This window comes from Hibiscus syriacus, unplaced genomic scaffold, assembly GCF_006381635.1.
Source record: "Hibiscus syriacus cultivar Baekdansim isolate YM2019G1 unplaced genomic scaffold, ASM638163v2 tig00110384_pilon, whole genome shotgun sequence".
NCBI classification, from domain to species: Eukaryota; Viridiplantae; Streptophyta; class Magnoliopsida; order Malvales; family Malvaceae; genus Hibiscus; species Hibiscus syriacus.
The window spans coordinates 6,685,498-6,757,586 of record NW_024062715.1 but is presented as its reverse complement, the minus strand read 5'-3'; the positions used below and the strand labels follow the sequence as shown (position 1 = coordinate 6,757,586).

Here is a 72,089-nt window from a genome sequence, read left to right as displayed (position 1 = left end):
TGTTCGTAGCCAAAGAATGCCATCGGGAAAGAATGGAAAGGATAAGTCTGGGGCGAAGAAGAAGGTGAGCAAGGAAAAGCTTAAGTGTTACTTCTGTGATGGTCCTCATTTGATTAGAGGATGTCCCAAGAAGCGTCGCCTTAAAACCATCATGAAGAGGATGGGAGAATGAGAAGTAGCAGGAATTGGTGTGGTTGCAAGTGTTAAAGCTACCAAGCCAGGGAAAATACTTGGTCTGATTGATAGGATCAATGCGGCCAAGCAAGGATCAAGATGATGCAAGGCTGTTGGTGTTGAGACAGCCGAACCCAGAAGAAAGCCCGATGTGATTACGAATGTCCAAGCAATCAACTCAGGAGAAAAAATTGGTGAGACTACATGTTCCAAAGTAGCCGAATCAAGGGCAAGAGTGGTGCGACTACAAGTTCTCAAGTAGTCAACCCAGGATCGAAACGTGACGAGACTACGGGTGTCAAAGCAGTCGAGCACAAGAAGGGACCCAGTGCGATAGCAAGAGATAAATCCATCAAGTCGAGGGTGCAGAGTGAGTAAGTCCGCTCACAGTATGTCAGGATGGAGGCGTGGTCTAAGTTGAGGCGTCTCAGGCATAAAGGGACACTTAAGGAGTGTGTGATCCAATTCAGAAGACTTATGCTCAAAGTCCCCAAGTTTGACAGAAGAATATGGGTTCTTCACCTTCATGTTTGGATTAAAGTTGTGGGCAAAGAAAGTGTGGGAGTGAAGGGAAGTCAAGGAGTTGTGCAAAACCTTGACAACCGCTGAGTCCATCAAAGAATTTGGAGTCAAGACGAACAAGGCTTCCAAAGTAAAGCCGAAAACTGAGGGTAGCGGCAAGAGATTCCATGATAAAGGCAAGTCGAAGGATGAGGAATGTTGTTCCTCGAGTGGAAGAGAAAGTCCACTCAATGATGAATCAGATGATGGATCTGGGGAAGATGTGTGCAGGCTTGGCACAAGTTCAAGTGTCAAAGATGCTAAGCCGAGAGTAAGAGTCAAGCAAACGAGAGGGCGCAGACTTAAGATGCCAGAAGTGTTGTAAAATTACCCGAGGGGAGCCGAGTCATCCAAGATGATGGATGAGCCCAAGATCGAGTTGTCTAGAGAAGAGGACGAACCCATGATCGAAGAGACGTTGAGAGTTGGCTCAATAAGGATCATTTCTGCCAAGGCGAGTAGAAGCCAAGTGCAAGAAGAGTTGTTTGTGTCCATGGAGTTTACCGAGCATGTTTGTTATGAGAACATGGCTTCAGAGGCCATCTTAAGAGAAGGGTCGAAACAGGGGCTTGCTTAGGATGTTCAAGTGAGGAACAATCCTTCAAAGACTAGTGGAAAAGAGTCGAAGGGAGCTAAGACGTTGAGGGACAAAGAAACCACGGAGAAACTGCCCAATAGCAAGTGGGTTTACAGGGCGGTGACTACAGACAAACTGAAGCTGTGTCAGCTTCAGTTGGCATGCTACAGTAACAAGAGCAGAAATGATGTTGCATTAATCAAGGTATGAAGTCAGATTAAAATCAGTCTTCAAGTGAGAGATTGTTAAAAAGTCTAAATTGGAGCTTGTTAAAGTCCAAATTGGCAGCAGCAAAATTGAGCAATTTCGGTGGTAGCAAAAAATTGTCAATTTAAGCTGCAGCTTTTGACAATTTGGTAATGGTTAAATCTTACATTTAGTCATTATATTTTAGGGTATTTACAAGATTAGTCCTTAAGCTTCAACTATAAATACCCTAACCCATTTAGCTTCAAAATCATCCCAAAATCATTTCTTCCTCTCAATACTAAAGAGTTTAGAGAGTTCTCTTGTGAGTTGTGAGTATTTTATAAACATCTATAAATTTTCCCTCTTTAGTAAAAGATCTGCAGCAGTCCGGAGACGTAGGCAACATTGGCTGAACTCCGTTATCAATTATATCATGTTCGTGTTATTTTATGTTCATTGATGACAACCATAACTACAAGAGAAAAAGGCTTCATGAAGTAAACAGGGAAAATAATGGGATGGAAAAAAGGTATAAATAGAGATGCGGAGTATCAATCTCCATACCTCTCACATACTAAGCGAGTGCTCTACTATCTGAGCTATATCCCGGTATTCTCAATTTTATCTAAACAATTTATACATAAGTTTCAAGATAATGATACGAGGTGAACTTTCTGAAAGCCAAAACGGTGTCCTGATCGAAACTCGGGCTGTAACTTATTGTGTTCAATTTTCCACGTTCCTGACTTACACTCATTATGTCTACGTTGACAAGTAAACAGGGTATTTCATTTTTCTGTTAAAAAGTCTAATTTGGGGCTTGTTAAAGTCCAAATTGGTAGCTGCAAAATTGAGCAAATTCGGTGATTTCGGTGGATTTGGAGGCCACTTTCGGTGGCAACAAAAAATTGTCAATTTCAGCTGCAGCTTTAGACAATTTGGTAATGGTTAAATCATACATTTAGTCATTGTATTTTAGGGTATTTATAAGAATAGTCCTTAAACTTCAACTATAAATACCCTAACCCATTTAGCTTCAAAAAGTTCCCAAAATCATTTCTTCCTCTCAATACTAAAGAGTTTAGAGAGTTCTCTGGTGAGTTGTGAGTGTTTTGTAAACACCTGTAAATTTTCTCTCTTTAGTAAAAGATCTGCAATAGTCCGGAGACGTAGGCAACATTGGTTGAACTCCGTTATCAATTTCGGGTATTATTTTTCGCTTTTATTTTGCATTCTCACTAATCTGGTTATAGGGAAATTACTCGTTATTCGTTTATTTCCCAATAACTGGTATCTAGAGCTTTTGGCTGTGAATTTTGTCAGTTTTTCTACGGGTTTGCCATTCATGTGAATAGTGAATTTTGTGAATAGTAAAATTTTGTCGGCGAGACGAGTTTGTCGACGGAGGTGTTCTAATACTCGGTGGTTCGTGGGAATTGTCAGAAACGATCCAAAAGAAACCAGATTCGAGTGGGAGTGATGGCTTTGAGAAATGAAGTTGATGAGCTCAAGAGGGAGCTGCTCATATGCAAGGGTGCAATGAGTGAATGGGATGCGCTCAAGACCTTCTTGGAATGACTTAGACTAGGGGCGATGCTCGGGGGAGAGCAAATAAATGCCCAGAGACTTTTGGAGGCCATAGATGTAGCCGAAAAGTTGACTGAGCTTACAGGAGTCAAGCCAAATAGCAATGTGTTGTCCAGGCCCATGCCCAGAGATAGTGGCAACAGTGGTGGAGACCGGGAAAAGGTGCAGCAGGGAGATGGTAGAGAAAGCTCTTCGAATGGCCAAGGTGAGCCATTGACTGTTCGTAGCCAAGGAATGCCATCGGGAAAGAATGGCAAGGCTAAGTCTGGGCGAAGAAGAAGGCGAGCAAGGAAAAGCTTAAGTGTTACTTTTGTGATGGTCCTCATTTGATTAGAGGATGTCCCAAGAAGCGTTGCCTTATAACCATCATGAAGAGGATGGGAGAATGAGAAGTAGCAGGAATTGGTGTGGTTGTAAGTGTTAAAGCTACCAATCCAGGGAAAAAACTTGGTTCGATTGATAGGATCAATGCGGCCAAGCAAGGATTGAGACGATTCAAGGCTGTTGGTGTTGAGACAGCCGAACCCAGAAGAAAGCCCGATGTGATTGTGAGTGTCCAAGCAATCAACTCAGGAGAAAGACTTGGTGAGATTATATGTTCCAAAGTATCCGAATCAAGGAGCAAGAGCGGTGCGACTACAAGTTCTCAAGTAGTCAACCTAGGATCGAAACATGACGAGACTGTGGGTGTTAAAGCAGTCGAGCACAAGAAGGGACCCGGTGCGATAGCAAGAGATAAAGCCATCAAGTCGAGGGTGCAGAGTGAGCAGAGGGGAAGTCGAGTCATCCAAGGTGATGGATGAGCCGAAGATCGAGTTGTCCAAAGAAGAGACGAACTCAGGATCGAAGAGGCGTTGAGAGTTGGCTCAATAAGGTTTATTTCTGCCAAGGCGAGTAGAAGCTAAGTGCAAGAAGAGTTGTTTGTGTCCAAGGAGTTTGCCGAGTATGTTCGTGTAGAGAACATGGCTTCAAAGACCATCTTAAGAGAAGGGTCGAAGCAGGGGGTTGCCGAGGATGTTCAAGTGAGGAACAATCCTTCAAAGACTAGTGGACAAGAGTCGAAGGGAGCCAAGATGTTGAGGGACAAGGTAACCACGGAGAAACTGCCCAATAACAAGTGGGTTTACAGGGAGGTGACTACAGACAAACTGAAGTTGTGTTCAGCTTCAGTTGGCATGCTACAGTAAAAATAGCAGAAATGATGTTGCATTGATCAAGGTGTGAAGACAGATTAAAATCAATCTTCAAGTGGGAGATTGTTAAAAAGTCTAAATTGGAGCTTGTTAAAGTCCAAATTGGCAGCTGCAAAATCGGTGATTTCGGTGGATTTGGAGGCCACTTTCGGTGGCATCAAAAAATTGTCAATTTAAGCTGCAACTTTTGACAATTTGGTAATGGTTAAATCTTACATTTAGTCATTGTATTTTAGGGTATTTATAAGATTAGTCTTTAAGCTTCAACTATAAATACCCTAACTCATTTAGTTTCAAAATCATCCCAAAATTATTTCTTCATCTCAATACTAAAGAGTTTAAAGAGTTCTCTTGTGAGTTGTGAGTGTTTTGTAAATACCTGTAAATTTTCTCTCTTTAGTAAACGATCTGCAGCTGTCCAGAGAAATAGGCAACATTGGTTGAACTCCGTTATCAATTATATCATGTTCGTGTTCTTTTATGTTCATCGATGACAACCATAACTGCAAGAGAAAAAGGCTTCATGAAGTAAACAGACAAAATAATAGGATGGAAAAAAGGTATAAATAGAGATGCGGAGTATCAATCTCCATACCTCTCACATACTAAACGAGTGCTCTACTATCTGAGCTACATCCCGGTATTCTCAATTTTATCTAAACAATTTATACATAAGTTTCAAGACGGTGTCCTGATCGGAACTCGGGCTGTAACTTATTGTGTTCAATTTTCCACGTTCCTGGCTTACACTCGTTATGTCTACGTTGCCAAGTAAACTGTGTACTTCATTTTTCAACTCTTTGGATAGTTCTTTTTCTCTTCTTTATTCACCTTGCAAGTTGCCAATGTGTTGTTTTTGTGTGTGTCAGACAAGTGCAAATGTTGATGTTTGAATTAATTACGAACTATTTAATTCCCTAGAAAGCAAGGAAAAACGACTTGTCATTTACCAGGGAAGTACATTGAAATTCCTGGACCACAACCAAATTTATTACTCTTATTTGACTGGAACAATCCATACATTCATGCCAATATTTTCCTTCTAAACTTTTAGACATTTTTAAAAGATTGTATCACGTATCTATGATTGTGTCTATTAGAAACAAGTATAGTAGGGCGAATGCTTTGTTTATTGGATGATGTTGCTCGTGTATTAAGCAAGATATGTGTGATAATTAGTTTATTAGCTCATTGATTTGTGCGTGACTTCCATGTCCGTCTAATGGCATTAATCACTCGCACGATATGGATTGTACATCTGATGGATTCAGTTGACTACAACTAGTAGGCCTCTAGAAATTTTCAGAGTTCTAATATTCGATCAATCGACCGAGCTTCATGTTCTGTACTTGTAACGGTTTGCCCAGAAGAGGTAATGGAAGAAATTTAGGCCGCTGAGTACGCACATCAACCAGTAGAACCTCTGTAGGTAGTAGTGATTCAAGTTGCTACCTGCAAGCCACGGCGTGTGTCGAAAGATGCTGGTAACATTGTTGACTATTGATATCAGGACTGAACTGAAATAGTATCCCATGGAAAGTGAAGCCCAAGAAAGGGAAGTGGCCAATGATCTCATGCTTGTCGGGGCCTCGGTGAAGAAGAATTCCATCATTCCAGCTAAGGTGAAGAGATCAGCTGATCCGAGGAACAGGTATTGGATAGCTATCCAGAGGAACGTGATCGGTAGTGGCTCAGCAGAATCGAGTAGTCCCGACTCGACTGCTACTTTTTTTCTCTTTATTTCCGCTATAGCTGCTATTGCCATTGCAACAATAGATAGAATCAGCCCTGTTCCTATTCTCTGGAGATGAGTGATTCCCATTTCAGTCTTGGTCACTTTCCTGGCGAATGGAACGATGACATGGTTATACGTCGGTGCAATGATCATCACGAAGATGATGGGGAACACGGGTAGAGAAGCTGGTGGAACTTTTAAGGAACCGATCTTGGTGTTCATGGTGGCTGCTTGTTGGATAGAAAACGTAGAGAGCTGAGCAAGGCAGCAGTTGAGCATTATAGTGCACATAAAAACTGGGATTATCCTCAGCACTACCTTCATCTCTTCTACTTCCTTTACCGTACATTGTAACATCGGGCTAACCGGTTTTGCTGTGATTGCTTTATTTAGGAACTTGAGGTCTTCTGTAAGAGTCTGACTTGGAACCTTCACCTGGTTATCGCTCTCTTCTTTACTGGTTTCGGTACTATCGGGCGATGGACCTTTAGTTGTCTCCATGCCAATGACTGCATTACTCGGATTCTTAGAATTGCAATTGTTGTAAACAGCTGCAAATAAAACCTGTAGGACATACCAATCGGTCAAGTTCTAGCTTTGCAACTTGCAGTGTTTTCGTAGACTTAATTATTCGTTCAAGTTCTACCTTAAACATTGTGGTAATGGGGCTTCCTGCAGGAATCTTTGTTCTGTATATGGGAGAGCCAAGAAGGAAAACCGGGATCGAAGTCAGTATCGCCACAGTAGCAACACCGAAGCCCCATTTCCATCCTTTGTTGTCTTCAATCCATACCACGAATGTCACCGCAATTAATCCTCCACAAGAAAGGCAGAAAACGAAGTAATTGAAGAACGACGACCTCTGCTTTCTCCCTTGCGGCGTGGTATCATCGAATTGCTCAGCTCCATGAGGGGGGAGTGAACCTTTTATTCCACCAACTCCTAGTGCCACCAGATAAAGGCCGATAAACAACATGGTTTCTTTTTGTCCGTCGGCTTTCTCACACGGAATTTCAGTGCTTGCTAAAGCACAAACCGGTGGTTTCAACGACGGTATGCGAGCTTGCACTGTGAGTATCAACAGGCCCTGTTGAAGTCAAGTAAACAAAATCAGAGAAAAAGGAAAACACAAAAAGTCCCTACCATCAGCATTCAATTGAAATGGACTCGTTAGATTGGGAATTCTTCTCTTCCACCAATCAGATTTATCTGGGAAAGGCAGATTCATTTGTGGGACCGAGCCTGCACAATGCTAGTACAGGCCAAATTAACACTTTCAATCTTTTTCCCCCCTTCCCCACCACATTTTTTCATGTGTCATTATTGGTTAGGTTTGCTATGTCTTGGTGAGCCAATTGATAATGTGTTCATTGCAGGTAGGGCATCATGAGGTTGGCCTAGAGACACTGCAGTATTGTTCACACATGCTTCTAGATGAATGCAGCATTCAATGCTTCTAGATGAATGCAGCATTCAATGCTTCTAGATGAATGCAGCATTCAATGCTTCATCCTGCTTGAAATAATAACCACATGCCGATTTCCTCAACTGTGTTCTACACCATACCAAAAAAGGACCTGCAAACTATGTTACTTCGACTCGATTGTGAGTTTTTTTACGCTTTTACGTGTATTTGGAGGTTAAATACGAGTCGAAGCAACACAGTTTGTAACAGCTTTTTTTTTATTCTCATGTTTCAATCTTTACTGTTAAATTCTCACCACGAATTCAATTGCAGCACTGGTCAAATAGAGTCGATAGGAGGTGAAGAAAGCATCTGATAAAAAGCCACCAAGGAGAGCAAGGAGGAATGCTGTTCCCATGAAATTGGTAACAATGTTTGCAGAGCTTGATGGAGAATAGTGCATGAATTTGGAAAGGTACAGCACCAGGTTGCTCGCATTCGCCAGGAAAGCTAGATTCTCCAGTATCTCCACCACTATAACAAAGAGCACACAAGTCTTTTTTTTTATTTATTGAATTTACAATATCTAAACTGTTGGTTTATCAAAAACCAGGTTGTCTACTATGAACAAACGTAAAAGTAAAACATGCACAAGAGCGAGTGATTAAGCTATACACCGAGTACTGACCTAAGACAAAGGAGGCTGCAAGCATGCCACCGTGCCGGTCTCTCATGGCAGGTCTATTCCTCCAATTCACATACCCTTCCCATGTGTTCAGCTGTCGTCCTTCTTCCTGCAACGACGGACCAAGATCGGATTAGAAACAAGTGGTGCATCCCGGCGATAAAGTAAAAGAACGGAATCAAAACGTAAGATCACACACCATAGCAACTTTTATTAGTATATATTTAGTGTTTAAACTGAAGTGGGGGATCTCTCTGGTTGAGAATACTTTGATAAGGAATTTCTTGAATAAAAGGTAGTAGAGGGTCGAGTCATTTATATAGACAGAGAAAATGTGGTCCAAGTTTGAGAGAAAGGTCTAGACTCGATAACAAAGACTACTCATTCCTTCCTACATTTTCTGTGCTGTCAATTTGTATAACAAGGAAATAGATTGAAGAAGTGAAGAGAGAGAGAGGGATACTAGTTGAGGTGTGTTCTTATCTAAGATCACTTGGTTATAGTGAATCATAATGGAATATTTGAGGATGAAAATGGAAAGCATGATAGATTATGAATCAATACTTGTTTGCATACTTGTTATGATGATTGAAACGTGCCGTTATGTTTGTTTTTAAAAAAATTAACTACAATCAATCATACAGTAACATGTGACACCATATAATTAAGAGGTAATGGGAATCAAGTTCGTATTTGGTGGGTAAGCTTTTATTATCAGTATGGGGTGATTATAAAATAGTATATGTTTGAAAGACTCTCGGTAATTTGATAATAAAAGTTCAAACATTCCTACATACGTCATGCTCAAACTTGAGATCTTTAAAGGTAGCAAATATCCTTTAACCGACCATTAGTTGTAAGCCTTAAATAATGAATTCGTAAAGGAAAAAAAAAAGGCAAAAAGAGGTCGAGAACAATCAGATGAGAAACAATAAATTCCAGATCTCGGGTTCTAGTTTTGTAGTCTTAGCATTCTCATACACCCAAAAATACACAGCTCCTCAGTATATCTCAACACTCAATTCTACAAACAATATAGCTTTATATATGTGATTTGATGGATAACTCGAAACTTTAATTACCTCTCAGAAGTAGTAAAACTTTAAACAATCCATAACAACTTAAGAATTAGGTTCTTCTGTGAACCAAAATAGAAAATAAATAAGAAAAATTTATCTTTCAATTGTTCTCATTAACAGCTAGTCAACTAATATTTTCATCTAGAAAGGATCATTTTTTACTTAAAATGAAATGTTGAGTGTTAAATACTTCATAAAAAAACAAAGTGAATATTCAGTTAAATGTTAATTCTAACATTATACTTTTTTATTTCCATGTCATAAATATTTTAAAAATATTTTTAAACTTCTTATTTATCTAAAAACAAGAAGATTATTTGAATTTCTTATTTGTACAAGGAAAAATTTACAACGCTAGATGAGTACTGTTAAGCACCACTAACGATGAGTATTATTAATTTAATTTATAAAAATTTAAAATTCTAAAAGAATCAACGTATAATTATAAATTAGTTAAATTAAAATATTAATTACATTATTTTCCATAATCTTTTTTTGATAAACTATAACAGTGACCACCTAACTATTGCTTATTTTCATTTGACCATCATTTTTTAAATTTTGTTAATCAGGTCACTAAACTATTTTTTATAGAAAGCTGTCAGTTTTATTAAAAATAAAAAATATCCATAATTACAACAAAGATTTACAAGCATACCGTAAATGTAAACTAAATTTTAATTAGGACATTTTCCTGAACTAAATTTTAATTAGGACATTTTTCCTATAACCATTGACACAAAAATTAGCCACCTAGATCACACAAGGATCAAAAAAAGGAAAAGATTAAAAAATCTAACCAATGCTCAAATAAAATAAAGATACGAACAAATCTGAATGCATTGGCAAACAAACCACAAAAGGGGATGAAACTACTGAAGGCCACTAACAAAACGCAAATCATAGTTAAGCGGCGTGGGAAAACTATCCACGACCGCAAAATGTGTATCCAAATCAATCCAAGGGTCCAAAGCAGGAAGATCAACATGATAACAAATAAGAGTCATCTTGATAAGTCGTGACGATGTCAAATCCAACCCTGAGAAAAAAAAAAGATAAACGAAAAAAATGGAAAAAGATCGTAAACTACTAAAAAGCATATAAAAACGTGTCACAAATGCATAGAGATAAACGTGTCACAAATGCATAGAGATAAACGTGTCATAAAGGCATAGAACATGTCACGAAGTCATAATTATTCTTATAAAAAACTACAAAAAAACAAAGAAAAGTTAGAGAATAAAAGTTGAATAGATCAATAAAATTGACACAAGTTGTAAAGAAGAAAAAGAGGGAAAAGAGAGTAGGAGGAGGAAGAAAATGACTAGGTCATTAAACCATTTAAATGCATCAAATCAAACCACTTGTAGTTAACAATTAACGAAAGTACTGACGTGACAATTAATAAAATTTATATAATTACACATTTAGTCCTTATTACTTACACAACTTATCAAATTGGTCATATTTTGAAATTAATTCAATATATATTTTATCTTCCAATCATATAACTTCAAATCTTTTATATTGTAATATTAACAAATGATACACAGAGAATTATAATTTGATTCCTCATTAATAAATTATTTTTTGTATTACTTCAATTATTGTTAATGACATATGTAAGTGTAGTCTAGGTTCAGTATATTTGAAATTTAATTTTGTTTCTGTTAATTATTCCTTTTAGTGATACGTACACTCTAAAAACTATTTATGGATCTATCAATGATTTTTGTATTTGTTTTATTTGTCATTTTCGTATTCATGATCAACCTAAATTTCAAACTTACAATTATCAGGTTATTACCAAAGGGAATTAATTTGTGCAACTTTTCAAATCCGAATGTTCTTTCAGATTTTTCTTTTTTCATCTAAGAAAATACAATACATATACTGAAACAAAATATCTCATTAATGAAACAAGAATATCGATAAAATAATATTTATCTATATATACCTCTTGGGAAATAACAAATTGCTTGAATTATAAAAGTATAACACTGCATACATGAATTTGAAATATAAAAAGATGGACTAAGGGGAAAATACCCCAAACGGAAATCCAACAAACTATATGAGCGAGTATTAAATCTTGAAAATAGAAAAGGAAGAGAAATAAAAGAACACTGCACGATATACCAAATTCTGCATTAAAAAACTGGATGCTAACTCAACACATAATAACTTAATCAAACCCATTCAGCGTTCACAAGTATGATTACAGGCTTCATCCACATATCCAAATCAAAGAATTATTTTCATCATTTTTTTTCATTTGTGTGCTTGAAAGGCATCTCCACTGTCTAAGCCGAGGGCCCTTGTCTAAAACAATTAGCAAGCCAACGTTGTTTGGCAACAATCCATACAGGTACCTTTATAATTAAAGAAGATATATGAACAAAAATGGTTTTCAAACACCGGCATTAAGTTAAAAACATGCATATAAACTTCAATGTCAATATCCAACATAAAATACATCAAGTACTTGCTCTGTATCTCTATTGTTTCACGGCCAACTATGAGAGGCTATGGCCTTGACCGATGGATGTTAAAGACTACATTCTTTGTATTGAATTAATTTCAAAACATGACCCATTTGATAGATTGTATAAGTAATAAGGACTAAATGTGTAATTATATAAATTTTATTAACTGATACGTCAACATTTTCGTTAATTGTTAACGATAAGTGGCTTGATTGAATGTATTTAAATAGTTTAGTAGCATGATTGACAAAATGTCAAAAATTATGGTCAAAATGAAATGGAGCAACAGTTAGACGGTCACCGTTATAGTTTATCCAAAAAAGATTATGAAAAATTATATAATTAATATTTTATTTTAACTAATTTATCTTTAAATTTTTAACTAATTATAATTATACATTGAGTCATTTAGAATTTTAATTTTTTATAAATTAAATTAATGATATTTATTATTAGCGGTAATCAGCGGTGCTCGTTGAACGTGACATACTTATCATTTGTCTAATAAAAACAAAAAGAAACTTCTTATTTATGATTATTATTATTATGGGACTTGCTAGATGCCATCATTTACCAAAATGACTAATTTTCCGGTTGGATTCGAACTCGGTGTGTAAGTGATAGACTACAAAATATTCTCCAAATATTTTATATTTACTATTGTATATTTAGTTGCCTAAATTATAGCCTAATTCCTAAATTATAGCCTAATTGTTAGGATTGTATCTACTAATGACTGTGTATATATTGAACCCCTGTGGTAATGAGAATGGCACGGAATTACATTCTTTCATGGTATCAGCTACGGTTGATCTATTCTAGCTTCTGCAACCCTATTTTTTTTCTTCTTCTTCTTCTCTGTCTTCTGTTCTTCCGTCTGACATGGCTCCCATATTATCTTCCTCATCCTTTCACCCTGCTCTTGTTGTTTCTAACATCAAGACACATGTTCCCATCACTCTTGAGATGTAGAACGTCCAATATACAAATTGGGCGGAGTTGTTCAAGGTTCATTGTCGATGTCACAAGGTTCTTCATCATATTATCCCACCGAAATCTAAGGACGGGGAGGCCACAGAGCCGGCCACCCTTAGTCAGGAAGAACAAGAGTTGTGGGATACGTTGGATGCTGTTGTGGTTCAGTGGATTTATTTCACAATTTCGACTGATCTCTTGAATACCGTTATTGAAGCCGATGTTTCTGCCATGACTCTATGGAATCGTCTTCGTGATTTGTTTCAGGATAATGAGAACTCTCGTGCTATTTCCTTGGAACACGAGTTCAACAACACCTACTTGAAGGATTTCTCCTCAGTTTTTGCATATTGCCAGCACCTCAAAACATTTTTCGACCAACTCAAGAATGTGGGTGCTCCGGTTTCGAACAATCATCTTGTTCTTCGCATGGTGGGTGGTCTCACACCGGCTTACAAGGGAGTTGCTTCGGTTATTCGCCTCAAAAAGGTACGACCACCTTTTTATGAAGTTCGATCGATGCTGGCCTTAGAAGAAACCAGCATGAAGGAGGCGACAACTGATGATGCGATGATGGTGACTAATCATGACACTGATGAGATTTCTAATCATCCTCCTCCAAGTCGCGCATGTGGGAAACAGAACAAGCACCGCAACAACAACAAAAGCCGCAAACCTACTAGTAGTGGAGTTCAGACGCCGAGTGTTGGACGTGGTGGCAACCGTGGAGGTGGTCCGAACTTGGGCGGTGGTAAGTAGGGTCCAATGCAACCAACATGGGCTATACCTCCTTGGTGGACATGGATGCAACCACCTTGGGTCATGCCTCCTTATCCATATCCAACTCAACCTTGGGGTAGGCAAGTTGGACCACGACAGCCTGGTATTCTAGGAGCACGACCCCAGCAGCAGCAAGCCTATACTACAGCGTCCCAGTGGGCTCCGACGGATATTGAGTCCGCCATGCACACCATGTCTCTCTCTCAATCGGATCCAAATTGGTATATGGATACTGGGGTGACGTCTCATATGACATCAACACAAGGTAATCTCTCGTCTTATATTAATATGAGAAAAGATAATGGTGTTACTGTTGGTAGTGGTTAGTCAATTCCAATTCTTGGTTACGGTCATACCTTATTACCTTCCCCGAACCCACCTTTATCTCTCAAACATATCTTGCATACTCTGAATCTTATTAAAAATTTAGTGTCTGTTCGGAAATTTACAACTGATAATAATGTGTCAGTGGTGTTTGATCCTTGTGGGTTTTCCGCGCATGATTTACAGACGGGGAGACGTCTAATGAGATGTGATAGTACCAGCTCTCTCTACCTAATCACTCCCACCAGGCCGCGTCCAGCCTCTTCTCCTACTGTCTTGCTTGCTTCAACGCTTTGGCATGACCGTTTAGGTCAACCAGGTGACTCCATTTTATCTATTCTTCAGCAAAATAAATTGATTGCTTGTAATAGTCCATCTAAGTCTACTACTTGTCAATCTTGTGTACTGGGAAAACATATTCGGTTGCCTTTTGTTCTTTCAACTTCTCAAACTTTCATGTCTTTTGATATTATTCATAGTGATCTTTGGACCTCTCCGATTTTGAGTTCTTCGGGACATCGTTATTATGTGCTTTTTTTGGATGATTATTCGAAATTCTTGTGGACTTTTCCCATTGTTAATAAATCACAAGTATTCTCCATTTTTACTAAATTCCAAGCTCATATTTGTACCCAGTTTGAACAAGATATCAAAACCATACAATGTGATAATGGGGGAGAGTTTGATAATGCCTCTTTTCGGCAATTCTGTGAGTCCTATGGCATTTTTTTCGTTTCTCCTGCCCTTATACCTCCTCACAAAATGGGAAGGCCGAAAGAAAAATAAGATCCATTAATAATATCATGTGCACACTACTTATTCATGCCTCTTTTCCACACTCTTTTTGGCATCATGCGCTTCATATGGCAACCCATCTTTTGAATATTCTTCCCAGTACACTACTAGCTAATGTGTCTCCTCTACAAAGTTTATACCACTGGGTTCCCTCTTATTCTCACATTCGGGTTTTCGGGTTATTGTGTTATCCTCTTATTCCATCCACGACTATTCAAAAATTACAAGCTCGATCCATTCCCTATGTTTTCTTGGGTTATCCCGATAATCATCGAGGCTATAAGTGTTTTGATTTATCCAAAAATAAAATAATAACCTGTCGGCATGTACAATTTGATGAAACTATATTCCCTTTTACCAAAGTCCATCAACCTAGTACAGGTGATTATGATTTTTTGAATGATGGCGTGTCGTCGTATCTTCTTCATCAAAACCAACCACAACAGCCTCCACTTTTTTCTCCTACGACCCAACCAGTCATGTCTTCTCCAGCCTCTCACTCATCTGTGAGCAGACAGTTTGCAGTCCCATCTCCTCCAAACTCCTCACCAATTCGGCCCAGACCGCCCCCTGTTCCATTCGAACGCCCTGTCACCCGTAGTCAGCATGGTATCTTTAAGCCAAAAACTATATTTGACCCATCCGATTCCCATACTATCACTGTTACGAGATCTCCTCTGCCTCGTAACCCTATGGCTGCACTTCGTGACCTGAATTGGAAGTTGGCTATGACTGACGAATATGATGCTCTTATTAAAAATAAGTCGTGGGATTTGGTACCCCGCCCTCCTGGAGTTAATGTCATTCGTTCTATGTGGATTTTTACTCATAAAATAAAGTCTGATGGTTCGTTTGAGAGGCATAAGGCTCGTCTTGTAGGTGATGGTAAAACTCAGCGTGTTGGTATTGATTGTGGAGAGACTTTTAGTCTGGTAGTGAAGCCAACAACAATTAGTACTGTGCTTAGTCTTGCCCTATCGAAACAATGGTCGATTCATCAGTTAGATGTAAGCAATGCTCTTTTGCACGGTGACCTCAAGGAAACGGTTTATATGCATCAACCTATGGGATTTCGAGATCAAGTGTATCCTAATTATGTATGTTTACTACGTAAATCTCTCTATGGGCTCAAACAAGCCCTCGGGCGTGGTACAAGAGGTTTGTTGATTTTGTTTCTTCCATTGGTTTCTCTAACAGTAAATCGGATACTTCCTTATTTCTTTACAAACACGGGTCGGATATGGCATACCTACTGCTTTACGTTGATGACATTATTCTGAAGGCGTCTTCTGAGCATCTCCACAAGTCTATAATGGTTCATCTCAACTCTGAGTTTGCTATGAAGGATTTGGGTTTCTTAAACTATTTTCTCGGTATCAGTGTGACTCGACACAAGGGTGGGTTGTTTTTATCACAACAAAAATACGCTGAGGACATCATTGATCGAGCAGGCATGTATCCTTGTAAGCCCAGTCAGACTCCAGTTGATACCAAGCCGAAGGTGAGTGCCACCAGCGGTGCACGGTATGCTGATCCAACGCAGTACCGCAGCCTTGCAGGTGCCCTGCAATATCTTACTTTTACGCGGCCGGATATTTCCTATGCAATTCAGCAGATTTGTCTCCATATGCATGACCCTCGGGATGAGCATATGAACGCTCTCAAGCGTATCATTTGGTATATCCAAGGTACTCTTCATCTTGGTTTACATATTTCTCCTTCCTCCATTACCGATCTTGTCTCTTATACGGATGCGGATTGGGGAGGCTGTCCCGATAATCGACGATCCACCTCCGGGTATTGTGTTTTTTTTTGTGATAATTTGATCTCATGGTCGTCCAAACGACAGCCTACGCTTTCCCGATCAAGTGCCGAGGCAGAATACAGGGGAGTTGCCAACGTTGTCTCGGAGTCTTGTTGGCTTCGTAATCTTCTTCTCGAACTCAACTGTCCCATCCGTAAAGCAATAATGGTTTACTGCGACAATGTGAGTGCTATCTATCTTTCTGGAAATCCCATTCAACACCAGCGTACGAAGCACATTGAAATGAATATTCATTTTGTTCGAGAAAAAGTTGCGCGAGGTGAGGTTCGTGTTCGTAATGTGCCGTCTAGGTACCAGATTGCAAATATTTTCACTAAGGAGTTGCCCCTTATATTGTTTGACGATTTCCGGACCAGTCTTAACATTCGAGATCCTCCCGTTTCGACTGCGGGGGAGTGATAGACTACAAAATATTCTCCAAATATTTTGTATTTACTATTGTATATTTAGTTGCCTAAATTATAGCATAATTCCTAAATTATAATTAATTCCTAAATTATAGTCTAATTGTTAGGATTGTATCTACTAATGACTGTATATATATTGAATCCCTGTGATGATGAGAATGCCACGAAATTACATTCTTTCAGTAAGGAGATGATTTTGAAGTTGATATTAGGTTCGAATTGGAAATGAATGTGGTGTGAGATGATTGCCTGGCCAAAGTCCAAAACTGTGCAATATATAGATCGCCAATGGTATTTAATTCTTCTTATCAAGAATGGGGTATCTGAGATCGAGATATAAATAACAATAAAACAAACAAGTGGATTAGATTAAATGAAGTTGTAATGATATGATTTGATTAAGGTCCTTGCTTTTGTCGTACATGTCCGACAGACACACACCCTTCCTAGTGGCAATGTCACTGTGTCTTTAAAGCTAATCTTGACAGGAATGAGTGCCCTTTTTACCTCCATTATCTCTGTATTATCCTATTGGGTCCCATATTTTGACTTTCCTAATTATATAAATGGGATTGTTACAAATCAGTTGGGTTAGGCTGCTTGAGTTTCTCATCTGTCAAAAACCCAATCTCATGTCATGTTGTAATCACCGACGTGTACATGTGAAATTTTTTGTCAGCTTCAATCCTCACATGCCATGCCACTACAATGAGAAGGTCATTCGATACGATAAAATACGAAGGATTTTATTTTAAAGTAATGAATTTATAAACTTTTAAGGGTTAAAAATTAATCTATTAATAAAAAAATAAAAAAAATATTTAAATTATATGAAAATTTTAAAATTTTAAAATGGTGACTCCCCCGCCAGTCTCTTTTGGACCATATCTGATCTAAGGTTTACACTTAGAATGACAATTTAACCTGAAACTGGCAAATTTTGGTTCGATCCGATCTAATTCGATTTTTCTTTTTAATTCGGGTTCAAGTCATTTTTTTATGTAGGATTAGGTCGGGTTGGATGGAAGGTGAAAAATCTTTGACCTGACCCAACTTTACCAAGAGGTAATATTATACTTTTTCCTATAAATTTTAGGATAATTACTATAATACCTCCTTTCTCTATAGTTTTTTAATTAGGTCCCTATTTTACATTAAGTCGGATCGTATCAGATCGGGTTTGTACTCCAAAAATTCAGATTAGATCAAGTCGAGTTGAGGGAATATGCTCTTTGGATCTAGTGGTGAGCATATAATTCTCAAATTAAGTGGAGAGTATATGATTTTCATATTAGATCAGATTCTGATGAAATATATATATTTTCATGTCAGATTCGGATAGGCCCAAAAATGGACCCAACCAGACCCGTTACCATTTCTATGTGTACCATTTTGTTCCCAATGGAGGTGTTACCTTTTCCACCGGTTTCCTTTGTAGGCCACTTTGCTCAGCTGATTATGTGGACACGACAACCGATGTGCCTTTCGAAAATTTCCAAATTGTGTGGCTTATAACCTATAGAATATGGACCATATACTTTGCGACATTTATTTACATTCATACAACCCTTTGATACTTTCTCTATCTCACATTGCAAAAATTCATAGAAGCGAGTATGATAAATATATAAAATCTGTGAAGTTGTTTTATTAAACTAAAATAAGCAATCGGATGTGAAGGAAATATTACGTAAATTAGCTTTAAAGGCAACAATAAAAGCCAATGAAAATTAAAGGGTGACAAGACGAGAATGAGATTGAACATAGGTTGTTGACTATACACTTCGTGTGTAACCCCGCTGAGCCCCCTTGCCTATTGCTGAAGGAAGGAACAGCTAGTTGTACCCAAGAGGTAGGCTGATGTTCCATCAGATACCACCGTCCACTAACAGGCCTTGCCAAGCCGCTATCTGAGTCAAACTCATAAAAGAAATAAAAGATTCACACGCCTCCAATAATTTATTTCACATTGAATTTGAGTCAAACTCATACAAATTATATGGGCCGTGTCTCAATAAAAGGATGGTTAGATGAGTTAGTAATTGAAAAATCGAAATTGTAGGTATTAAAACGATCCTTAAAAAATGAATGATTCTCACCTACAACATTTAGTGCGTAAATATATAAATTAATATTCATGTTGGATTTAGGGTACTTTTTTTAAAATAGTATTAACTTCACCATTTTTTGTGCTTGTGTTACATTCCAGTAATGTTATTCTTGAAGGTAATCTTATATTCCGTGAATCAAACGTCCCCTTAGAGTTTATTTAAATTATATTTGAATTAAGTAAAATTAAGTATTTTAAATTGATAATTTATCCTATTATGGATTAACTTGAATTTTTTACTTTAATTAATTAATTTTAACATTATTTAAAAGGTATTAATGGAAAATAAATTGATTAAAATATAAAAAGGGAAAATAAAGGAAAAGGGAAAATACTAAATTCATTAAATAAAAACAAAAATTAATTTGAAAATATTTAACATGAATTTTCATGAAAATATTAGAAATTGTAAAAGAGAGTAAGAAAAAAATATATAATTACCGTTCATGAAAGTAATAAGATGTAGTTTTTTTTTCTAAAAAAACCAACTCACATAAATTATTTAAAAATACATTATATTTAATTAAGACATCCTTAATTAAAATAAGATGTAATTGATAATTTAATTTAATAATAATTAAAATATTTTTTATTTAATTGTTTTTTATTATTTTATGTAAAACAGTAAACAAAAATAATGATGATAAATAATATGAAAGTAATAAAAGATAATTTTTCTTTTTATTTAAAATTCCGTTAATAAATAAGCCTGGTTTATTTTGGATTTCGAATCCAAGATAAATTTTTAGTAAGGAAAATTATGCATAAGTCCACAATCTTATAAAACAAAGAAATTGACAAATTTTCATTTCCTTTTGTTCAATAATCGATACAGATTTTCCCGGTGCAGGTGGAAATTTCTAGTTTCGATGAAATATGGTTTTCTCGAGAAACAAACACACAATAGAAAGATAGGAGAAATTTAGAATAAATAGCTTTTAGAATTTTCTTGAAAAGTTGAAGTATACGGTATACAATTGAGTATTTATAATGGAGCTTCGGTTTATAACTGAGTATTTATAATGAGGTTCAAAGTCGAGGCACAAAAAATTATGTTATATGATATGTTTTTAAGAATTTATATTAGAAATTTAAAGAATATGAAATTATAAATTTTAAGATGTATAAATTAAATTTTAATAAAAAGTAAAAAAAAAAATTATTTAAACCATATAAGAATTTAAAAACATCAAATAAAACTCTATTGAAAACCTACATAGAAATATGGAAAGTGATTAAAACTTGGCTTAAGGTTCAAAGTGTGGGCTCCAAAAGCTCGAAGAGCCTATTTGATTAGGCACTTCAGCAGGCAAAATTGGTCTAATAGGTTTATAAGAGTTACGATATTTTTTATAATAATTTAGAGTTGATCAAGTCGACGTGATGAATTTTAATAAAATATATTTTTTATTAAAATTTATTATTTTGACGTAACAAATTTAATAAAAATTTATATTATTTTAGAACTCGTCACATCGACGTGATAAATTTAAATAAAAAAATATTATATATACAAATTTACCTTATATTGTAACATTCCTTCTAAATCCTAATACAAAATCCGGGTCAATCTAATAGGTTAGTTTTTTTACCCGCTTAACTTATTGGGTCAATTTGACCTATTTCACCTTGCCATTAGGGCCCTTACTGAAGTTTAGTTAGAATATAGGCCTTGAATCACGTCCGAAATGATTCATTAGTCATCCACACCACTGTCTATTCCAGCATCAACAAAATTCACACTTAAAATATTGATAATCGTCTGTCTTGAACGTTAATATTTTAATTAAAATATAATAAAATTTTATCATAAAATCGTTTGAACTAAATTTTGTGTATCAACTCTTTGTTTACATTATGTTGTCAAATAAGTGCTTAGAACATTATGTCTAGTTAGTAATTGAAAGCAACAATGATATCAATACACATCATTAAAATATGATTTTATCATATCAGTAAGTTAACTCAAAAGATCATCAATTTTTTAACGGAAAAGAACGGGTTTAAAATATATGAATAATCGAGTGATCATTTTATAACTTTTAATAGCTAAGGAGACTCAACAAAACATCTTATAATTGATTGATCATTTTATAATCTTTAATAATTAAAAAATTCAACAAAACAGTTTACTGGTGGTGGGTCTAAAATTAAATGCGTCGATAATTAAATCATATCCAATCTTGCTATCAGGTGACAAATTGATTATGAAAGTAGTTGAAAGCTCCCCAGTTTTATTACCCATCCTCGAACTAAATTAAAGCTCAACTTTGATTGCCAATTAATTAATAATTTACTTTTTCGAATTTTGTATTAGTTAATTTTGATAATTGAGATTAAAACTTTCAACATTTTTTTTAAATCTCTTCATGTACTATTGTTAATCTCAACGTTCATTTGACTCGTCTAGTAATCTATAAATTTTAAGTTTCACATATTTTTTGGATCGTTGAATTAAGTGAATTTAATGGTTGAGATTTTCTCTTATAAAAATATTCTCATTTTCAACTATTAATTTCTTCTCATCCAACGGTTTAAAAATATGTAAAATTTGTAAGTTGTACAATGTATAAACAGCAAAGGGTTCATAAATATTTTTTTAGGATGAATGCAAATGTATTAATAACATCAACATTTTGATGAGACGTAGATTTTTTTGCAAGAACGGGTAATCGAGCATGATAATGAACTTTTTATAATATTATGTTACGTGTGCGCACAATATTATCTTTTATCGATTTGACTTTTTCTTTCAGAAGTTTAATGGCACCTTAAAGCCAAAATTCAATTAAGGGTAAACTACAAGTTTACTGCTTCAACTATCATTTTTGTTTTGTTTTGGTCACTCAATTATTTCTTTTCAAAATCATGTCGAACGTCTTGTTTTAGTTTCATTTTTGTCATTGTTTTTAAAAGAAATTAACAAAATGTGATGATGTGACATTTTAACAAAATTTAATGGTAGTATGACATTACCTTATGGTACTTCATTTTCCTTATGGTCATTGTCTTTAAAAATTTAACAAAATTTATCGTATAGGTTGGTTTCGGAGATATTAATGAATGATTCATTTTCCTTCATGGCAGGGAATGGAACTTTTGAGAAACTGGGAGCCATTCGTACCTTAGCCAACTTCTTAATCTAGCTCACTGCTGTCTTCAACTTGAAGAGCATCACGGCTGCGACCGTGATCAATGTCTTCAATGGAACCGCGAATTTCGGCACCCTGCTCCGAGCTTTCCTCTGCGACACTTGCTATAATCAAATTTTGATTATCATTATTGTTGGGCCCTCCCTTTTGATACGTACTTGTGGACTATTTCCTTAAAAACATTTAAACACTCGGAAACAGGTGAAAAGAAAGTCCATAACCCTCGGAAACAGAGACATGCATGAGTGTTTGAAAAGAAAGTAACTTGTAGTGAATGCATCGTTACCACTAGAAGAAGCAAAGTCCAAACCTGGTCAAGCCGTTTGACGTTCAAACGGTATGAAACTCTTGTTATTTCCCCAACAAAACTACAACTATTTTCCAGAGTTTGTTTGTTCTTGATTGGACAAAAAAGGAGAGAGAAAAGGGCTTTGAATAAATACAAACTGTAAAAAATACACGTTCATAAAAGCTAAACTATCCGGCACAAAATGCAATGTTTCCGTCTCTGATGACCGCAACATGCTTTGTTTTTTGTTTGTTTCTTACAGCTTCTCATTTACGTAAAATACCAGATTATGCCTTTGGATCATTCCCACTAGACCGTGTACGCTTGCTGGATCGTGTCGATGTCGAGGTTCTTCAATCTCACCACCGATTCGACATGCCCTTTCAGCGTGTGCAGTTCCCTCAACCTGGAAAAACCGAGATTAAAGAAGACGGAATGAGTGTAAACTTGTCTCGAAATAGAATGTTCATGCGCGTAGGATAGTAGCCGAGCTAAGAAAACAATGACGATTAAAAAAAAACTCGACCGGTAAACAGAAGAAAATGTCGTAACATAAACAAGCTGGGTTGACGAGTTGTTTACCTGGCGATTTCAGCCCTCCTTTTGGCTTCCTCGGCCATTTGATTGAGCTCTGTAAAATGGGTTCGCTCGGTGAACATCTTGGAATCGGGTGCCTGCAAACCATGCAATGTCCTCTGTGCCTGAGCCCATTGAAGCTCGCGTTGTTCTTTTCCGAAATCTTTCTGCCTTGTGAATGCAATCTACATAAAAGAAAAAAGAAACCCATTAGAACACACAAGATAACAATGAAGGGGGAGGGGAAAACATCTAACAGACGGTGGAGCATACCCTCTGCTCGATAACAAGATCCCAGGCCCGGCCGCTCAAGGCGTAGCGAATGAAGAACTTGATGAAATCGAGCGGGATATAGAAGATTATGTTGTAGAGCCAGATAACACCAGCCCAACCCCATCCAATCCCTTCAATTGCCGCAAAGCTCCAATTCGCATAGACAGCAATAAGAGTAGCAATCTATATATAATCAAACGGAATGATCAGTTTTCCGGTCACTTAGCAGAAGGAACAGCAATTCAAACAGAGAAAACCGACTCACCAGCTGAGCCACCACAAAAGCTGCCACTAGTAGTAAACCCGGACGCTCAACATAAGACCAGCTTCTGGACCGCGTTACAAATATTAGGGCCTGACTTATAATGCTCACTTGCAGATACACGGCCGAGGCAAGTTTTCTATAGTCGTCATGAGCTGTTTTCTCAAGAGTCGACACACCAAATATGCGCTGGTAAGTTAAAACAATTCAATCAACTTTTTGATTCATCACAAGATCATGAGCAACGCCAATATACACAAAATGATTTTACAAACAATCAAACATATAGTTCAAACTAAAGTAGATCTTCCGAAACTAGGCAGCTCATCATACCGGGAAAAAGTCTGTTTTGTATGCAGCCCAAAAGAATATAACTGTCATCACTGCCAGGTAACCACCAAGAACAACTCCAGTAGTAAAAATTTCCGCCAGTTTCCAGCTGTCGGGTAGAGGTGATGGTTTGACCCTGTCCTTAGATATCGTCATAATGGTACCTGAAATTTGATGAAAACTAATAGGTTTGCAAGAAGAGTCTGACAAAGCTGACAATACAGTATCATATATAGACAGACACACATCACCAACAATTATTGACACTAAGGTTTATGAACGCTAGCTAGTCGAAGATATTGCATCTTGTAAAAGCTAGTACAGCTTAACGAACTGGAGGCAACATAGAATGCCTTAAGGTTTAGAAGTGCTTATGGAAAAAATATAACTTGTTTAAGTAATTTGAATGTGCAACACTAAACTCTTCCAAGTAGTTAATTAAACGACTTATCAAACGAATTGGAAAAAGAAAACCGAGAAATCTTAGCAAGCACACTTGGTACATACAAAAGGGATGGAAGATAAGTTCGGATGACAATGAGAGAACAGACCATCGTTGAGGATTGCGATGATAAGCACCATGAATGGTGGAAAGTCAAATTTCCAGATGAGGGCCAGTAGCATGAATCCCAACTGCGACATTAGGCAAAGCATACAGAAAAATTCGAACATTTAATAATACTTGTATCGACACTGTTAGCAGAGATGTGAGAGATGGAACAATTGGGGGGGTGGGGGAAGGAGCTCCTACTCACCACAATACGGATTGTGATAGAAACTGCATAAATCTGCCGGGAAAAAAGACAAAAATAAGCACACTCATAAGAGGTAACCACATTCTGCCGATTAAGGACTTGCAGACTACATGGCAAATTTATGATATCACCGCCGAGATTAACAACAGGTGACTACGGCATTTGTGACATCAGATGAAATTCTACATAGATCAGGGTCAAAGAGAACTTACAGTGTAATTTTTCATCCTTTGGAAAATGGCACGACTGGTCAAGACAGCACTGATGATGACACTAAGTCCAGGTTCAGTGAGGACAATATCCGAAGCACTACGCGCTGCATCAGTTGCGTCAGCAACAGCTATCCCGATGTCAGCCTTTTTAAGAGCAGGAGCATCATTAACTCCATCACCAGTCATGCCACAGATGTGTTTCCTGGCTTGCAAACGTTTTACTATTTCATATTTGTGCTCTGCACCAACATAAATTAGGGAAAGCCAAAAAAAAAAAAGCAAGCTCAGGGAACGAACGCAGTAAACAATTTACAATATCGTCAAGAAAACATCAAATCTAAAACGATAGATACCAGGGAAAACACCAGCAAAGCCATCAGCCTTTTCTATTAGTTCATCAATTGGCAAGGCAGCTATAGATTCATCTTTGTCCTGTCCCAACAAAACAGACGATGAATACATGTTGGTTCCCATGCCCAAACGGCGCCCTGTCTCCTTTCCTATTGCCAGTTGATCTCCTGAGAGAAGTCACAAGGCTCAGCAACATTAAGTACTAAGAAATTCAAGGCACCTCACAATAAGGGTCCAAAAAGTTTGACACAAAATAAATACAATCCCAATGGAGGAGCATGATAAGCTGCTGACATACGTGATAATAAAGCATTTAGATACATGGAATGCTATATCAGTTTTAGAAACTGGAAAACATTTTCTAACCTAAATAGGCAATAACCACATTAACTGCACAACAAGAAACTCACCTGTAATCATTTTGACGTTTACTCCAAGGTTTAAAGCCCTCCTAATTGTCTCTGCACTGTCGTGCCGAGGTGGATCAAAGAGAGGCATGAGACCGATAAACTGCCATGGACCACCAGAACTCTCTTTCCTTCCCTCAGGAACCTCCTGCATAATGACAATAATGCCACAATTTCATTAGTTCTAATTTGATTACAAAAGAGAGACCGAAGCTTAGCTCTAGAGACATAATGTACGATCAAAATTACCTGGTATGCCACTGCAAGAGATCGTAAACCTCGCTCTGCAAACTTATCAATGACCGCATGAACTCTTCGCTCAATATCTGACTTATTGTGTGCAAGATGTAGAATCTAGAAAGCATTTTGAAGGCAAGGATTAGGATGCTATATAAATACATACGTATATAGGCGCCAGAATAAAGGTGCTAAGACAAGCTACCTGCTCAGGTGCACCTTTACTGACTCTGTGCATTTTACCATCACCGTCAATATAAATTAGAGCTGTTCTCTTATCTGTAGGATTGAAAGGAAGGAAATGTACTTCTTGAATTCCTGCACGTGCCTGGCGAACCAAAAAAGATCAGAAAACAAAAGTGCAGGGAAGATACTTAGGGGAAACATTAGTGTCTCATAAGAACCAACACTGGATCGGACCAATTACCTCCTTTGGATCAGCCAGCATCCCAACTATAGCAGAATCGATTGCATCTTGGTTCTCGGTTCTAGAAGCTCGAGCTGCCATTAGAACCACAGTGTCTGGATCTACTCCTTTGGCAAAGATCTGTCACATTAATTCAGACACAATTGTAAATTTGTAATGAGAAAAACACCTTCTCACCAAGGAGGTTCAAGCTGTAGCCAGTAGGTAAAACTATACAGCAGACCTCAATAAGATTTTTGTCAACAGTAAGTTTGTTCAGTGTCAGTGTTCCGGTCTTATCACTGCAAAGAACATCCATGCCGGCCATTTCCTCGATTGCAGTCATTCTTTTTGTGATAGCTCCCTGTAGAAATTATAAACAAACCCATAATGCGCACAAATATTTTAAACTGTGGTCAAACAATTTTTTTTAATGAATCCAACAAACCTGCTGAGACAGCCTATGAGAACCAATAGCCATAGTAACTGATAAAACTGTAGGCATGGCAATCGGGATTCCGCCAATGAGAAGAACAAGAAGATTGTCGATTCCAGGACGGTACTTCCGGTGTTGAATTGGATACATGACAATTATCTCTATTATCATCCCCACTGCAATAGAGCATATGCAGAAATTCCCTATCGCCGTCAAGACCTAAAAGATGTAAAAGAAAGAAAATATATAATAGTCAAAAGAACAAAGTTCCAAGACAGTAAAACAATAAATGAAGATGAATCAACATACTTACCTTTTGAAAATGACCAACTTGGTTAGTAGTATCAACAAGGTGGGCAGCCTTCCCGAAGAAAGTATGAACACCAGTGGCAATAACCACTGCTTCGATCTCTCCTTGTTTGCAAGTAGAACCAGAGTAAACACCATCACCAGGTCCTTTCGTTACAGGGAGGGACTCTCCTGTTAGTGCAGACTGCAAACACAACAAAAACAATCAAGGTTTGGATAAACCAGCTTGAACACGGTAAATCAAATCAAGCACCAGTTTGATAAATCGCGAACCTACCTGGTCGATTTTAAGCGGATCACCCTCAAGTAATCGGGCATCAGCTGGAATAATATCACCTAGTTTGATACTTATTATGTCTCCAGGCACCAGAACAGCAGCATCCTGCTCATTCCACCTTCCATCTCGAAGAACCTTTGATTAAAGATCGATGATTAACAACAACGATGGAATACCGAAAGAAATCGCATGGAAACTACAAATTCGTGAAACCAAACACGAACGATACCTTTGCTTTAGGAGCAAGGCGAGCCATGAGAGCAGCTGCTGCATTACCAGCATTGTTTTCTTCAATAAAACTGATAGTGGAGTTGATGAAAAGCAGAGTAATAATGCCAACAAAGTCTTGCCAATCCGGCGGCTTCCCCTGCAAAACAAAGATTAAATTCAATTAAAAAATCCCAAGTAGACAAAGATCTTCCAATAGATTTTGATAAAATAACCCATATATCCATTAGAAAACAGCACTGACTCCTCCATTTGCAAGAGCAATGGCCATGATAGCAGCAGCTTCCATAACCCATGAGAGAGGATTCCACATAAAGCCCAAAAACTTCAAAAATTTGCTCTCCTGCATACAACAACAAGAGTAAGACCTGAATCAAAATTGGAAAACAATACAAGAGAAAATTTATAATTTTCAAGATAAAAAATACTACTTTTTTCTCTTCGAGCTTGTTGTGTCCAAAAATGGTCAGCCTTTCCTCAGCAGCCTCGGAAGTAAGACCTTCTTTACTACATCTTAGATTCTCAAAAACTTCTTCAATGGGTATATTTTCCTGCTCGCGTCACACAATTGCTCATAAACACAAATTAAACACAAGTAAACAAGAAACATATCGTAGTTTACAGATAAAATGCTTCAATGTTTTGCTCAGATCTATTTACCAAATCCACGGTTTCTTTCACAACAGCCTCCAAGACTTCATTTTTGTCCCCCATCTTTTCTTCCTCCAAAGCTCAAAAAATCAACAAACAAAAAACTTCACCTTGCTGGGGGAGGGAAACCAAACACAGGAAATTATCCATTGCAGAACAACCAAGAAACACACACAAAAAAATCCTTAAACAAGAAAATGGAACAAGTTATACCTAGTTTCAAAGACTTGAACTTTGATTATGGCTGAGGAACCAAAATGAGAACAACTCAACAAGCTCAAATCTACAACCCAAAAGAAAAGAAAAGAGACCAAACAGAAAAAGAGTAGTGGTGGTGCTGGTATTGATATATATACAAGTCCAGTAACAATCATTTCCAAATTTGCTTGGTGGTTTTTTTATTTTATTCTACCTACTGTTTACTTTTTTTAAATAATTTTGTTTACAGAAAACTATGTTCTCCCTCTTCTCCAAGGCTGGGATGCTGTGCCTTTGCGGTTTTTCTGAATTTTTAAGCTTTTTCAAGGGATTATTTGGGAATTTTTAAGCTTTTATCAAAATTCTTTTTTCTCGCTTGGCTTTACCCAAACATAAAAACAAATACCAGCCGCCTACGTCCGTACATTATCTTAAATAATAGGTAAACTGCATATTTAGTCACCAATTAATTTTAGTCTTATTTTTATCATTCAATTATTCTTTTTAAAAGAAATAAAATTTCTACCCAAAATTAGGGTTTTCCTCTCTACTCAAAATTAAGATTTTTTTTCTGTCGTTTGGATCGTTTTCGTTCTATGGATTTTAATTCTGGTTATTTAGTGTTGGTTTGTTTTCTCTTGCATTTGTGTGCTAGAGCGATGGGTGATATTGAAAATGAATTGGCAAATATGGATATGGGGAGGAGGAAGAAGAGGCATTAGTAATTGGTCGAATGGAGGCAGTGACGTTGGTCTCTTTTGATAATTGTTTGGTGGGTAGGCTTCTTACAACGGGCAATGTTAATTTTCAGGCAATGAGGACTATGACGGCGAATGTCTAGCATCCTATTCAAGGTATTTCAATCGTTGAACTGGGAGATGAGCGTTTTCTTTTTTGGTTTTACCACAAGGTAGATGTTGAACGTGTTTGGAAAGAGGGAACTTGGTATTTTAACTCACATCCTCTTATCATTCATCGTCTAACCCAAGGGAAGGATCCAGGGTTGACGGATCTAAATTTTGTGGCTTTTTGGGTTTGATCAACGAGTTATCGGTAGGATTTTATCTCAAAATAAGTTGAAAGAAATTGAAAAATTTTATTGGAGTATATATCGAATTTGATACAGCAACAATTGTGTTGGGATATAAGGGTAATCCGTGTTATGATGGATATGAGGAAGCTTTTGAAGCGTAAGAAGAAGATTGGTCTTCCTAATGGGGGTTTCACTTATTCGACTTTCCGATATGAGAAATTAAAGATGTTTTGTTTTTTATGTGGTAAGTTAGGACATGTGGAAGCTTTTTGTCATTTGTGCATCTTACAACCGAAGTAAGATCTAGTTCCACAATGAGACATATTGCTTCATGTACCACCAAGGAGGAGGGTATACACACTTAGCCCATGGTTGAGGGAAGAAGGTGTGATAGATGAAATGGAGAATGTCCATAACAAGAAATTTGCACACCCAATTTTTTTTTTAGAATCGAGTATTAAAATTTGAACCCTCATTTTTTAATTTCTAGATCCGTCACTGTGATTATACTCGTGGTGTCCCCATGGAAGTAGAAAACAGTGTGCATGTTGCTAGAGATTATGTATTACCTAGACAGATTTGGCAAGAGATGGGCTTTCGTTCACTTCTCACCTTCCAATTTTGATGCAAAAAGGAAGTCGTCAAAGATGGCGCGTGACGTTAATCGAGGATTCATTTTAAGTGCAACCATAATATCATTTTTCTAATTTCCATAATATCATTTTAAACATTTTGAAAAAGGTAAAAAAAACATGTTTTAAAAAATTATTTAAAAACTGACTTTTTTCCTTTCAATTGTAATTCACGTTTGGTTAACATCTGCGTTAGCTTTGGCATCTTATCGGTCCCTTAACTACTCTTCTTTCAACGATTTTGAACGAAAAAACTTAACAATAAGAAACGAAGTAAATTTTTAGCATCAACAATAGATCGGGAAAAAATAGATAAAGATAATCGTTACTCTAAAAATTTAAAATTATTATATATATATATATTATATTTTTTATATTTTTATTGATGAATTATATTCATCTCTTACACATGGCGGCTGTTTGGTAAATCCCATAATGTTAAAAGTTCTGCTTCATGTATTTGAGTATTGTATTGTAAAAATATTCGAGGTTCTTTATTAGTGTATACATATAAGAGATAAAGCTCCTATATATTAAATTCACTCGATTATTAATATTCTATTTTATCATTAAATTGTTTAATAAATTAAAATAAATTTTAATATTTTAGTTCAATATCACCGATAACCGGTTGGTACAGTTGGACGAGACACTAGATTCTTTAAGTAAAATCAGGGGTTCGAATCCTGACGTTTGCGTATGGAGTAAATTGGGTTGGAAGGGTCGCCTCCAAATGAGCCTCTGTAAAATTTGATATGGATTAATCGGTCCATAAATCAAATATCAATGATTAATTTAAAAAAAATATTTTAGTTCAAAATCAAACTGCAATAACAATCTCTAAAAAAATATTAAGTTAAATATAAAAATATCATTAATTATTAGTATTATTTATTAAATAAAAATATCAAAAATAAATATTAAAATTAAAATTAATAAAAATCTATTCTAAAATTAAGAAAAATAAAACATGAGTAAAAAGTAAAAAAAATATTACAATATCAAATATATGAGATAAAGAATAAATATTTTAAAAATAAGAGTAAAATATTCATATTAGTATTGGTAAAGCGAGTTCTCAACAATTATTTATATTGCATTACAAACAATCATCATCTAATCAAATTTATATTATTTTAATCATAAATTTATTAATTCATAAATATATTTTTTAATATCATAACAGACTAATACCAAAATTTTCTTCATATATATCAAAATTTGTAACTAACTTTAAAATATATACGATCTATCATACTTTCTAACATTATTATGTGTTCTGAAATATTGATACTAATGCAAATCGTGATGACAAAAATATGCTTAAGTGAAAGAATCAAATTTTAAGAGGTGTCGGAAATAAAAATCAAAGGATTAAAAGACTTAATATATATTTGTAGTATTTTCTATGTAAAATATTTGTATTTCAAAAAAATCAAATAACCCTTGAACTTTAAAAAAAATCAATTTGACCCTCGAACTTGAAAGAAAAATTTAGCTCATCTACTACATCATCAGTCACAACACCAATCACCGTGGATTATCACGTCAGTATTATGAACCACCACATCAGTACCTAAAGTGTTATGTCAACATCGTAACGACTAATGACAAAAACTGTTGATCAAATGATCACATTGAGTTATTTTTTCAAGTTCGAGAATCACATTAAATATAAAAAAAATCAAGAACCATATTAATTTTTTTTTAAAATACAAAGGCCTCAAGTACCCTTTTACCATATATTTATGATAAAAGTATTTTTTTCATTACATAGTAGTAAAAATAACAATCAATGTCTGCTTATATTTATCTCAAGTAACAAAAATTTTGTTAAAACGGAAAAAAAATATTCAAAACAAAAATTTGGCAGCTAATGATCTACATTTTATAAAAGTTTGAATATGCATCTTTTGGAGTTATGTTTATATTTTTTATATTATGAAAATGATAAGTGTGTAAAATACGTAGCTTTTTGAACTCATCTGGAGACTTGTTGAAAGAAATATTATTCTTTTAGAGGTTTAGATTCAAGCCATTTTATCCAAAAATCACTCAAAAATTATAATATTATCTTTTCGGTATCATATTTTCAAATTTTACTGATATAACATCCTTTCTTACAGAGTAATAATAAGACGTGTTACGTGAAACGCTCATTTTCTTAGGTGGACAAAAGGCACGTCCCCTAGCACGCGCTTTCCAGGAGAAATTTTGACATGAGCATGATTTTTTTTGCCTAAAAACATATTTAAAAAAATATATTTTAAAAAACTAAAAAAAAATAAAACTATAGGAACCAACAATATAATTTAATACATATTAGTTCCATGAGTTGAAAAGTCTAATAATTTAATAAATATTAGTTCCATGAATTGAAAAATCTAATGATATTAGTTTATATATGCATATTGAAATGTTTAGAGAATGTTTCTTCCCAAACGCACCTCTGATGTGGCAAGAAAACCCCTGGAAAGCGCGTCTCTTGAAACGCACATTCTCATGTTGTGTCATGTCAACTTTTTTCTTGAAAAATGTGTTTAAGAGGATGTGCCTTTGATCCATCTAAGCAAAGGTGCATTTCGCATAAAGCGCCTTATTATCACTTGTCATAAAGGGTATTAGAGTGATAAAATTTGAGAAAACGATACCTGACATGTAATATTAAAATATTTGGGATTATTTTTGGATAAAACCGCCTCAAATAATAATATTTATAAGGGGTTTGTATTCATTCTTAATTTAATTAAAAAAATTATAAATATATATTAGTTATAATCACATCAAACTAATTAAAAGTAGTAAATTATAGGATTGATCACGTTCATATAAATTTTATACACTTTCCCCACTGAATTAAAAAAATTGATCACTTTTGTTTTTATTACATTAAGATATGATCATATTTATTTTTATTTAATTAAAATGGGGTTACCTAACTTATCAACTTTAAAATGTTTAGTTATTGAAATTTTAACTACCTTTAATAAAAAAAGTTAAACAAAAGTAACAATATTTTAATTAAATAAAAATTATAAAATATTATGATTCTTGAATTTAATAAGACAAATATATAAAACTAAAATTAAAGTGTAGTTTACCCTTAAAAAAGGGTAAATTATGCATTTACTAACTAAACTATCAGTTTTGATCCTTTTTAATACCAAACTTTCAATTTTTTCGAAATATGCAAAGAGTTTAGTTTTTGTTTTATTTTATATATTCAAAATTTAAAGCTAAGTTTTGAAAAAATCAAAAGTTTAAGTAGTAAAACAAGCTAAAATTGATAGTTTATGTACTAAACGTATTAATTTTCTAAAGATTGGGTATTAAAATAGAAAAAACTAAATATTAATATATTTTTTAAAAACTTAAAAATTAAAATATTAAAATAGATTAAAATTGATACACATAATTTATCCTGAAAAATTGGATAGGTTTCAAAAAGATTGGCCCACTCCGCATGTGCCACAGTTCTTTTTGGTCGGACATTTGATGTTTAAATCCACATGTTTTCTTCGGCCACCCCATTTTTCAATAAAAACAGCCAAAAGTGAGACCCTTTTGAAAACGTACAAATCCGTACCCTCACCCATTATATTTATTTTATTTTCTTTCTAGGGTAAATTCCATATTTAGTCATCTATCTATCTATTTCTGTATTTTTTGATTTGGTAATCTAACTAATTTTTTTAAGTCACATCTAACGTTAAGTTTGATTACCCATTATTAAAAATTAATAGCAATGTTGACATGTTATCATAATATTATATCACATCATCATCAAAAAATTAAAAAAAATTGACACATCAATAATTTTATTTACTTTTAATGACGAATGAACAAAACATAATGTTACATATGATTTAAGAAAAATAATTTGACTACTAAAGTAAAATCACACAATAAAGGTATAGTTAAATATATAGTTCATCCTAGTTTTTATAATCAAAAGTGACCAAATATTAAGTGACAAAATTCGAACAACTCTAATGGAGTTTCTTTAAAAGAAAACTATGACGGGTAAGATTGGTAGTTTTTTTTTTACTGTATGAAATGGTTGTTAGAAAATAGACGACTACAAAACGAGACATTAACATTAACTAGAAAAATATATAATGAAATATATAAACAAAGAATCGATCAATCGTGTCATGATATTAACCACTACTTTAGAAGCGAATTCACTCCGATGTGTGTAATCGCTACAATGGAAGAATGGTCACTCGAGGTTAACATGACTCTCTAAATTTCATACATCCGAAAAATGAAATGGACTTAGACGATACTGCTCTCCTCTCAAAACTCAAAAATAATAAAACATTTAAATAGCGGAGAAATGCTTTTGAAGAATATAAGATGAAAGTGATTTTCTTCTCTCCTAATAGCTGAAAAATCATCGGTATTTATAGACTAAGATTACCAGTAAAAATACAAGAATTCAAGTGCAATTAAATTACAATTAAGCTGTTATAACAACTACAATTAAGTTGCTATAATAGCTACAAATAAATAGTCACTACATTGTAATAAAACTGTAATTAAACAGTTATAATAGCTAATAAATATTCAGTTCAAGTCTGGATAAGGAGCCAATAAATCAGTATTAAAAATAATTTAAATATGAGCATTACCAACCATAGTAATTATTTGTTTCGTTTGATTACTTTATCATACATAATTATCATTTTTACTCTTATACATATATAACTATTTAAATGACAATAATATAAGAATATGTTAGATTTATATATATATATATATATATATATATATATATGATTCGGGATTATAGAAAATATTTTAGTTCTTATGTTTAAGTTTTTTTGAAACATTATTTTTATATAATTATTTATCATTAAAAATTTTAAAAATAATTACTAATAGAAAGTAAATAATTATAAGGTGGGTAGAGGAGAGTGAGGATATATGCATTCAACATTCATTTTGATGGTCGTGGTTTTTAAAATTATACATTTGTAATAGAGTGGGGTGGATGATAAAACAAAGTGTGTGTTTTCTTTTTCAATAGAAGTGATTAGTTTTATTAAAAAAAATAAACAATTTAAAATTATAATAATAATTTGTAACTATTATCGTAAACTAAATATATAATTTGAATATTTTCCTATAACATTGAAAGTAGTCATTTTAGATTATACAAGGTTCAAACATGGAAAAGATTAAAATTCAACTAAAAAATTCGAATGAAAAATAGATACGAATAAATTTGACTGTATCGTTGCAATTCCAGCTTTTGAGGGGAGTCATCGTTGCCTCGTATTGTGTTTGACTCCACTTAAATGGTTATCGCCACGGTCGATTTTGATGATTAGCTCAAGTTCGTACAGAGTGAACGACTTTCATCGATGCCCACATTTCATCGATGCCCACACCTGTCTATTAAAGACAAAATTATTACATTGTTTTCATAATCTCCAAAGTATTATCCCGAATATATGACTCTAGTGGTAAGTTTCTTTTTCTAGTCCTGTAGTTGTAAAGATTTTAGTATGAATTCAATCAACCAAAGTCATAGAATAAAATGTATATCTACAATTATTTAGAATAAGATACTCCCAAACCATTCTTGTCGACGGACGGTTTCTAAGGATATGAGAGAGAGTTTCATCGTCATTTCTACACACCGAGAACATTGAATCTGCAGTGAGACCTCGCCTCACTCTCTCGATGTTCGTCTTTAAATGATTTCAAAGGTAAACTGTAATACCTCAAATTTTGGTTAGTGACTAAAATGTAAGTTTTGAAAGTTTGATGGCTAAAGTATAAACTTTATAAAAGTTTAGAGATCAAAAATGTAATTTTTAAAAGTTTATATTTTATCCCATAAATGGATAGTTCATTCTAAAACAAGAATTTTAGTGGAATCATAATTTCGATACGAGATTTCTGTTAAAATCTATAAAGTAGTAAAATCCGATATAAAATTAGATAATCGGATTGAACCGAAATTTAACAAAAAAAATTTAAGGATGCTAGATAAAGGTTGCAAATATTATTCCATATTTTAGATTAGATAAATTTAGCATAGATCGATAGAATTAAAGTTAATTTTTCATATTTGGCTAAAATTGAAGAATTTAGTGACTAAAATGCAATTTTTTAAAATTACATGGTCAAAGTAGAAAGTTAATGCCAAATTGATTTATCTTTGACTAAGGAATATTTTAATGGAATATATGACAATGTCATTTGGTAATTATCAAGGTTCATTAATGGCAATTTTGGAAATTCTCTTTAATTGAATTTTAAATTCAATTATATTAAAGATTAGCCAAGTGTATTAGAGTATAATTATAGAAAAATCAAGATTTTTCCATCTTCATCAAGATTGACCGAAAATACCATAGCCTTCTAGGTAAGCTCTTTAATTTGATTTTTGAAGCTACATACTTTATTTTTTTGGATTAAGCTATTAGATAAAGAATTAATCTACATGAAATTCTCTATCATTTGAAATAAAAATTACATGGAGAACATGCTTATATGATGAGATTGGAAATTAGGGCTTATGAAGGACTTGTTGATTTTGAAGATTTGATGGAAGATTATTATGTTATTGATATTGTAGATTAATTCTAAAGTATGTGTGATGATTAAAATTATGTGTAGAATTCAATATAACATTCTATCATATTAGGATTTATTGACATTGGATGGATTTGATTTAATTTGATGTTGTGATGATTGGAATAGCACGAATTTGATGTAAGGAAATTGTATTCATGCTTGAAATTGAATGGAAATCAAGTCTTAATGCACTAAGGGTATTCGGTCATAAGGGGAAAATTAGGGGGAAATATTGAAAATTTCCTATGGTCTATAATTGATATTAGATGTATTCTACATGCTTTGGAGATCAACTTGGACCAATTTGGAACCTTGAGATAGTGAAATGGCTATTTTGTAAGTTTTGAGAATTATGGGACATTGTTACATAAATGTATAAATTGAGGTATTCAATGTTGAATTTTTAATTATGGAATGCTGAAATTTTAAGTTAGGAAGTCGTTTGGAACCAAATTTTAAGTGGAATTTGGAAGCTCCTAAGAATTTAGGGACTTTATTGTAAGTTTGTAAATGTGATGGTATTATTTGGACAAGAAATTACAATGCTAGAAATTTTATTAGTATGTTGATTTTTAAGTTTAAATATTGATTTGGGATCAAAATGCAAGTTTGCTAAGGTTAATGGTTGAATTTGAATGATAGTAGGAATTAAAGATGAAATTCCAAGTTTCCAAATGTTGAAGTATTGGATTAAGTATATTATTAAGGTGCTAGAAATTTTAGTAATTAATTTGAAGTGACCATAATGGTGAAGACCCTTATGAATTAAGTGGAAAAGTTGATATGAATTCTAAAAAGAATCCATAATTGATGACTTAAATGTAAAGTTGGTAAAAGTTGAAGGGTTAATTGCAATACCCCAAATTTTTTTGTAGTGACCAAATTGTAACTTTTGAAAGTTTAGTAGCTAAAGTATAAAATTTGAAAAGTTTAGGAACAAAATGTAATTTTTAAAAGTTCTATATTTTGGCATGTAAATGAATAATTTGTCTCGAAATAAGAATTTTCTTGGGAATCAGAATTTTGATATGAGATTTGTATTAAAAGCTATAAAGCAGTAAAGTCTGATAAGAAATCAGATAATCAGATTGAATTGAAATTTTATGAAAATTTGAAGGATGCTAGATAAAGATTGGAAATATTATTTTCATATTCTAAAATAGAAAAATTTAGCATTGATCAATGAAATTGAAGTCAATTTTTCATATTTGACCAAAAATTGAGGAATTTAATGACTAAAATGTAATTTTTGAAAATTGCAAGGCTAAAGTAGAAAGTCAACTTAATATTGGTTCATTTTTTATTGCAAGATATTTTAATGGAAGATATTTCAATGACATTTGGTAATTATCATGATTCATTAAGGTGAAATTGAAATTTATCATTAATTGAATTTAAAATTCAATTATATTAAAAGGTGTGAAGTGTTTTAATTGATAATTACCAATGAAATTTGTTGAAAATCAGCGCCTTTTCCTCTTGTTGTTGCTGTGAACTCCATAACTCAAGAGGTGAGAATTTTCAAATTTATTTTTAAGCTTATTCGATTGATTTTTGGGTTAAGCTATTAGATAGAGAATTAATCCTCTTGAAATTCTCTATCATTTGGTAAAAATATTTCATGGAAAACATGCTTGAATAATGATTTACATGATTTGGGTGGATGAAGAACATGTTTGATTTTGAAGATTTGATGGAAGATTTTTATGTTATCGAAGTTGTTGAATAATTCTAAAACATAAGTGATGATTAAAATCAAGTGTAGAAGCTTAAATCATGTTAGGTCATGGTTACGGTTTATTGAGGTTGGTTGAATTTTGATTCAATTTGATGATATGATGATTGGAATAACATGTATTTGATGTAAGGAAGTTGAATTCATGCTTAAAATTGAACAAAAAAATTTACCTAGGGACTATGAAGCATTCGACCTGTAACACCCATCTCCCGTATATCGTTATGTATACAAGATACATATGTAACATTACTTTTAAACCAATTTCCATTTGAAAATCCGTACAATTTTGTTTCATTTTATAAACTATTATAATTTAATTATAATGTAAACATGCATTAAACTTACATATACAATAAAAATAGATGTTTCACATTTCACCATTATACATTAGTTTAATTCAACAGCTTTTCAAAGCGTTTTTACTAAACCTATTGTATGCCAACTAAAATATATCAGAAGCAGACAAGTATGTCATATTTTTACTGATGAGGCGACTCTTACTTAATGTCTGATGATCTCCTTACTTAGCTGGGATTCCACCTACGCGTGAAATAAACACATGTTAAATATTATTTAGCGAGGCATAATTAATCACAAGTAAAGTTTTAAACACAAATTATTGTATTATACTTTACATTACAAGGGATCGTTCATTTCAATAATTATTCTATAATTTGCACCGCTAGTGCTAATATTATCATTAATCAACCATCACAAAAATCTGTGTGGTTTGCATACCCATTACCAATGTAAAAATTCACTTCTTATTTAAGGATTTCTTAGGTTTATACGCATATATTTCTCATATGGAAATTCATACACTTAGTATGAATTTCTTAACATTTTAGCACATGAAGTGCCCTATACGGAAATTCATACACTTAGTATGAATTTCTTAACATTTTAGCACACGAAGTTTCCTATACGAAAATTCATACACTTAGTATGAATTTATTAATATTTTAGCACACAAAGTGCCTTATATGGAAATTCATACACTTAGTATGAATTTCTTAACATTGTAGCACACAAAGTGCCTTATACAGAAATTCATACACTTAGTATGAATTTCTTAACATTTTAGCACACAAAGTGCCCTATACAAAAATTCATACACTTAATATGAATTTCTTAACATTTTAGCATACTTAGTGCCATTTGGTAATCACCATACATACATCCATAATTCATACCACTATGACTATTATCGCATATACGCATATAATTAAATGCACTCACCTTGCTTAGATATCCAAAATGAGAAGATGATTACTCCGGAACTTGGCCCTTGCCTTTTGCCTTACTCGACTCGGGAGCTTGATTTCGATCTAACCCAAATTCATTAAATACATGTATAATATCAATTGTTAGTGTATTCCCTAACACTTATAACTTAAACATTAATAAAAAAAATACTTATTATTAATCTTTCTACAACAATATAAGCGTAACATAAAATTTGTGGTTCTTCACTATCGATACTCCTACCATGGTATCGATACTACCCTATTATGGTATTGATACCCCCTTCCGGTATCGATACCAAAATTAGATTCGATGTGGCTTGGTATCGATACCCTTACCATGGTATCGATACTACTATTCTATAGTACCGATACCCTCTCTGGTATCGATACCAAAATTAGGTTTGATGTTACTTGGTATCGATACCCTTACCATGGTATCGATACTACCTTGTTGGTACCGATACTTATTGAATTAATATCGATACTTTCCATCTAATTCAACCCAATTTTTGTCTATAGTATCGGTACTGTTCTATCAGTACCGATATATATGCCAGATTTTCCAGTTTTCAACCAGAAATATACCCAAATTTGGCCAATTTACCTCACATTTACCCCTAACAATACTATATAACTTTTCTCTACTTAACCATTGAAAATTGTCTTTTCGATGTGAAAATAATTCATTTTTCTCAATTAATCAATAAGGAAATGCATAGTATAGAGAAATAAGGGTCAATTCCACAAGGACTTAGAAAATTATAAACTTTTGTTCGATTTGTTTACACCAGGCGTGAAAGTAATAAATGGGCGGTTTGGTAATGAGATATTTAAATAATAAAAGCGATTAAATAAATAAAAGCAATTTAAATAAAAATAAGAGAATAGAGATTGTGAATAAATACGGTAAAATAGCCTCTAGCCTTGTTTTGACGCAATTTTCTTCTGACCATCGAATAAGATTTTATCTTCGGGATTCACATCGGTTACTTTGTCTACGAGGGTAATCCCCGTGACTATCTTGTATACCGATTAACCAAGGCAATCTTTGATTCCGGCTTCGGTAATTGATTCTAACAACATCAATTGCCGTAGATCAATTACCATTTAAGTTTGTGGCGACCGACTCGGATTGTTTCTTCAATAACCTTCAAATTCGATCTCAATTCCCTCTTAGCGAAGCCATCTCGTCAAATGTGTTCCCATGAAGTCGAATTAATTTCTATAAGCCGAATCTTCCTCCCACACATTTAATCGCAATAACCTCTTGACCAAAGTCAAACTTTGTTGAGTTAATCGATCGACGGAATTAGCCAAGAGGGGGTGAATTGGCAATTAAAAATTCGGTGGAAGCTTTTGCAGAAATTTGATAAGATTTGCACAGTGATTTAGAGTGGTTCGACTTTCTCAATCAAAGTCTACGTCTACTACCTTAGCTATCCACACTAAGGATTTTCCAACAAATTCACTAATTTGTTCTTTCTTTTGAGGCCAAAGAGATAACCTTACAACACCCTCAATAATATACCCCAATTCTTGAGAACACTCTTTTCCCAAAGAGAAGATTACAAATTTGCAAACTTACAAGGAAAACCTCACAAGATAAGATGTTAGCACAATTCTAGAACAAGAAAAGAACACTCAAAGATAATTACAAATGAGCACAAATGGTGTTCTTGAAAGCAAAATGAATATTGAAAGGAAAATTGGCTTGATTTGCACAAACTTGGTGTTTGATGCTTTCTCCCTTGTTTCTCTATGATTTCTTGTTGATCAAGGGCTTCAGAACTTGTTTAAATACACCTTGAATCACTTCTGAACGTTGGGGATAATTAATGAAGATAATATAGCCGTTTTAGTGTGAAAACAATTAATAAAACAGCTTGGAGCGTTGGGGGAATCGGTTCCTCATCATAGGGAATCGGTTCCCTAAGTGTAAAATTCAAATATTTCGACCGTTGAACAGGGGGGAATCGGTACCCCCTATGGGAGAATCGGTTCCCTCCGAGCATTCTGGAAATCTCGGAGCCAAACCATTCAGGGGGGAATCGGTACCCCCTTGGGGGGGGAATCGGTTCCCTCTGAGCAATCTGGAATTTTTGGCTTTGAAATGGTTCGAAATACTTTGAAAGATTATTTAGAAATTGTTTTAAGATTAAAACTTAATTTTACACTTAAGTAAGGATTAAAAATGATTTTTGAAATGTTTTGAGTAATGTTTTGATATTCGAATAATTATATCGAATATACTTAGAAAATCATTTTGGAAAATCTTAAAATTCATTTAACTTAATTTGTTATATCGAAATATCAAAATGTTTTCAACAATCTCCCCTTTTTGATATAACAAAACATTTTAGTAATTTTAATATTTTGAAATCAAGTTTTGAAATTACTCCCCTTTACTTTAACACTTCTCCCATTTATCATTTTAAAAACACACTTAAAACACACTTCTCCCCCTTTTTGTTAAATCAAAAAAGATTCAAATAAGCGTGAAAAAGATGTAGTCAGTTGATTAGGTATATGTATGCATAAGCTGCTAAGATCACAATCAAGAGAACCGTTAGCCATTAGTTTCATAATCAATATTCATAAAAAATGCGATATGGTAAAATTGGTCATATTGCTAATAATGATGTAAATGATGCAATAATGAACAAATTACACCAAACATATAAGTTCACACCATCCATAAATCCAAACAAATTCATAATCCACAAATTCAAACATTCCAAAATATTCAAAATGTTAAAACAAGAAGTTTGGAAAGTAAAACATTTAATCACATATCCGGATCAGGAGGAGGAAAAGGAGCTCGCATAGCGGCCATTTCGTCAGTGAGGTCATTAATACGTGCGTTGGTTGCTTTATTATTTGCATGCATTTCCCTAAGAATTTCTAATTATTGAGCTCCCATTGTGGATAAATGGGACTCTATAGAATTAAAGCGCGAATCCATGGTCGCTTATCGGTAATCAAATGTCTCCATAAAAGATTGAAAATATGGAGGCATTTGAGTCGATTGTTGTGCTTGCTCTTCGGGCTGCTCCTCGGGCTGCTCAGGTTCATCTTCAGCTTCATCGATGTCTCGCATTAATTGCTCGAGATCTTCGTCAGCTTCGGGTGGAGCTTGTGAAGAACTAGCTCCCGGAGTAGTTGCAGAAGATCGAACCATTCACCGGTTTCTTTATTTTTGACCCATCCCGCTCTTGTTAAAGAAAGAAGATTGATTTGTTTCTTAAGAGGAAAAGCGACATCTAGACCAACTCGAAGCTCGGCTTTAGAAAAGAGATTACTAAGGATACAACCGTAAACTAGTGAAGAACAGAGTTTCTTATTTGGCACTAGGTTAACGGTTTCAACGATCTCAGCAAAGATAATCTCGGAAAGGTTTATTTTTATGTTGTGTTCAAAACAATGCAACCACCATAGGTCTAAAGCTCTAAGAGTAGAATAACGACCCCCGGATGGTCGAAACCACCAAGTGATCATGAGATGAAGAAAAAACTCATGAAGATCTAGAACACTTGCACTATCATTCCGTTTATATCGTGAGCCTAAAACTTGTTTTTCATTTGATAAACCTTCATTATCCAAGCCTAAGGCATTGGCTATATAATCCGGATCAAGATGGAAATATTGACCTAGGAGGTAGGAACGTACTCCTATGGTTTTGGTCTTGTCACGATTTTTGATACAAACAACATTACAGTAGAAGATACGAACAAGTTGATGATAGACAATGGGTTCAAGTTCGAAAAGTTTATCAAATTTCCATTCGTGCAAGATAGGGAGATATTTAAAGTTAATAACAACCATAGCTTGAAGAGATGGGATATGTTCTTCCCTAATCTTATACGAGTCAAAATATTGGTAAAACCAATAACGATAATCTTTAGGACCCGGTTGATTGAAACAAGAATTTTGGATAGTCAAGTTAGGATCAAGATTTGGAATAGGATTTTGAGGAATAGGAGGAGGATTTGAAGGTGGATTTGGTTGACGACTAGAACGACTAGATGAAGACCTAGCACGTTTAGGATTAGACATGGTGAAGGAAATCAGAATTGATTGGATAACCTGCAATTTTAAAAACAAATGTATGCAATTTAATTAATCCCAAAACTCAATTGAGTCCTCAATATTTCAAGGTTCTCTAAATCAATCCTAATGGGCAAAGTTTTTGAAAAACTTTTGAAAAATATGGTTTTGAGAAACAATATATGTATAGTTTTCATAACAACAACATAATTTAATCAAAACACAATGATTTGAAAAACAAATTTTTTTTAAAAAAAAAATTCGAAAATTTAAAATTTTTGGAAAATTTTTGTGTTTTTGATGAAATTAGTTGTAACATTTAGTTTCTAATCACTAAACAATCAATGCCCGATCACTATTTCAACCTAGAACTAATTAAAACTAATCCTATGTTCAAAAATCAATGAAATAGAGAGTTTAGAAAAATTTACCTTGAAAGATGAAGATTGAGGGGATTTAGATGTTGTTTGCACGATTTTAATGACTCCAACAGGTTTAGAAGATGATATTTGAAGCGAATTCCGATTAATATCATTGATTTGAGGTAAGAAATGAGATAGGGAGAGAGTTTGGTCGGCAAGGAAGAAAATGGAGGGTTTTTGCATGTTTTGAAGGATTCTGCCCGATTTTAACAGAACCCCAGGGGGTATCGATTCCCCTGTGGGGGGGATCATTTCCCCTTCAAAGGGGGAATCGGTTCCCTCATGGGGGGATCGATCACCAAAATGCTAAAATCCGATTTTAAACACCCAAAATGCTAAATTAATTTTCTTTAGTGGTATTGGCAACTCATATATTGAAAAATAATTATGTTCGAACAATTAAATTAATCTTTAATTGATATTTGAACATAAAATTAATTTTTCATCAAGAATCATAAACTCCTCCTAACTAATAGCAATGAATGCAATAAAAAAAAAATACTATTATGAGCATTTTTCAGTATTTATTAAAAGTGTTAAAAAATATTTCTAAACACTAAGTGAAGATAGGTTGGTCAAACCTAATTCTCTCCTAAGTGTCCAAAATCTTTCCTTGTCTAAGGGTTTTGTAAAGATATCCGCTAATTGATGCAAAGTATCAACATATTCTAGAACTACATCTTCCTTAGTGACATGGTCTCTAATGAAGTGATGTCTTATTTCAATGTGCTTAGTTCTAGAGTGTTGGATGAGATTTTTAGTGAGACAAATAGCACTAGTATTGTCACACTTGATAAGAATGGTACCTACTTCAATTCCATAATCAAAAAGTTGTTCTTTCATCCATAAAACTTGTGCACAACAACTACCGGCTGAAATGTATTCCGCTTCAGTGGTAGATAATGCAACACAATTTTGCTTCTTTGAAAACCAAGAAATCAGCATATTTCCAAGTAATTGACAAGTACCGGAGGTGCTTTTCCTATCTAATTTGCATCCTCCATAATCCGCATCAGAAAAGGCATGCAAGCTAAAGCTAGAGTCTCTAGGATACCAAAGTCCTAAACTAGGAGTGTCCTTAAGGTATCTAAAGATTCTCTTAACAGCTAGTAAATGTGATTCCTTAGGACATGATTGAAATCTAGCACATAAGCAAACACTAAACATAATGTCCGGTCTACTTGCAGTTAGATAAAGCAAAGAGCCAATCATTGACCTATATAATTTAACATCTACACATTTACCTCCTTCATCTAAGTCAAGCTTTGTTGAAGAGCTCATTGGAGTGTCATGAGGTTTCCCATTTTCCAGTCCAAACTTCTTGAGCATATCTTTGATGTACTTAGCTTGATTAATGAAGATGTCATCTTTTCTTTGCTTGATTTGGAGTCCCAATAAAAATGAGAGCTCCCCCATCATGCTCATCTCAAACTCACTTTGCATTAGCTTAGAAAATTCTTGGCAAAGAACATCATTAGTAGAACCGAATATTATATCATCAACATAAATTTGAACTACTAATAAATCTTTACCTTTATGCTTTAAAAACAATGTAGTGTCAACCTTTCCTTTTGAAAAACCTTTTTCAATTAAAAAATTTGACAATCTTTCATACCAAGCTCTAGGAGCTTGTTTTAAACCATAAAGAGCTTTTGTCAATTTAATAACATGATCTGGAAATTTTGAATCTTCAAAACCTGGAGGTTGTTCCACATACACTTCTTCTTTTATAAAACCATTTAAAAATGCACTTTTAACATCCATTTGATATAATTTAAATTCATGAAAACATGCAAATGCTAATAACATTCTAATTGCTTCCATCCTAGCTACAGGAGCGTATGTTTCATCATAGTCTATGCCCTCTTCTTGAGTATACCCTTGAGCAACAAGTCTAGCCTTGTTTCTCACTATATTACCACTCTCATCAAGCTTATTCCTAAATACCCATCTAGTACCTACAGTAGTTTTATTACTAGGCCTTTCAACTAATGTCCATACTTTACTTCTCTCAAATTGATTTAACTCTTCTTGCATAGCCATAATCCAATGGTCATCATTTAATGCTTCTTTAATATTCTTAGGCTCTATACATGAGATAAATGCAACATAATTACAAATATTTCTAAGAGAAGATCGAGTTGTTACCCCTTTTGATGGATCACCTATAATTTCACCATCCTTGACATAGTTGTACTCTCTTGGATAAGATACTTCCCTTTCTTCAATGGTTGGATTCCCAAGAGGATCATGAGTTTCCTCATTTTTCGTTTCTTCCTTTGATGATGGTTCTCCAACTTTATGTCTAACGTCATTTGTATTTATAACACCTACATCATCATTCACACAAGAATCCTTCCTCGGAAGGGGATTATCATCGAAAACAACATGTATAGACTCTTCTACAACTAAAGTTCTTTTATTAAATACACGATAGGCTTTAGAATTTAAGGAATAACCCAGAAAAATTCCTTCATCACTTTTAGCATCAAATTTGCCAAGGTTTTCTTTACCGTTGTTTAAAACAAAACATTTACATCCAAAAGGATGAAAATAACTAATGTTAGGCTTTTTATTTTTGAAAATTTCATATGGAGTTTTCTTTAAAATTGGCCTAATCATTACTCGATTTACAACATAACAAGCGGTATTTGTGGCTTCCGCCCAAAAATATTTTGGCAAATTATTTTCACAAAGCATGGTTCTAGCCATTTCTTCTAAAGTTCGAATTTTCCTCTCAACAACTCCATTTTGTTGAGGGGTTCTAGGTGCTGAAAAATTATGACTAATACCATTAGAATTACAAAATTCAATAAATCCAAGATTTTCAAATTCAGTGCCATGATCACTCCTAACACTAGTTATAGAGTAACCCTTTTCATTTTGGATTATTTTTGAAAATGTGATGAACTGTTCTAATGCTTCATCTTTAGTACTTAAAAATAGAACCCAAGTATATCTAGAATAGTCATCTACCAAGACAAAAGCATATTGTTTTCCACCCAAGCTAGTAGTCCTAGTTGGCCCAAAAAGATCTACATGGATCAATTGTAATACTCTACTAGTTGATACGTCATTAATGGATTTAAAAGAAACACGCTTTTGTTTTCCTTTAGCACAAGCATCACAGATTTTATCATTATCAAATTTAAGCTTAGGCAACCCTCGAACTAAATCACCTTGAATTAGCCGTTGCAAAACACTCATACTAGCATGTCCTAGTCTCCTATGCCATAACCAACTATCATGTTCATCTTTAGCAACTAGGCATAAATTAGTCATATCAAAAGAATCTAAATGCACCATGTAAATGTTCCCTATTCTATGACCAACAAGCATAATCCTATTAGATGCAATGTCAATGACTTTACAACCATTAATTTCAAATAAGACATTGAATCCTTTATCGCATAATTGACTAATACTCAATAGATTATGCTTTAATCCATTCACATATAAAACATTCTTAATTTGTATGAAAGAGGTATTACCTATTGTACCAATACCTTTAATGTGACCTTTTGAATTGTCTCCAAAAGTCGCTTCTCCTCCATTTTTGGCGTTAAGCTCAATGAACCGGCTTTTGTCTCCGTCATATGTCTTGAGCATCCACTATCAAGGTACCATGAATTTGAATTTGTTTCCCGTGCCTTGTAGCAATGCTCCTTTCCCTACAAACGTAGATTAATTTTTGATTTTTGGTACCCAAATTCTTTTGGGTCCATATTCATTAGTTTCCAAAATCATAGTCCCCTTAGGTATCCATTTGTGTAGGATATTTTTATCTTTAGTAGTAATGAGTTCTTTAGGAACCCACATACTTCTAACGATTTTTCCATTAGAGGTTCTTTGGGGACCTCTATGATTGTAGTTTCTAAAACTTTTTCTAACAAAGTTGGATTTTGAATTTCCACCTTTTTCAAAATGTTTTGTTCCAACTTTATCAAAAGAAGTTTTAAGATCATCAATTTTCTTTTGATGATCATCATTGATCTTTGAAAGTAAATTTTGCAAATCTAAATTTTTCTTTTCAAACTCTTCTAGTTTGATTTGCAAGTCTTTGATTTTACTTTCAAGATCGTTGTTGGTTTTGGATATGAGTTTGTTTTCATTTTTCAATTTTGAAACATCATTTTTATATTTTAAAAATAATTTCTCATAATCCGAAGCCAACCCATTATATTCCTCTAATAACTCATCATAGGATAAATCATCAAAATCGGATGAGTTAGAGGTTACCTTCGAATCTTCCCCAAATGCCATCAAGCACAAGTTAGCTACTTCTTGTTCCTCTTCATCGGAACTTTCTTCATCGCTCCATGTAGCCACATGAGCCTTGTGCTTATTCTTTGATTGACCCTTTTTCTTCAATTGTGGGCAATCATATTTAACATGCCCTGGCTTTTTGCATTCGTAGCAAATGATTGGGTCATTCTCTTTCGGTTCATTTTTGAGGCCTTCATTTCGTTTGAATTTTCTTCCTCGATAAGGTCTCATCATTTTTCTGAACCGTTTGGCAAACAATGCCATTTTCTCGTCATCGTCATCGTTATTCGAATCACTCTCATCTTTTGTGGATTTGAGAGCAACTCCAATGTTTTTCTTCTTCTCCTTCTCCTTTGGTGTCTCGTCAATTTTGTCGAGGTCCACCTCATCTTCGAGCATCATTTCATGAGTGAGGAGTGACCCAATTAGCTCTTCAAGAGTTAAGGACGTTAAGTCCTTAGACTCGATGATTACCGTCTTCTTTGATTGCCACGATTTTGGGAGGGAGTAGACTAACTTCCTCACAATCTTTTCATTTGAAATGATCTCTCCATATGATTTGAGACCATTGACAATCGTTGAAAATCTATCCGTCATAGCTTTGATATCTTCATTTGGTTTCATCCTGAAATTTTCATAGTTATGCGTTAGAATACTAATTTTAGATTTCTTTACCTCATCGGTACCTTTATGAGTGACTTAAAGTTTGTCCCATATTTCTTTGGCGGTTGTACACAATGAAACTCTTCCGTATTCATCTGGTCCAAGAGCACAAAAAATGATATGGATGGCTTTGGAGTTGAGCTGGAACATTCTTGTCTCTCCTTCACTCCACAACCTTGGATGAGTGAGAGGTTTGATGTATCCTTCTTCTACAGCATTCCATGCTCCCATGTCACTTGCTTGAATGAAGTACATCATTCTATTCTTCCAATAGACATAGTTAGCTCCATTGAAGAAAGGAGGCTTGTTGACGGGCATCGAATCGAGACAGGAGTCGAAGTTTGAAGCGGAGGCCATTGATGACTTTGATAATCGATATAACTCTTCCCGAATCGACTCAAGAGGCGATTAAACCTTCAAATGAGTTAGGCTCTGATGCCAATTGTTGAGTTAATCGATCGATGGAATTAGCCAAGAGGGGGGTGAATTGGCATTTAAAAATTCAGTGGAAGCTTTTGCAGAAAATTGATAAGATTTGCACAGCGATTTAGAGTGGTTCGACTTTCTCAATCAAAGTCTACGTCCACTACCTTAGCTATCCACACTAAGGATTTTCCAACAAATTCACTAATTTGTTCTTTCTTTTGAGGCCAAAGAGATAACCTTACAACACCCTCAAGAATATACCCCAATTCTTGATAACACTCTTTTCCCAAAGAGAAGATTACAAATTTGCAAACTTACAAGAAAAACCTCACAAGGTAAGATGTTTGCACAATTCTAGAACAAGAAAAGAACACTCAAAGATAATTACAAATGAGCACAAATGGTGTTCTTGAAAGCAAAATGAATATTGAAAGAAAAATTGGCTTGATTTGCACAAACTTGGTGTTTGATGCTTTCTCTCTTGTTTCTCTATGATTTCTTGTTGATCAAGGGCTTCAGAACTTGTTTAAATACACCTTGAATCACTTATGAACGTTGGGGATAATTAATGAAGATAATATAGCCGTTTTAGTGTGAAAACAATTAATAAAACAGCTTGGAGCGTGGGGGGAATCGGTTCCTCATCATAGGGAATCAGTTCCCTAAGTGTAAAATTCAAATATTTCGACCGTTGAACAGGGGGAATCGGTACCCCCTATGGGAGAATCGGTTCCCTCCGAGCATTCTGGAAATCTCGGAGCCAAACCATTCAGGGGGAATCGGTACCCCCCTTGGGGGGAATCGGTTCCCTCTGAGCAATCTGGAATTTTTGGCTTTGAAATGGTACGAAATACTTTGAAAGATTATTTTGAAATTGTTTTAAGATTAAAACTTAATTTTACACTTAAGTAAGGATTAAAAATGATTTTTGAAATATTTTGAGTAATGTTTTGATATTCGAATAATTATATCGAATATACTTAGAAAATCATTTTGGAAAATCTTAAAATTCATTTAACTTAATTTGTTATATCGAAATATCAAAATGTTTTCAACAAACTTTGATTTTGAAAACTATTTTGATTTTGAAAAATAAGCACAGAGATTGAGAGAGATATTCTGAAGTTATTAAGGGCCTGTTTCAATTCTCCCGTTGGAATTGAGTCATCGCGTCAACTCTCGGCTTATGAAAAATTTAGCTAAGCATGACAAAAGTCATACTTAGCATATTGAAAACAAAGCTTGAAAAATAAAAGAAAAATGAAAAGAACTTGAAAAGTAAAAAGATAAAGCTTTTATAAAAACTAGAGAGAAAAAAAGATTGTAATATGAGTGATGAGTTTAGGCTTACCCCAAGTGGGTATTTATAGCCTCTCAATGTCTAAGGATAAACAAGAAAATAAAATAAAATAATCCTAAAGGTAATAGTTTTTTTAAATTCAAACTTAAAATAGTCTCCTAATGCAACTCTTCTCGTCCATCTTCTAGAAGGCGTGCGAAGGAAGTCTTCTATAAATCGTTGCTGACTGGACCTTCTAGAAACTGCCACGTCACACCACGTCATTCCCAGAGTCGTGCCCATGTCTCTAGTCGTGACCAAATAACATAATGCGCCTGTTTTGTCACTAATTCTGGAAAGTAAGGACCTGCACAAAACAAGCATAACACGACCAATTCAGCAGTAATAATTTCACAAAATCGAAGAAATAACGAGCAAAGATTAACGATTTTGAACACTCATCAAATTTCCCCTCACTTATCTTATGCTTGTCCTCAAGTATGATTAATCAAATCAATCAGAAAATTTCATTTACCATTCTTTGTCAAGTTTCATATTCGAGAAAGCAAGGTAGAGACCACAATAACTATTCAAGTCAAGAAATCAATCAATTGAACATCATCAATTGGAACAAGTCAAGTGTGGTCGTAATTTCCATTTATTCATTAATCTCAATGCTTATAACTCAATACCTTACCGGGATTCACTCAAATCACTCAATGTGTTTGGGGTAAAGAAACACTCAATGTCAGAATCGACACGATATTACCATAGGCCTACAAGTAAATCAAATCTCCATTACTAATAAGAACAAGATGCATAAATCAAAGGGCCTTTTATTGGTTGTAACAGGGCTTAGGTAAAGGTAGGGAATAGGCTAAATATTCAAGGCAAAGAACTAACAATTAATAATCTCAACTCCATCAAAACAGTAAGCACAACAAGAATAAAAGACGAATTGTCAAACAACAAAATTCTTTTCGAAATGTATTTGATTTCTTTTTCACACTTTTGTTGTTTTCTTTTCCATTTTTTTCACTTCATTTTTCTTTTCTGTTTTTTTGAACAACCCTTTTTTTTCTTTTTTTCTTTCGAAATACTATTCCTTCACTTTTTTTTGGAGCATACATCGAATAACTATTCACTTTCCCTGAAAAATGGTAGAAAAGAGTGATAAAATAAAAGGCTCGAGTTTATAAATATAGTGAAAAAAGGGGAATAGGCTCAAAAGTGGTTAACTAGGGGAAAAATGTATGGGTAGGCAATTTAGTGGGGAAACGGAATGGTTAATCCTAAGGTGCCCAAATCATTTTTAAGCATCGTGTTCATGTGTAATCTCGACAGTATTCAACATACAGGTTCTAGAATATCAATGCCAAATTCGACACACTCAATCCAACAAAATGAGGGCAAAAAAATGATATGCTCGTAAAGGCTCAAATCTCACCAAATTGTTTCATGCATTGAGCTAATCACATTTCAACCAACGAAGTCATGAAATATCATAAAAACACCAACTTATCACAATTCATGCTACTCGCTATCAAGAACATCCTAACCTAAACAATTATGTGTTCCCAAACAAGCATATCATTCCAAAAATTTTCAACAAGACAGAGACAATCAATGAAATTTTTGACAAATCCAACCAACACATACTAGCATCGAAACATAAAGATAAGCAAATGGAAATTCAATCTTACACTCAACTCCCCCTCACTTAAAGTGTTTTGCCTCAAAACGTAAAACTAAAGTGCAAGAGAATGGATAGAGTACTTCCCAAATTTCATGTCGGTTTTGCTAACGTGTGTCGGTCTCCATAAGAGTGTGCTAACGTGCGTCGTTTAATGAAACGGTTCACACGGCTGGGGCATTATTTTTTTCTGCTTTGTTCGACTGTTCACTTCTCAGTAGTCTCCAAAATTAGCACTGTTCAAATTATAATTTCGTAAATCTTCGTTGTCCAAGTTTGAATAAAAAAATTCGGTTCCTGCAAAATAAAAATAAAAATTAAATAAAACATGCTCGATCGAAATAAAAAATAAAACAAAAACAAAAAATAAAAATAAAAATGTAATCGAATTAAAAACAATGGGTTGGCTCCCATGAAGCGTTTTTGTTTAACGTCGTTAGCTCGATGACCTGATTCAAACTACAGGTTCCATGACAAACGTTTCCACTTCATTCGCTTTCTCCAACTAAAAAATTTCTTATGAGAAATTCAAAAATTCTCATAAAGATTTCTTCGAATATTTTCCAAATTAAAAATCCTGTCAAAAAGAATGGTTGTCAAAACATCTTTTTTTACCAAAAAATGATTTCTTCAAACAATTCCTCGATGGTTTCGACTTAATTTTGGTGCCTGCAAAAGGGAAGGTAGAACTTTAGACTTAGAAAGAATCAAATCGGCACAATCCGAAAATATTTTTTTCAACTTCCTGATTTCCTCATCATGATCTTCTGACTTCCTGCATAGATCAAAAGAAAATTAGTTTCTACAAACTAATTTTCCCAATGATCGATAATACCAACATAATTTATGCTCTTCACTTTGTCTGGGTGTTTTATTTTCTTATACACATCAAAATAAACGATCTCACCATCAAACTCCATGGTTAAAGTCCCGTTTCTTACGTCAATCTTTGTGTGTGCAGTACTTAGAAAGAGATACCCCAATAGGATACCAGAAGATGTTCTTGTGCGATCATTCTCCATGCCAATTACATAAAAATCAGCAGGAAATATTAAGTTGTCTACCTCAACTAGCACATTTTCTAAGAGTCCTTCCGGGTAAATGACAGATCTTTTTCCTCAGTTTTTTATCCTTTTTAACTAACCTCGATGGAAAAGGCGGTGGCACGTCATAGGGAGATAGCATTGGATCATCCATTTATTCTTTGTCATTCTTCTTATGGGATCCTGAATCATCAGTCTTTTTTCCTTTTTGGATTGCTTCATCTTTCAGAACAGGTGGCTCCACTACTGTACCACTCCGAAGAGTGATGGCGCTGGCATTTTCCATTGGATTTACCTCGGTTTGGGATGGAAGTTTACCTCGTGATTCCAAGTGGCCTACGGTTTGAGCTAGTTGACTCATCTGCTTGTCTATCTCTTGTAAGTGGGCTTCAGTACGATTTTGGATTTTTTTCTGGGAAAGTGCTAACCTCTCGACAATCGACTCTAATGATGTCTTCTACGGTTGTTGTGGAGGTGGAGGTGGTCTCTCTTGATAATCTTGATTCTGTCTTGAGTTCTGAGCATAACTAATGTTCGGATGATCCCTCCATCCTGGGTTGTAAGTATTGCCGTAGGGGTTATAAGCTCTTTGGGGAGGTCCAAAAAAATTCCCGACTGCATTGACTTGAGCTACTGTGTCATCTTGAATCAGTGGACAACCATATGTCGGATGATCAGGTAATGCACATATTTTACATAATCGATTTTGTCCCGTCTTTCTTGCAATAAGAGAGTTTACGACTTCAGTTAACTTATCTATTTTTTTCTAAGGAAGATAAACTTATCTCATGAACCCTTTGAGAAGGCTCATTGTTTGCGCGGAACTGTTGGGAATTTGCGGCCATCGTGGATATTAAGTCCCTTGCCTCTGTAGAAGTCATATTTACCAAGGCTCCACCGCTGGCAACATCGATCATCTTCATTTCCAGGGGAGATAATCCTTCATAAAAGTATTGAAGGAGTGTTTGTTCGGTTAATCCATGTTGTGGGCAACTAGAACATAACTTTTTAAACCGCTCCCAGTAGTCGTAGAGTGACTCTCCATCAAGCTGCTTGATTCCAAGTATTCTCCTTCATTGTTCACTTACTTTCGTCGCAGGGAAAAAGCTGTCAATAAAAAGATGAGTAATTTGAGTCCATATAGTAATAGAATTAAGGGGAAGATAAAATAACCACTCCTTAGCCAAATCGGCTAAGGAAAAAGGAAAAGCTCTAAGTATTATTTGGTCCTCAATTACTCCTTGTGGGCTCATGCTGGTACAGACCATATGAAATTTCATGCAATGTTTGTGTGGATCCTCGTTTGACAATCCATGGAATGTAGGGAGGAGATGAATAAGGCCAGTTTTTAACTGGTATGGAGTTTTGCCTTGAGGAAAATCAATGCTCAAAGGCCCTTGTTCAGTAAGTGTCGCGGTTAACTCCCGAATAGTAGGTTCGGCCATCGATTTATATTACCTGAATTTGATTCTTCTTATGGATCTGTTTGTTGTCTCATTCTTTCCCGAAGCATCTGTGCGTGGAGTCTCTTAGCTTTAGCTTCGATCTCCGGGTCGTAGTCCACTAATGTGCCCGGATTAGTCCTGCTCATAAATAAAAAACAAACAAAAAATTAGTAACTTTGGCCAAGTCCCCGGCAACGACGCCAATTTGACAACTGTCATTTTCGATGTGAAAATAATTATTTTTCTCAATTAATCAATAAGGAAATGTGTAGTATAGAGAAATAAGGGTCGATTCCACAGGGACTTAGAAAATTACAAACTTTTTTTCGGTTTGTTTACACCAGGCGTGAAAGTAATAAATGGGGGGGTTTGGTAATGAGATATTTAAATAATAAAAGCAATTAAATAAATAAAAATAATTTAAATAAAAATAAGAGAATAGAGATTGTGAATAAGTAAAATAGTCTCAAGCATTGCTTTGACTCAATTTCCTTCTGATCATCGAATAAGATTTTCTCTTCGGGATTCACGTCGGTTACTTTGTCTACGAGGGCAATCCCCATGACTCTATCTTGTATACCGAATACCCAAGGTAATCTTTGATTCCGACTTCGGTAATTGATTCTAACAACATCAATTGCCGTAGATCAATTACCGTTTAAGTTCGTGGCGACCGACTCGGATTGTTTCTTCAATAACCTTCAATTACGATCTCAATTCCCTCTTGGCGAAGCCATCTCGCCAAGTGTGTTCCCAAGAAGTCGAATTGCTTTCTATAAGCCGAATCTTCCTCCCACACATTTAATCGCAACAACCTCTTGACCAAAGTCAATCTTTGATTTTGAAAACTGTTTTGATTTTGAAAAATAAGCACAGAGATTGAGAGAGAGATTCTGAAGATATTAAGGGTCTGTTTCAATTATCCTGCTGGAATTGAGTCATCGCATTAGCTCTCGGCTTATGAAAAAATTAGCTAAGCATGACAAAAGCCATACTTAGCATATTGAAAACAAAGCTTGAAAAATAAAAGAAAAATGAAAAGAACTTGAAAATTAAAAAGAGAAAGCTTTTATAAAAACTAGAGAGAAAATAAGATTGTAATATGAGTGATGAGTTTAGGCTTACCCCAAATGGGTATTTATAGCCTCTCAAGGTCTAAGGATAAACAAGAAAATAAAATAAAATAATCCTAAAGATAATAGTTTTTTTTAATTTAAATTCAAACTTAAACTAGTCTCCTAATGTAACTCTGCTCGTCCATCTTCCAGAAGGCGTGCAGAGGAAGTCTTCTAGAAATGTCGCTGACTGGACCTTTTAAAAACTTCCACATCACATAGCGTCGTGCCCATGTCTCCAACCATGACCAAATAATTAAAAATACAGAATGCACCCGTTTTTTTCACTAATTTTGGAAAGTAAGGACCTGCACAAAAACAAGCATAACATGACCAATTCAGCAGCAATAAGTTCACAAAATCGAAGAAATAACGAGCAAAGATTAACAATTTTGAACACTCATCAACCATACTAATTTTCCTTCGTTTAGAAACTTAAAACATCTAGTATCCCTCAATAGCATTTTGATTCCAAGAATCACACCACAATTTCTAACTTGTTTTTACACTCATCCAATGCTTCTAATCTTTCATTTACCTTATTGACAAGTCAATTCTACCAATAAACATTAATAAACCCTCATATATTAACATATCATTATAAAACCAATTTTCTAAAACCTCCTTTATTTCCCTTATCTCATTGTTTTAATCTAATCTAATCCTTCATTAAGCTTCCATCATATACAAGGATTCAATAACCAACAAAAATTGAAGGAATAAATCATTAAATTGAAAACTTACCTTTAAGCTACGGAGGAGCTTTTCTACGGGGGGGAAAATAGGAAGAAGAAGGAATAGAACTTTTTAGCAACCTAATTCCCTTTTCCCCTTCTTTAATACCAATTTAAAAATACACTTTAATGTCTATTTCATTTTAAAAGACTAAAATGCCCTCTTAATAACCCATTGACACAATTTAGTCCTAACCATTAATCATAATCATTCTCATCTTTTATCATTTAATCAATTAAATCATCCTATTTTTAAATCCTTTCAATAAAGTCCTTAATTCAATACTTGGGGCATTACACGGCCATGAAGGGGAAAATTAGGGGAAAATGTTGAAAAAATTTCTATGGTCTAGAATTGATATTAAATGTGTTCTATGTGATTTGGAGATTTATTTGGATCAATTTGAAACCTCGAGATAGAAAAAGGATGATTTTACATATTTTGAGAAATTGAGGAACATTGATGCATAAATGTGTAAATTGGAGTATTCGATGTTGAAGTTTAATTATAGAATGCTGGAATTTCAAGTTAAATGAGTGATTTGAGATCAAAGTGCAAATTTGGATTAATTTGGTGATGGAATTCAAATAATCTTAAAAGTTGGGACTTAATTGTGAATGTTCAAATGTGATGGTATTATTTTAGTATGAAATTTCAATGCTGGAAATTTATATTAGTATGCTGATTTTTAAGTTTAAATATTGGATTTGGGATCGAATTGCAAGTTTATTGAAGTGGGTGGTTGAATTCGAGAAGTATAAGGAAATAGAGGATGAAATTGCAAGTTTTTGAAGTTAAAGTATTAAATTGAGTATATTATTAAGGTGCTGAAAATTTTAGTAATTTATGTGAAATAATCATAATGGTGAAGGGTCATTATGAATTAAATGGAAAGGTTGATATGAATTCTAAGAATAATTCATAATTAGTAATTTGAATGCAAACTTGGTAAAAGTTGAAGGGTTGATGATGAAAATAAATACTTATGGAATCGAATGAGTATTTTGGGACGTTTGAAATTATGATGGAAATGTGATTTAGTTTTATATTGATTTAGTGTCGATTATGTTTTATAGAATTTATTTTATCGGAATTAAATTATGTTAGTAGAATACTAACATATAGTTTGAAATGGTATTATCTATGTGATGTCTTACAGATTACGACAAATCTAGTGAATCTAGTGACTCGAAACCGAAAGGTAAATTTCTTGAGTAAAAGAGTATCATATTAAAGTTTCAGTAGTGAAGCAAATGTGAGTGCAATTTATTTAATTATTTATTCTGATTGAGGAAGACTTGCGATAAGTCAACCTCATATTATTATTTTAAAGTATGATTTTTTAAGTATGATTTAATTATAAATATGAATTATTTTTATAATGCTTATTTAAAGATTTATGAATGATTTTGGGTATGAGATTGGCCAAGACGTTTTTATATGATACTTTCTGAAAAGATGTTCGAATGAATTTTTTTATTATAATATAAAAATATGATCTATAATTTAAGTGATAGAATATTTCTTTAACGATTTCAGAAGTGTTATTTGAATTTATTTTAGAGCATGAATTGTCCAAAGTATTTTATATGATATCTATATTTTAATTATAGATGATTTCGAGTATGAACTGCCCAAGTTATAATTTTTATGATCATAAGTTGAAATTGATTATGATATGGAAATGTTGATTTTCATATAAATATAATAATAAAAGGAAGTCATTGTATGTTGCATTGAGAATCGTAGGTACACATGGCATGTCAAGAAGTTAAGTAAAGTTCAAGTTAAGTTATGATACATTCGTGTACATTACATATGATACCGTTGGTGCATATGGTATGATTTGCACTTGGAGAGCATTTTATGATAATGATTGGCACCGTGAATTGCCTAGTGCACACATTATGTATGACTCGTGTACCTTAAATTCTCTTACATATACATTGGGCTATGAAAGTTATGAAAAGTATCTGAAAGAAAATACTATGGAAATGAAATGAAAGTTCTAAAATATGTACAAATGAAAAGAACATGAAATGTTTGTTATATTTGATGTTAATTTACATGAATTTTGATAAAATCATGAAATGATGATTTTTTGGTTTTCAAAGAGGAAAATGGCTTGAACAACCCATTTTGAAAGTTTTAATGTTTTTATTTAAATTACAGATTTATGTTTTATAATACTTTATGACATTTATGTTTTAGCTATGTTACTGCCTCACTAAGTTTTACCTAGCGCGTGATGCTTTTTATGCGTAGGTTCGGATAAAGAAACAAACATTAAGTAAGGAATATTGAAAACATATCTTCTTGGAAAATCAAGCCAGCCTACATTATCAGTAAGATATCTTTTACTCATTAGTAGCATGTATGTTATAAATGTTTTTGAACGACTCTGATCGATTAACTTACAATGGTCGATAGAAAATATAATTTTATGGGAAATTGAATGATTTTAAATTAGGCAGTATTTTGGCAGTTTTATTTATGTCTGGAAACAACATTGAACTGTCTAGTTACTGCCTAAAATCAAATTTAAATGGTAGATAAAAATATTATTTTATGTATTTACGCGATTAATTAAATAGTTTAAATTGTTAAATGAAGTATTTTAAATGAAGCAAAATTTTAAAACTTTATGTACAAAGAAAGTTTCATAATGTTAATGTGATATCTTTAACTCGTATTTGGAGATGTGTATGGGTTATGGGTGTTACAGATGATAAAAGAGAACATTTATATAATCGAATGACTATTTTGGGAAGTTAGAAGTTATGATAGAAATGTGATTTATTTTGAAATCGATTTAGTATCGATTTTATTTTATAGGCTTTTATATTATTAAATTTAGCTTATGTTATTATAATACTAACATATAGTTGAATATTTTGTGTTATTATTATAATGTTGTCAAATCATGATAAACCTATCTCTCCGAATAACCCAAAAGGAAAGAATAAAGCACCTGAGTAAAGGAGTATCATATAAAGATTCGGTAGTGAGCAAAGATGAGTACAATTTATTTATTTATTTTATTATTTTGATTAAGGAAGACTTGCGATAAGTCAACCTTATATTATTTTTAAGTATGTTTTCGATTTTAATTATGGATTATTTCCATAATGTTTATACAAAAGTTTTATGAATGGTTTAGATATGAACTGCCCAAGTTATGTTCTACGATGATGAATTGAAAATGATTCTGATTATTAAGTTTTGATTATTAAACGATTATGATATTATTTAAAAGTCCATTTTATGTTTAATTGAGAGTCGTAGGTACACTTGGCATACTATTAAGTTGAGTAAAGTAAAATCAAGTTATGGTATATTCGTATACATTATGATTAGCACCGTTGGTGCATATGATAGGATTTGCACTTGGAGTGCTTCCTATAATGATGATGATGATAACACTGTTGGTGCTTAGTGCGCACATGATGTTTAACTCATGTACCTTATATTCTCTTAAAATATACATTGGGTTGTGAAAATGGAATATAAAAGTTATGAAATGTGTTTGAATGTGAAAGGATATGAGATGTTTATTATACATGATAGTGTTTATCATGATTTGTATAAAATCATGAGATGATGATTATTTTCATATTTCTGAAGAAAAAATTGGCTTGAATAAGTCGATTTGAAAGTTTAATGTTTTCTTTAAATTACTATCAATGTTTTATGTATTTATGATATTTTTATGTTCTATATCACCTAAGCTTATTACTGCCTCTGTAAGTTTTACTTAGCGCGTGATGATTTTCATGCGTAGGTTTGGATAAAGAATAGGACGTGAAGTGAGGAGCCTCTCGAGCATGTTTTTGGATATCATCCGTATTATCAGTATCAGTAAGACATATCTGATGTTTCTTTTGACTTTTAGTGGCATGTATAATTATATCAGTTAGTTTGCTTTATCGGATTTGTTTAAAATGGTCTTAAATAGTAAACTAGGACTATTTTATTTTGGCTAGTTTAGTTATGTTGGTATTTATGAATGAATATTTATATATATTATTATGTTTTAAATGGTTTTCAAATTAAACAATGTTTAGGCAGTTTTATATAGTTTATGAAACAACATTTAACTGCCTAATTGCTGCAAAACAAATCGGATTCGTTTTGAACGATTAAATATTATTTTATGATTTTACACGATTAATGAAATAATTTTAAAGTTGATAAAGGAATGTTTTAAAATGTAACAAAATTTTAAGCATTTATGTTCAACGAAAGTCTGTAATGTTGATGTAACATTTTTAATTCATATTTCGAGATGAATACGGATTATAGGTGTTATATAAACCCTAAGAATGGTTTCACCCGTTGTGGGCCATCGAACTCCCGGGCTGGCTTCCAAATCTTATTACGTTCATCATGAAAGGTTGAGCTGGCAGTACATATACCTATGTCGTTCCACTTCCGTATGGGTTGGTCATCTCCCATGTTCTCTCAGAGGAGGTATAGCAATAATGCGTCTCACAGTGTCCTCGTCAAGATGAAGGTTCAAAAGATTAGTGTTCCAAACACCATTGTCCATGGCATAATCTCGCACCGTTGCGCAAGGGTCAATAACACAATTAATGTTTTCTTCTTCTTGAGGGCGACTCAGTTCTGAAAACCCAAGGATCATTCCAAAAACTAGTTCTCCTCTCATCTCCAATGGACCAACAAAGATTCGTCCGAATAAACTCCCAAATGCAAGCGATGGACCTTCATATAAAAGAACAGTTTTTAGCCTCGATATGGTTAGGAAACGTCCCGTTTATCATGTATTTGGAACGAAGTAATTTGACCTACAAAACATCTAAACACATTAGAAAATTATAATCCAAATTTACTAGGAAAGCCTCATTTTGAGATTGGAGAGGTCTTAATTCAAGACCATCATGGTTAATGTCCTCCAATTAACAAGAGCTATCTTGAGGTTATCTTTCGTTCTCCCTCAAATGAAACGATGAGTGATTTGCCCAACTTGATCACAGATTCCTTTAGGGATGATTATTGTTTGCATGAAATAATTTTAAATAGCCATAAGATTAGTTTTGCCCAGGGTAACCTGCCCTGCCAGCAAAAGATTAGTAGTTACCCAATTGTTTAACTTGCTTCGGACTTTGTCAATGATGAACGAATTGAAACGTACTTTTAATCATCCTACTGTAAAAAAAAACATACCCAAATGAGTATCTAGGTTTTAATCATCCTACTATGAAATAAAGACATGCCCAAATGAGTACCTAGGTATTAATTTTTCCAATTTAAATGTTTGAAATGTCAACAAAATTTTCTTAATTTTGAAGGGGTTTAGTTTAAGTTGGAATTTATATAATTAGCTAGTTGGAAAATAGTTAAAATAAAACATAAAATTAAATTTATCAAGTGATTTCAATAGTAAAAGATAATATTATTCTTCTTATAAATTTTGGGTTTGAGTAACGACATCAGCATGATAAGTATACGTCGTCAATAAATTAAGAAAAGTCTGAACATATTACATTGTAAATACGCTAACATAAATTCATAACATAATTTTATAATATATAAAAAGATAAAATTTGTTTTATTCTCCAAATTCAACATTTTCTCTCACATAATTTTTCGAGTTTTTCTTGATCATATTAGTCTATTAGTATATAAACCTTTGGTCTACGTTAGTCTCTAAGGTTACTTATTTTTATCCACACTAGTCCTTATTTTGTAATATATTTTAATTGATTGAAAATAAAAGTTTATAATGGATTTAAAAAATAATAAAACATAAATACTTTTATCATTAAGATATAAAAGAATTATTAAAATTTATAAGAAGACTGTATTAAAAATAAAGAAAATGAAGACTATAGCTAAAAGTATAACTTGAGGGACTAACGTGGAAAAATAATAAGCTATGTTACCAAATATAAATTCAGGAGTTAATTTGATGCAAAAAAAAAAATAAAGCATCAATATAAACAAATGTAAAATCTATATGCTGGATCAAATTTTACCTCTATAATATGATAACCAATAATCACTTGATCTAGCGGGATATGATATTAGATTCCTTAAGTAAGATTAAAGGTTTAATCGTGATGTTAAGAAGAGAAAAACCTGAAGTGAGAGAATCCTCTCTGTAATAAACTTTTACAATATCCAATTCAAATTAAAAAAAAAGTTTGATTAAACCAAGAGTCTATCGTACTCAAACTCATCTCAATTAAGAGCTCGAGTTAAAAAAAATGAAATTATCTTAGATTTATTTATTCCTCAAGTAAAATTTATGCATATTTTATTTTTTGAAAATTCAATAAAATATTTAAAGTTTGGTTTTATAATGCAATCATATAAAAGTGTAGTTATTTAATTTTAAAGGAAAAGGCTTTTGTAATGGGCCATGAATCTAACACACAATATGAGTTCTAGTCGCAATTTTATGAACCTATATCCTTATTTTCAAGTACTTGGTTGGGGATGTCGAAGGAAAGACAACTTAATATAAGACTAAGGAAAGACGATACTGGAAATGTTAATTTTGTTTTAACATTTCCGATGGAACACTACTTAAAATGTTAATTTTGTTACCTAAAATTTCAATCTTTTTAACGTTTCCGGTTGCAAAGGGAAATGTTATGGAGAAATTAACATTTTAGGTAACGAGATTAATATTTTAGGTAGCGTTCTACTATAAATGTTAAAATAATATTAATATTTCCGATTACACATTTTTTAACCTTATATTAGACTGTCGTATAATAGAACTACTCACTTGGATGGAGGGTTGCTTTCAATAAAAAGATAAAGCAAATTGAGCACCCAAATCTCATAGTACAAAAGGCAAAGGTCTAATAATTGGATGCTATGGCATTTAATAATATTATCTATACTAGTAATTAAAATCTTAATTGAGCTTAATGTCATAAATAAATTCACATCTATTCAATTGATAATTATCAATGCATTTTTATTGTCAACTTTAATAAATATTTTTGCAAATATTTTTATCTTTTGATATTTTTACGAGTCTTTAATTAAAAGATACTAAAAGTATAAATACTTAAATTATTTTAATAATATATTATTATTTAAATAAACTTAAATATTTTAAAATTTTAAATTTAAACCAAGAGAAAAAGAATGCATATAATAAATCAGGAGAGACTGAGAACAATATGAACATGACGATCATAATATTTGTTTCGAATTTTCTCTTATGCCAAAATGCATCCATCATCTTCAAATACACATGCAAAATGTCCTTAAAAGGCTAAGGATCATTCAACTCTTCAAGTATTAAAAGTAACCCACGCAAGGTTTTATGTTTGGGGTAAACTTCTAAAATTTTAGGATAAACGAACTTATAAAATTTCAATAAATGAAAAAAGATTTTTAATGAAAAATATAAACAAAATATCTGAATATTTGATAATTTAAATTTTCCAGAGACAATTGTCTCATTCGCTCCCTTCGATTCATGCCTGGTACCAAATCATCGGCATTTGCTAGAGACATTGGCGGATGTACGTTCAACCCACGGTGGGCACCTAAATTTTTTTTATGTTAGTTGTTCATTTTATTAAATGTGTCCACCCTGAAATCAAATTTCTTTATGTTAGTCATTCATTTTACTAAAAGTGTCCACCTTGTAATTTTTTTGTGCCCATTCCATACGAAAATTTTTCGTTATTAATACATGTGCCCACCCTGAAAAATATTTCTAGATCACTCACCGACTAGAGATAGTTACAATGCACTTGATATATCAAACAAAATAAGCAGGTAATCCAAATTTCATGTAAAAAAGAAACAAATAAAAGTTGGAAGTCAAGTACATTTGTGGCTAGCATGTTCATCTTTGCTAAGAGTACTGACATAGCTAGTCACAAGAAAGACTACTCAAATTTCCTGATTACTGTACAGATAATATTAGTTTTCCCATCATCCCAAGTAATTGAGACTGCCAGAAGGGTAGTATTACAGGACAAATAATTTGTTATCACAGGACATTGTACAGATGATTTTTATTCACTCAGCACTATTACGGTAACATTCATTGAGAGATCAGGCGAAACAAACCTACATGTCCCCAAGTGACTTGCAACATATTGGGCTTCGGCAGGTGTAGTGCATACAAGTATAGTCCTATAAAATTCGGGTTCGACAATCACATTTGTATAATGTCTGTACATTGTTAATAGACTGAATAAAATTTTGAACAAATACTAACTTATAGTATCTCGGACCATTTTAAGGGGGAAAAAAAAGTAGTCCTAGAAACAACATGAAAAGAAGTAGATAAAATCTGTTGCTCAAGAATCCAACTGTACCGGATCGAACTGGGGGCCTTCAATGTGTGAGCAAATGCTCAAGCTCGTTATCATTAAACACTAATTAACTCTTCCTTTCCATTTTCGTCAGGAAGGCAAAACATCTATATGTTGATTGCATCATGTGTTCAAATTATAACCCTCATTTTAAATTAGCTCTTAAACTTTTAAACATTCCAATTTCATCCCAAAATTATGACTCTCATTCTAAATTAGTCCTTAAACTTTTGAACATTCAAATTTCACCCCCAAACTATGAATATCATTCTAAATTGGTCCTTAAACTTTTGCATCTTCAATTTTATCCCCAAATTCATCCAAATATGTAATCCATTTCAACTATAGTTTAACCTATATTTTATTTTTTTCAAACATATAATAATATAATTTGGTCTAATGATTTTATTAAAAAGGGATGTGATTAGTATATACGTATAATTTAGGATTAAATTGAAATGTTTTAAAAAATTTGGGGACCAATTTAGAATAAAGATCATAATTTGGGGATAAAAATGAAATGTTAAATATTTGAGGACTAATTTAGAATGATAGTCATATTTTAGGGATGAAATTGAAATATTTAAAAGTTTAAGGACCAATTTGAAATGAGGGTCATAGATTAGGGATGTATGATACAATTAACTCATATTTTAAACATGTTGCTACTCCTAGGCGATCAAAACTCAACTCGAAAATCCAATTTTTTTGTTTGACTCGATTTGAAAAAAAACTCGACTCGAATTAAGTTCGAATTGTAATTTATGTGAATCACATATGAAAAAAAACAAAAAATATATATATGTATTGTATACGATTATAAAATCTAATTTAAATTAGAATTAAATAATTTCATAATATTATAAATATTTATAATTAAATTTAATTAGTAACTCAAAAATTTGACTCGACTCGACTCGAATTTTATAAAACCGACTCAACTGGAAAAAATTTCAAATCAAATCCGAGTTATAAAATATGACTCGTCAACTCGAATAACTCGAAATTATTTTAATCGACTCGATCGAGCGCTCACCCCTAACTACCCCTGGTTGAACTGATAACCACTACACCAGAGCAACTTGTACACTTTCATACACTTTTACTAATCCTTGCTTATTTTTTTCTACTAGCTTTATGCTAGTGTCAATTTGAAGGAAATAAGCAGCAACACTCTTTCGTGGTTTATGAATTTCATTTGCATACTAGTCTAGATATTATCCCCATATTTTACATAAGAAAATAGCCTTTTCGTATATTTCATACCAGTATAATTACTCAAAGGAAGGTTTTGTATGTCTTTAAAAGTCTTCTATTAATCCTAAATTGAGTATGGGGTGTATATGAATAGAGCATTCGTTGAATTATTTGTACGTTGTTCGTATGACGTTCATTTCTATAGTTAAATAAATGGGAATGACAAAATTAGTATGTTCATTTAATAAACGAATGTATATGAATCAAGGTGTGTTCAGTTTGCTTATGTTCACAAAGAAGCTCTTTTATGAGTTCGTTCGTTCATGTTCATGAACAAACTTTTTTAATGTCGCGTTTACTTTTTAGTTTTTACATTTTAAATATCGATGAATGTATGGACTAAATTGAACATATGGTGAAATTGAAGTTTAAACTATGAAGCTTAAGGAGTTTAAGACATAGTGACATAATTTTATCATATCAGCTTGCAAATGAACATGTTCCCGAACATATAATTTAATGTTAAACAAACATGTTATCGAAAGTTAAACGAACATGTTTACGAACGCTAAATGAACGAACACGAACATGTTCTTAAATGAAAAAACAAGAATACCTTCAAAAATATGTATATGAAACGGACCCTATATTAAAAATTTAAATGAAAACGAATCGAACATAAACACCTTTAAAAATATACAAACAAAAACAACTTTAATCGTTAATGCTCGGTACGTTTACACCTGCTTAACACTAGCAAAAAATATATCTTTGTTGAGCAGTGTTTGTAAGCAATTTCCAATATGTATCTGTCTAAAAGATCTAATCTGAAAATACTGAATAAATAATCACTTAATTACTGTAGAAGTTCTAATTTAATTATTGATGTGTTAACAGAAATTAATCAAAAGTTGTATACTAGCAGAGAGGAGGTTGAATCTAAGACGGGTCCTGTTGTGCGACGTCTAAAAAATGGCGTGATCTGTTAAATAAATGATCGGTTAAAATTTAGATCTATTATGTTATATCATTTAACCAGAAATATTATTAAGTACAATAATATATTAGGTAGCACTTATATAATGTAATATGTAGCGTTTATATTGACATATTTTCTAACTAAACAGGTACATTTAAACCGGTAAAATTATAAATTTACCTATTACATTATAATTATTGGTTTTGATGTTTTTGGGATTGATACAATTTTAAATGTATCGACACTTTATGCGTGCACCTCGTTGTGCTTTCATTTTGAAAAAAGTATCGACACATATTTAAAGAGTATCGATACATAATGTAAACCTATTTGCTAATTAACCAGTATATTTTTGCTGGTTACATTGTAAATTTACTTGTTACATAATAATTATCGATTTCGATGTTTTTTGGATCGATACTTTTCATAAATGCATCGACACTTATGCGTGCACCAATTTGAGTTCTTCAATCAACAGTTTCAATGACACAAAATCCTAACAAAAAAATAAAAATAAAACTGGCATAACTTTATCTTATGGAGATAATAAGAGTATATCATAAGTTTGGGTTGAAAGATGTCTGTTTCTGGGTTTTTGTTTTTTGAGAAACAGATAACATGGTGGGTTTCCCAATGTTATTCTTTTGTTACCGTAAAATTTTTGTTCTTTTCTTATTGGGTTTTGCTTAAAATATCCAACTTTTGTATTAAAAAATGAAAATTCTGAAATAAAAATGACCACACAAGAACACTTTTTTACTACCAGTTTTATCATTTCGAGACCAATTTTATCATATTTTTAAATGTTATATTGTTATGGATCGATACATTTTATAAAGTATCGACACTTTATTGACGCTATAACATCTTTTCTTTTAAATTTCAAAAATATCGATACTTATAATAAAGTATCGACACTTTCAACATATTCGGTAGTTCTTTACCGATTTTGTCATTTCGAGACCGATTTTGTCATATTTTTACCTGTTATATTGTTATAGATTGATACATTTTTATAAAGTATCGACACTTTATTGGCGTTATAACTTATTCTCTTTTAAATTCCAAAAGTGTCAATACTTATAATAAAATATCGACACTTTTAACATATCCGGTAGCTCTTTATCGGTTTTGCCATTTCGAGACCGGTTTTATCATTTTTTTACCTGTTATATTGTAATGGATCGATACATTTTTATAAAGTATCGACACTTTATTAGCGCTATAACTTCTTCTCTTTTAAATTCCAAAAGTGTCGATACTTACTATCAACATATATGGTAGCGCTTTACCTGTTTTGTTATTTATAGACCGATTTTGTCATTTTTTTACCTGTTATATTGTTATGGATCGATACATTTTTATAAAGTATCGACACTTTCAATATATCCGATAGTGATTTACCTGTTTTGTCATTTATAACCCGGTTTTGTCATTTTTTACCTGTTATATTATTATGGATCGATACATTTTTATAAATTATCGACACTTTCAATATATCTGGTAGCGCTTTACCTGTTTTGTCATTTATAGACCGGTTTTGTCATTTTTTTACCTGTTATATTGTTATCGATTAATATATTTTTATAAAGTATCGACACAAACCGACAAGTTAAGTTTGCCGGTTGCCAAATTTTTTAATATTTTTTCATGATTTCCACTTATTACATTATTATTACTTGATATTTACGGTAATGCTAAATCAAATTTATCAAATATCTTTTAATGTATTCGATAACGTCGTATATTAACCATATATTAATCCCATCTAAGACACAAGCTCGACAACAAATGGACGTCAACGGTAGCCAGCGTATGGATCCAGTGCACCAGCGGTTCACTCTACACACTGTTCCCCGATTCTCAAATCCACCCAACGCTACGATCAGTCTACTCTCGACACCGTCTCCGTCTTCAAAGACGCCGGCGTCCTCTCCGGTATCCTCAGCACTTCCGCCGCCGCCCATCTGACCGCCGCAACGATTTTCTATGTGGACCCGCTTGGTCCATTTGGTGGGTATCATCCAATGCTTTCTGGGTTACTTCCTCATCTGGGCTTTCGTCATCGGCTTAATCACTCGGCCTCCGGTTGCGGCGATGTGCTTGTTCATGCTTTTGGCGGCGCACGCTATGAGTTTCTTCAACACCGCTAACGTGGTCACCTCCGTACGGAACTTCCCTGATCATAGTGGCATTGCTGTTGGCATTATGAAGGAATGCCCACGAGAAGTCGGAATTTTTTCAATTTTTGAAGTTTCCAGTTTCGGAGTTCTTAATTCCAGGCCTCTTTTGATTAGGGTTTTCTGGGTTTGAGTGGAGCAATTTTAATTCAAGTTTATACGACCATATTCAACAATAAACCCACCTCATATATTCTATTATTGGCGCTGTTGCCCGCCATTAATCCTTTGCTGCTTATGTGGTTTGTGAGAATTTATGACACAAATGAACCGGGGGAGAAGAAGCTACTCGATGATGTTTCGTGTGTTGCTCTGCTCGTTGCCGCTTATGTTATGTCTGTAATAATATTGGACAACCTCTTTGCTTTCAAATTTCTTGTTCGAATGTTTACTTTTGTGGTGCTTTTACTGTCACTTTCATCGCCATTGTTCATTGCGCTAAGAGCAGGGGAAAGGGGCTCTGATTCGATGAATCTGAGTTTGATTTATGACGAAATGAATGTCCATGAGGAAGACAAAGACAACCATAATCTTTTACAAGCCATGTGCAGTGTGGAGTTCTGGATTTTGTTCTTTGCCATGGCGTGTGGCATGGGTTTGGGGCTCGCTTTACCACCGTGAATAACCTCGGCCAAATCGGAGAATCTCTTGGTTACTCGAGCTCCGAGGCCAACACTTTAGTTTCTCTGTGGAGCATATGGAATTTCCTAGGCGGGTTCGGGGCCGGCTATGTATCAGATCATTTCCTGTATGTTAAACGATTGGCAAGGCCATTGTTCATGGTCCTCACTCTAGCAACCATGAGCGTTGGTAATGCCGTGATCGCATACGGTTTGCCCGGTACCCTCTATGCCGGTTCAATACTTGTAGGCGTTTGTTACGGGTCGCAATGGTCTCTGATGCCCACGATTGTTTCAGAGATATTCGGTGTGAGACATATGGGAACCATATTCAACACCATAACGGTAGCTAGCCCCGTCGGATCGTGTATTTTCTCGATGGGAGTCGTCGGGTATATCTATGACTCGGAGGCATCAGAGTCGGGTTGCAAAGGGAGTCATTGCTTTATGTTATCGTTCCTTATCATGGCATCAGCCACCTTACTGGGATCTCTTGCTGCTTTAGCCTTGTTTTACCGTGCCAAAAGGTTTTATAGTCAGGTTATACTCGGAAGGCTGCTGCATTCCTTGTGATCTGGTTGTGAATTGTGGCATGTTTTTGGATCAGTTTAATGTCCCATGTTATGTAAATCAAGTAGTTGGAGCTATTGAAATTAGGAATGAACATGAATTCAGATCGGACAAGATTCGATTCAATCTGATTCTTGAATTCAGGTTGGAATTTTTAGATTATAAGGTCATGTCGTGAAAAAATTGATTATATTTAACTCGAGATAATAATATAATTATGTTATGATGACAGAGAAGTTAGGGTTTTATAGTAGTGATTTGGGGGAAATTTCGAAGAGAAGATTGGGAGGCAACAACAGAATTTGGGGGGAGAATCGAATGAAATTAGGGATTAAAAAGGGGCTAGGGATTGACATTCTATCTGAAGAATTGGGAATCGAAGTGAAGAGTAAGGGATACGGCTGAGGGTATATGAAGGGTGTGTTAGTGGGTTTATTATGAGAACCCAATTTTAAATTACTGATGGGCTTATATGTTGGGCTTGAGTCTGTTAGAACAATATTAAGAGAGAAATTTGAATGGTGAGTCAGCATTAGGCAGTTATTTTGTTAGATATGTTGTTTTGACAACTGGTACTTGTATATATATAATTTATACCAATCCTTTAAGGATTATCTTATGAATGAAAACACATTTTCTGTACCTAAGTCTCTCTATTTCTGAAATCCCTAAATTTCTTCTACATTCTCATCCTAAATCATAACAAATTGGTAATCAGAGCAGAGTTAAGTGATCCAAAAATATTATTTCACGCTGGGAAAGACAAGGAAGATGCAGAAAACTGGAACCAGTGAGGTACCAGAACAGACTATGGAGGTGAAAGAGGAGTCTTTACTATCGTGGTGGACTGAGCAGAAAGCTGAGTTGGAAGGAATGATACAAACCTTAGAAGAAGGAATGACTGAAAACAGAGGGTGTTTGCAGAGGATCCTACAGCTGGTTAATCAAGCAGCTGAGGAGAAAGATTCACCTCAGTCAGTGAAGAATAAACCAACATCAGTTGAAAAATAGAACAAAAATAGAGATAAACAACCATGCTTGATTACGGTTCTTAGTGAGCATGAGAAGTATACTTTTCAACCTAATGAACCAGAGATATTAGCTTCTAAACCTATGGGGTTTACTGGTCATCAAACTGTTAATCCAAAGTTGCAAGAAGAAAATCCTATGGGTAGTTCTAGTGACATTAAGGGGGGAGGAGATGAACATGTGGACACTAGAAACTATTTTAAAAATCCTTTTGGGAACACAAGTTATGTGTTACCTAGACCAAAATTGGAGCTACCAATGTTTGATGGTAACAATCATAGGGGTTGGATTAGGAAATGTTAGAAATTTTTTAATTTGTTTGGAATACCAGAAGAGCAGAAACTGGAAATAGTTGCTATGTATTTAGCTGGGAAGGCTGAAACCTGGTTTGATGGTTACATTATACACAAGTATAGGGTTACTTGGCAAAAATTTGAGGCTGATTTATGTCACAGATTTTGTGACAGAAATTATTCTGATATTATTGAAGAATTCAATAAGCTAATACAAAAAGGGAGTGTGGAAGAGTATTAAGAAAGGTTTGAGGAGTTAAGACCATATCTGTTATAACAAAATATGCATTTGGGGGAGGAGTAT

The 72,089-nt window shown here is 33.8% G+C and overlaps 3 protein-coding genes and 1 pseudogene across 4 annotated transcripts; 2 read left to right on the top strand and 2 right to left on the bottom strand.

Annotated features, from left to right (window-relative positions):
- Positions 1-5,437: 5,437 nt before the first annotated feature.
- Positions 5,438-8,415, bottom strand: LOC120122088 (protein NRT1/ PTR FAMILY 4.6-like). The gene is made up of 5 exons (XM_039141330.1): positions 8,306-8,415; positions 8,110-8,215; positions 7,738-7,955; positions 6,663-7,103; positions 5,438-6,580 (listed from the first exon to the last, which is right to left on the bottom strand). The coding sequence occupies exons 1-5, from the start codon at positions 8,306-8,308 to the stop codon at positions 5,618-5,620; spliced, it is 1,731 nt and encodes a 576-aa protein (XP_038997261.1). The 5' UTR covers positions 8,309-8,415; the 3' UTR covers positions 5,438-5,617.
- A 4,138-nt stretch (positions 8,416-12,553) lies between these two features.
- On the top strand, positions 12,554-13,405 carry LOC120122253. Its single transcript, XM_039141430.1, has 2 exons — positions 12,554-12,619; positions 12,701-13,405. The coding sequence occupies exons 1-2, from the start codon at positions 12,554-12,556 to the stop codon at positions 13,403-13,405; spliced, it is 771 nt and encodes a 256-aa protein (XP_038997361.1).
- A 9,119-nt stretch (positions 13,406-22,524) lies between these two features.
- LOC120122002 (ATPase 11, plasma membrane-type-like) lies at positions 22,525-28,353 on the bottom strand. 2 transcript variants are annotated; one of them, XM_039141264.1, is made up of 22 exons: positions 28,252-28,353; positions 28,048-28,152; positions 27,819-27,938; positions 27,632-27,730; positions 27,389-27,526; positions 27,160-27,294; positions 26,887-27,066; positions 26,586-26,792; positions 26,382-26,501; positions 26,159-26,278; positions 25,937-26,059; positions 25,744-25,848; positions 25,498-25,642; positions 25,090-25,254; positions 24,737-24,975; positions 24,525-24,557; positions 24,321-24,402; positions 23,773-23,933; positions 23,443-23,628; positions 23,178-23,360; positions 22,911-23,089; positions 22,526-22,734 (listed from the first exon to the last, which is right to left on the bottom strand). In XM_039141264.1, the coding sequence occupies exons 2-22, from the start codon at positions 28,099-28,101 to the stop codon at positions 22,638-22,640; spliced, it is 2,871 nt and encodes a 956-aa protein (XP_038997195.1). In that variant the 5' UTR covers positions 28,102-28,152; positions 28,252-28,353; the 3' UTR covers positions 22,526-22,637. The 2 variants fall into 2 exon arrangements, with proteins under 2 accessions (XP_038997196.1, XP_038997195.1); XM_039141265.1 differs by lacking the exon at positions 28,252-28,353 and having other exon boundaries at positions 22,525-22,734; positions 28,048-28,119.
- A 542-nt stretch (positions 28,354-28,895) lies between these two features.
- LOC120122252 lies at positions 28,896-70,466 on the top strand (annotated as a pseudogene).
- Positions 70,467-72,089: the final 1,623 nt, after the last annotated feature.

Coding starts and splice junctions, on each gene's coding strand:
- LOC120122002 (XM_039141264.1), bottom strand. CDS start 28,101: ATGGGGGACAAAAATGAAGTCTTGGAGGCTGTTGTGAAAGAAACCGTG. Junction 27,295..27,388: donor GCCTTGCTCCTAAAGCAAAG/GTATCGTTCGTG, acceptor CTTTAATCAAAG/GTTCTTCGAGATGGAAGGTG. Junction 23,934..24,320: donor CATCGCAATCCTCAACGATG/GTCTGTTCTCTC, acceptor ATCAAATTTCAG/GTACCATTATGACGATATCT.
- LOC120122088 (XM_039141330.1), bottom strand. Junction 7,104..7,737: donor GTGCTGCAATTGAATTCGTG/GTGAGAATTTAA, acceptor TGACTTCAACAG/GGCCTGTTGATACTCACAGT. Junction 6,581..6,662: donor CCATTACCACAATGTTTAAG/GTAGAACTTGAA, acceptor TATGTCCTACAG/GTTTTATTTGCAGCTGTTTA.
- LOC120122253 (XM_039141430.1), top strand. CDS start 12,554: ATGGCTCCCATATTATCTTCCTCATCCTTTCACCCTGCTCTTGTTGTT. Junction 12,620..12,700: donor TTTCTAACATCAAGACACAT/GTTCCCATCACT, acceptor CGATGTCACAAG/GTTCTTCATCATATTATCCC.